The 65,722-nt window shown below is 38.1% G+C and overlaps 1 long non-coding RNA gene and 1 other non-coding gene across 3 annotated transcripts; one reads left to right on the top strand and one right to left on the bottom strand.

Annotated features, from left to right (window-relative positions):
* Positions 1-35,933: 35,933 nt before the first annotated feature.
* Positions 35,934-44,706, bottom strand: LOC139128389 (uncharacterized). Of its 2 annotated transcripts, none has more exons than XR_011551281.1 (3): positions 44,468-44,706; positions 39,940-40,054; positions 35,934-36,721 (listed from the first exon to the last, which is right to left on the bottom strand). It is a non-coding gene; the product is annotated as an uncharacterized lncRNA (long non-coding RNA). The 2 variants fall into 2 exon arrangements; XR_011551282.1 differs by having other exon boundaries at positions 39,940-40,048.
* A 784-nt stretch (positions 44,707-45,490) lies between these two features.
* Trnas-uga (transfer RNA serine (anticodon UGA)) lies at positions 45,491-45,562 on the top strand. The gene has a single exon. It is a non-coding gene; the product is annotated as a tRNA-Ser (tRNA).
* Positions 45,563-65,722: the final 20,160 nt, after the last annotated feature.

Genomic DNA, 65,722 nt, shown 5'->3' with positions numbered 1-65,722 from the left:
ATGCCGAATAAATATGGAAGTAAGTAGGCCTAAGTCTGTTGTCGAGCGTTAGTAAATCTAGCATCGGTCATATACAGTTGGCGGTTATTACAATCAAATAAATCATCAGGCAATCACGTCCTCAAAAACGTAATCAAAACTAAAGGTTGGTAGCCATGACACAGTAACAGACCACATCTGTCAACCAACAGAAATAAATCACCAGATGAGACTTATCAGCTAAATGCAGGTAATCACTGAACTCACAAACATGTTAATTGCAGTTGATAGTGACAAAATATAATACACCCTCAAGCTTAATACAAAACTGGAAACAACAATGTGTATCTACCATAGAAGGTCAACAAAATGTTAGGGCACATCCTTTGCACCATGTCAGATCTTTGACAATTGTAAGGAAATAAACAGGGACATCTACCGACGCACGATTCGACTTTTAGCTTTGTTAAATAACAGATTAACGCAACGTAATATCAACAATCACTTGAGCAATATAAACTGTCAGTTACACAACTCAAACATTTCAATTGTTTATAGGCGTGTGTGTTGTAGAACCAAAACTACTACACCCACACTGTAAAGTTTAGTGTTAAAGGATAGAACACCAATTAAACGCCTTTTTATAACACTTTTTGAACGCGTCTAGACATTCAGAAATTTAACACTACGTGTTCAACCAACGTTCAAGTTTTTGAACACACGTGTGCAGATTTTGAACGCTACATGTTCATCACACATTATATTGAACACCATGGTGTTCCATATAAGAACACTCGTTGCACATTAAATGTGTTTAAACAATTGAACGCATTTACGCGTTCAAAGGGCTGTAACACTTTTTGAACGCATGGACGCCGTTCAACGATAAGTGTGTTAAAGGCTAGATTACATGATGCGCGCTTGTTGAAAACCTTTAATTCTGGGCGTTCAGGGCGTGTTCAAGCCTGGAAATAACATTACAGACCACTGATATTCAGTAAAATTATTTATTCTAAAAATAAACAAAACATTTATACGCAAAAATACAATAATTTACTGTAAAATGGGCAAATAAACATTGCTACTTTGTACGTAAACTTTGTCAGAGGAAACTACCTACGGTGTTAACACCCTCCTATCAAAAACATAAGCAATAAAAAAATCCCCATAAACACTGTGGATCATTTTAATAAATATGAACAAAGTAATAGAAAAACTGGTTTTACTTAAATATTGTGGATTACGTGTAATGTTTATACTTGTTTAAGACGTACAAAACTCATCTCAAAAAGCTCACAATTTGGCTTACTTATTGTGTTGAAAACACGTATATGTATGAAATGCATACTCCATTTTTGTAAGATGGCTTCTTAAAGACATTTCCTCTTGTATAGACAAATGTAAATTTGAAGAAAAAAAGTTAGTCAAGGCTTCTCTAGTGCACATGGTATATTGTTGTCCACACTAAAGTAAACACAACATGTCAAGTTGTCAAAGTGTCACAGTAAGGCACAACATGCAGAAAGTGGGGAAAGTGGGTCCTTGGCAGGATAAAACCCATTTCCTTGTCCAGCGAAGTCCTTCTTAAACCAAAAGGTTTGTTTAATTGTAATATCTTTAAATAAAACCTGAAATAAATCGGTGACATTTCAAAAATCTACTTTTCAGAAATTAAAAACATATTCGTAAAGCCTTTTCAAATGGTGGTGTACCCTGCTATTAATTTTTATACAATTTTTTTTTACCAAAATGGAAAAAAATCGCCCTTAAAATAAAACAAAACGTAGATTTAATCTTAACTTTCATATATCACATTCTGGTAATCCCTTTTTTCTTAAAAATATCTAAAATGTTTGTAATGTCTTAAAATACAAAGTTGCAAATTTCTCAGTAGAGATCTATGTCCTAAATATCAAAGCTGTTAAAATAGAAGTTTGAAGAAGAGTTTGTAAAGATTTTTTGCCCAAAAATTACAAAAATGAATATTTGAATATTTCATCACAGTTAGCACACATTTGACTACGGTTATTATTAGGGACATGTTTACCAAATATTGAAGACTTCAGTAAGAGAGAAGAAGATTTTTACCAAAATAGCAAAATCAGCCTAAAAAACATAAATTTGCATATTTCATCTTAATTTAAACATACATGTATCTGATTAGAGCAATCACTGATAAGCTGTAATCCAAATATTAAAGGATTCGTAAAGGCTGTTTTGAAAAAAAAACCTTGTTATGTACAAATTTGAGTAGAATGCTACACATTCACTTATTTAGCTGACAGCAAGGCTAAAAACTAGTTGCTAAGAACAAGAAACGCGTTGAGCTACAATACAAAATAATCTTAGGTTTGATAGCAGGCTGCGATCAACTAAATGTTACAGGGGCATTAGCTTTCAAAAACGTGAAGTCTCCTTCATCAGATGCAAGGAGGAATGAAAAATTGAAGCAGATAGTGACAGAAAACTCAGAGTGAAAATTTCAGAAAATTCAGTAATCCAGAGTGGACATTTTTACTCTGAAATTTCGGTCGCTTTCAGCTTTAATTTTCATTCCACCCTTGCATCTGATGAGGGAGACCTCACGTCTGTGAAAGCTTAATCTCCGGCAACATATAGTTGATCATAGCATGCTACCAAAGCTTAGATTAATTAAGAACAAAAATACAGAAACTTATCAAAATTAAGTTACTGACCCTTGAAAGTTTAAATCTGCATGAGAGATGAATTGGGGTTCTCAAGCTTGGTTCCAGACAGCTACCTCTTCTGTAACAACTCTTCGATTTTCAATTAAGTCCATTATTTTACATCCTGAAAATAATGCAGCAATAGGTAATATGGCGAGAAGAGACTTTCTGTGAAAGACAAGGGGCTGAGGGGAGCCTCTTTCCAATACTGTTACAAAATGTTTGCTCATTCTTGTCATCAACTGATTAAAATAAAAAAGTCAAACGCTCATATGCTGAAACAATGCATTGTATACTCTACGATTATGTTTAATTGATGTTTTACATGCGATTGCGTCTACTAAAAGACATATGTTAGCTGTGATTACGCAGCGGTACTATCAGTCTGAAAGGAGCCTATGAAGTTTGCATAAAAGTTCGTGTTGTAGAGCCTCGTTTTCGTTACGCTGACCGCCACTGCAGTGAGGGATAAAATACGGCGAAAGGATGGTCTTTAAATATCGACGTGCAGCAAAAAGTACAATAGCTAGAACTATAATTCTTGCTTTCAGTTGTAGCATACATACTAATGATCTGTTTTCCTAGGGTAAACTCACAAAAGTTGAGAAGATTTTATTTAAATCGCTACAAAGTGGGTGGCGAGGTCGACCCGCCAAATGCGGAAGTAAACTTCACCTTTTTCGTAAAATAGCTCGATAATGACCTTACAGGTCTTAAGCCAAGCCGAAAATTCCAGAAAATATTCATTTAACTATTATCAACATTTGGTGAATTTTCATGACCGTGCGACCATGGACATGTATTTGCGGCAGTGTTGAATGTTGGCATGCAGTTACCATATCTCTGTATACGTAGATCTCGAGGGTCTATGAGTATACGAACACCCGTTACGCTACGTACACTCCACGCTGTTTACCGCGACCAAACCACATGTAGTTCACACGGCGCGGGCGTTACACGATTAATCTTTCATTTTTTTCAAAGTTTACTCCTATAATCGGGTCACTGATGTTATATATAAATAAAGTATTTAATTAATGTCACATTATGACCATCAAAATTTAAAAAAAAACAACATAATTTTTGCTAGTTACATGAGTTATAAAATGTGCCAGTCTAGTTCGAGCACGCACGCGTGCACGGTAATGCTAGCAGGGATGGCCGCAGCGCGCAGCTGTTTACCGGCATCATTCTAGCCGCATCTATATTCACGTACTCGTGTGCGGGATACAGCAGGGTAGCCGTATTTATCCACGGAGATTTTTTGCGGTCGATGTTATTTCCTACAGTTTTTGTATGCTTGCTAGCTACTAGAATGCGAAAACGGAAAAAATCACTCATAAACGAAACAGCACCTGCAGCACTGCTAGTCAGTAAGACGGGTACAGTATACGTTACTGCCGCAGACAGTGATAAACGTAGCCCTTCTGTCACCGTAGTGATTTTTTTCCAATGGCGCTGTCCACTACTTTACCGAGAAGCCAGCCAGGCAGATTGTGTTGGCCAGTGAGGTAACACAAGCTTGCAGTCTTGCTTCCTCGTCACAATCATTGAAAACATAAATAGAACCGAAAAAATCTGCCAAAATAATCGCAATCATACCAATCCATAATCCAATAACACTAGGTCAAAATTTGTAAGACAATAGTAGTAAACATAGACACAAAACAGCACAGAACAGACAGTAAATAGACGGTACACAAACAAAGTCAAATTCGTGAAAGAAAGATATATGGACCTCTGGCCAAAAGACCAAGTTAGCCGGTGAGGACCGAGAAAGAGCTGAAAGAGTCTACGTGTACACTCACGCTGCGCTGTAGCATGTTGGTCGCCATGTTAGATTTAACACATAAACGTCGCTGCATAGTCAACTTCAACGAGACGTGTTTCAAAAACAGAGGCTTAAGCCACTGAGATTTTTTCAGATCGTATGGACCTACTCAAGATACGTCCCCTCCTCACTTCTCATGGAAATTTGACTGTGGCCATGCTTTTGTGGTAGTGTTGAGTGAACGGCATTTTCGATCGCTCGAAAACCATGAAAATATGGCAAACGCAAAAGCGAATCGATTAAATACTACAAAAAATTATCAGCGAACACTAACCAAGAGTACAATTCAGCCGCTAACTGGAAATAGGACGGATTCTAAACGAAGTCTGAGATATCTGCGGATAAAATTCTGGCGAAAAATGCCATAACCGTCACTCACTGACTAGGGGGCGCTGTTCGAATTTGAAAGAAATTCCTAATTATGCATGCAAATGAAGTACCCTCCTTTCAGACTGTATGCAAGGCGTATCGATCGCGCACGGGTCAAGGGCTATCGCTACAGTATGTTGCGATGACCCTTGACCCGAGTGAGATCGATCGATAGGCCATGGCCAAAAGTACCACTGCGTATTCACAGCTAGTTGTTGGTATACCAGCCACTGAAAGAAAAGGGGTTTCTTCACGTAGTTAAGCTATTTCATAGTACAATACAATTAATTTCAAAGGATGATAATACAGATGCTTCAAAATCTAACACCTTTTACTATTTTGGGGAGAAAACGTACCCTTTCTGGTCTTGTTTCCGCACAATCACGACTTCAGCGTGCGCTTACAAGAAAAATGTCGCAACTTCGGTTTTGATGCATTATGGGATAACAAAGGCACCAAACTTGAACACCAATTGTTTAGAAGTAGAACGCCTGTTGCACGCCAATGTTAAAATTAAAACGTTTATGGTGGTTTTCCGATTGCCTTTTTGCAAATTTTCAAAATTTCAACGCGTAATAAACGTGTAAAATTATTTTTTATACTTCCTTTTTGGAAAAAAAAACATTTTTTCAGCAATTGTCACTGCATAAAAACCCTATAATACTTACTGTATTAACATTGATTATTGCTTGTATTTTAGCTGAAGAGTGCATATACAGATGAATACAGTCAAGAATCCATTTTTTGTATTCAGCAAGCCTGTATTCATGTGGATTCATGTGAATTCTCGTGTATTATACTATAATACAGGCAACTCATTAATGTGAATTTATCTGAATTATTGGGTTTTCATGCAGTGTGTAGACCTGAAATATTTTTCACTTAGTGTGAAATTTGTGATACCAAAATCCGTGTACGTTTGCCGGACAGCGAGGCAGTAGTAAACTTAATATAGCCATTGTAAAGTAAAAAACACAAAAGATTGATAACTGTTTCAGAGTATTGTAAAATTTCTGTGATGCTGAGTTTTTTAACACTTAAAGGAGATGGTTGTTAACACGTCGTGTTCAGGCTTAGAACATCATTGTTAATAATATGAACACTAGTGTTATCAACGTGAACACCGACATGTATATTTTGAACGCGTAAAGACGCGTCTAGCGTCCGCTATTTTTACAGTGCAGAGTCTAATTAACTCATAGAAAAACACAAAAACAGATTGTCTAACGATGGTCTATATAGACTGTCTCACAGCCCCTCGCCGGCTACGCCTTAGTCCATACTAGTGTCTTCAGCAATTTAGCCGATCGAAACTTGGCTATGCGAGCCTGCGAAGCCGGCAAAGGTTTTTTACATTTCTTTTTTCGATTTTTTCGCCATTTTTTTGGATTGGTTAGAGCAACTCCACCCATATTTTTCCACATTATCTGCCATAGGACCACGCTATTATCGAGAAAGAGATATGTCCCCTATCAAATAAGAAGGGATATTAGTGTTGATACCCCGCAGTTCAAACAGCTAAAGCTTGTATTCCACAATTGCTGAAATCAGAATTGATTGATACTAAATTAAGACATCATGCAATTATACTCAGTGGGGCGAAATGTCCATGGTTTAAACTGTCTCGGCCGAAAACTCCTCAGCGTCGAAAACTCCATTGCATTAACATAAAAAAACTAAACACGATATCGAGAAGTTGTGAGACAAGCATTTGGAAGCCCTGTTATCATGTGCCGACAACAAGGATACGCTAGTAATACTCCCGACCGGCTACGGAAAATCACTGTGCTACCAGTTACTTCCAAAGGCATAAGATGTCATGCACGGTATTGAGGAATTACGAAAATTCATCATATCGTCATCATTGTGAGTCAACATACGTCATTAACGGAAGATCAAGTTCGGGCGGCAAAGGTGGGGAATTTTTAGTCGCATTTATTGAAGAAGCTCAGCAAAATAAAGTTATTAAGAGGAAAATTCGAGAAGAACACTATTCTCTCATATTTGAGTCACCGGAAGCTTTACTGAGAAAATCTTGGAAAGATACGTTGTTCACAAACATATACCAAAAAAGAGTGCCATTCATTGCTATCGACGAATCTCATTGTATTATTAAATGGTAAGCCCTGTATTTATGTATCTCCATCTCCGTTCATATATTTATTGACTGTTATATTATAATTCATGTGGTATTTAAATGTAACTGCTTCTGTTTAATTTCGGGGGTGACGACTTTAAACCAGACTACCTTAAACTGACATGCTGAGGTCAATATTCTCTAACGTACCAGTGATGGCTTTAATTGCAACTGCAAGTACGAATACTTGCTCAGAACTATTGCAGAGCTTTTCAATGACATCAAAGGAAGTCAAATATGTCTCAGTAAATCCCGATCGACAAAATGTGAAATTATGCTTGGCAACAAGAAATAAGGATTTGTCATTGACTTTTAACTATATCGTGAATGATATAGAAAGAAATACTCAGAATGTTTCGCTTCATATTATTTACGCAAGTACACTTGCCACGCGTGAAACTCTAATGATGTTTTTCCTGGACGAACTTGCTGTTGATGAACACATTTACGTGAAGGGAAGACCGCATTTGTCGGAAAATATGCTTGTTGGCATGTATTACAGAGGCGCGGCTACAACTAGGAAGTCAAGGATTTGCAATCCTTACAAAGTGGACACGATGGGCTTATAGCCATCGTTTCTCTTGTCATGGACACCAATAACGCCAACATCAAAGACGTCATTCACTACAGATGTCTTGCAGACATAGAATCTTGTGCGCAAGAAATTGGCAAGGCTGGTCGCAATAAAGGTTGTTGAAATGCTTAATTACCATTTTGTCATAGGTAAAGACACTGCACGTAAAAGCGTTTGCCTTGAAATGAAGATATACTACGTGAATAAAGCGGAAAGTCAAGGAAAACTTCTGCAAGGGTACTTTATTTGTAGTTGTGAGACTATCGACCCAGCAACCGAATGTTTGATATTTGAGAGGTAAAATTTAATTGTGTACGACCTGGACGTTGTGATACTGTATTGCAAGATGGCCGCTGCAATGCAACTACAGAGATGAATTATCACATGGAACGGGACGTGGAAAGGGTACGCCACGCCACAGTTGAACAGCGAGAGGACAATCAAACTGGAAGCACTACGAGGAACACGCGCCAAAAAATGGATTGTCAGTTGTTGGATCACATGAATCAACAACGGGCTTAACATCGGTCTTACTCAGTCAAGCGGTAGATCAAAGACTGATAAGGAAAGTCTTCGAAGAGAATGTAATATGTGAAGTTTTAGAAAAGGTAGTGAAATCCTTGGAATTATGTCGTTTGTGTTTGATGACGTTGTGGACTCTGGTGGGTCACACAACACCTTTACAACTTCGTCATGTGATAACCAACGATGCTTATACTGAACGTACATCCGTTGCGGCACCTGGCTTACCCACACCAATATACAGTAAGGAAGACTCGTATGAATGGATTGATGTTTTTCAAAGTGACTCAGACGATAATGTTTTAGACGTGGAAATTGGCAACCATGTGATTGCCGTCAATCAAACAACACGCCAAAGTGACACATATAGTGATGATGACTGTGTTGATCTCGAAAACACACTTTGTCATTGTAATACTAAAAGTGAATTTTCTTCCGAGATAAAGATTAGCAAAATGTTTCAATTTGTTGTTGATTTTTAGTCAATATTTGTTTCATTTTATTTGACAAAAGAAATAAAGCAAGAAAGAAATAGTTCAGAAAATGTAAATTATGAAAACAGCTGCATTATTGAACTAAAATAAGACAAAGATGTAGACATACTCAGGTGAACTGATCAACGGCTTGTTCTTTTTATTGTCTTACCTTTCATTTATTTACAGTTGTGTTATAACGTTTGGAAAGAAACTTGAGCTGACGACGAGTGTTGATGTAGAACTGGAACTTATGCATTAAATACAGAACCATGGCTAGGCCTCATGGCCCAGCCGCTGATACATGAGTCTGTCTGGATGTGCCCGTTCCTGAGTCGGTCCTAGTTAGATTTTTATGTATCTGTCAGTCCACAAGAGAGTTACCGTAGTCCTAGTCGTTTGTTTTCCTTTTCCCTTAGTGTGTACATTTATACAGTATCTTTGCTATGTCGGATACCGACGCCATAAAGAATACAATTAGACAACACTTTGATTTAACGACATTAGCAAAGGTACGAAAGCACAAAGTTTAATATTATGATTGGTTGAAATACATAAGAACATGACGGTAGTATCGTAGATACCTCCATGAGAAAAAGAAGTTACTTGGTAATTTTTTCAATGTGTAAACGAGCAAGACCATTTCTCGATACTGTGCTGGTATTTCTTGGCATCATAATTGTTAGCAACCAAAAAAAGAAGAGTTGCAACTTGATCAATCGCGTTCAAAGATGCTAATGTATAGTGAGCGTGGAATATAATTTTCTTTGGGCAAATTTAGATATAGCAAATGACATCTTTATCAAATAAAACACCCGTTTCCTCAGAGTTGGGAATATGACAAAGTGCATTTCTTCAGAAGAAAGTCTGAAACACGTTCAATTCAGAATCATAAAAATATTATTATTATTATTAATATTATATTATTATTATTATTATTATTATTATTATTATTATTATTATTATTACAAGTTTAGGGATCATAAGTATTGTATAGAAATTTAATAACAGTTCGTTGAAGCTGTTGGAATTCTGAAAAAGAGGTGTTCGAATGCAGGCCCATCGTGGCAGTCATGGGCGCAAACAAAACAAGGCACAGCGACTGTGAAGTGTATGCCAGTGTATTTGCTGCAAATATACCTTCACGCATGCGTAATCGTTTGCCAGTGTAGTCTGCCAATATGAGCATGCGCAATTGAGTTTACCTGCGCGTGAATGTATAGTCTGTACACTACGTCTCGTGCTATAATCTTGTCGTTGAGCTTTGCATGTTGACAGAAACTGGAATTACTGCAGAGAATACTTTTCAGGACATCACAAGTGAGTCCCTAAGGTAACAAGTAGGATGTTTAGGAAATCCTTTCAGAAAGTTTAGGCCGCCTGTGGCCATTCTGTGGAGTATAAGCTTATGCGTACATGGAGCGATGGTATACAGTATTTCTACTGTACATATTGCCAGATAATATTCGATGGAATTTTGCGTTTCACGTCGTTCAATCATTCAAATGGAAGTGCCGGCCTTCTCCATTTTTTGAAAAAATCAGGGTGACAGACTTTGGAATGCTAACGCTTGTAAAACTATGATGTAATTTAATGAGAAGACATTTGTATTCGAGCTCGACAACATTTTTTTGATTTGAGAACTCTCATCATGGCGGATTCACTGAAACAGTGAGTATTCAACAATTTTTTCCTATGTCCATGTAGCACTTGTGCAAAAAATAAGCGAGTCCACAGGCCTTTGGCAAAACAATAAATACGTTTTTTCATCAAGTTGAAAGGTTGAAAGATGCGTCCGTCGCTTTCAGACGAGCTACATAAATGCAGTCAAACCAAGCTTGGCATAGAAATTTGTCATTGTATGACTTTGTTTTGGAGACGACCGGCCGTGCGGTGCAACTTTGCAACAAAGTTTCCATATCTGAACTGACGTAATTGAATGACAGGCACAGGAACGATGTTCAATAAAAACGCATTCTCATTGCATTTTGATAATAATGTATCAATCACAATGACACGGAATATCGCCTCCTCCCAACAGAAGGGCCATGGTCTATTTTTAGCCCTGCTACAGTATGTCTTAGTGCTGAACAGGCCATGTTGTTGTCATGTTTTCATGGCGACTTTTAAAATTTGAATACAACTGAGAGTGAAACAGGTTGTTTATAGGTAACAAAACTTTTGGGTCCCACTGTCATCAATTACACCTGTTTCCTTGGGCATTATAGGTGTGCAAGTATACACATCAAAAGACTAGAACATTCACTTCATGGCAGAACCTTGTAAAATAGCCCTTTCTTGTCTGGTTAACGATAAAAGATACCCCTGATCTAAAATATGCATGGACTACCAGTGTCACCGTACTACCAAATTTAGAATATGGTTGCCCAAGTGGACTAACACGGAAAAAAAGTTAATTTCGAGCCCTTGGCAATATTAAACATGAAACATGAAACATTTAATTTGTAATATTTCCCCTTGTCTTGGCCTACTGGGTTTAAAAAATGTTTAAAGGTATACAGGGACCATGTTCAAATTTAGCCATTGCTACCATGGAAAGGGGAGATCTAGCTAATCATCAGAATTATAGAGTTTAAGGGGTCACGCCAGGTCACACAAAAAATAATGCACCAGTACATGGCCATAATTTTACTTTACTTAAACAATCAGAAATATATAATTTGCCTTTATTATTCTTCCTGGAATGAGGCAAAGAATCCAAATAAATTATTATAAAATGATCATTATTATACGTCGTTAATAATAAATCCATAAAATAAATAGGTACAGTGAATAATGTTTTAAATAAAACAAAAAAAACTGTGCGCTACTATTACTGCTTGTGATAAATACAATGGTACATTGGGTGATAAGGAGGATTGGCTTCGGACACTAGTAGAATTAATGTCAGGACATAAAATTAATTTGAAGACATAACTTAATTCGATCAAGGCATAATAAGTTAGTTATATACTATATAACACTTATTTGGGATGACTGCATGAAACACAATTAAAAATGCTTGAAAAATTATTTCTGGTCTATGTAAAATTAATTCTAACACACTAAAATTAATGGAAAACATAATTTTGACCAAAATGGCCCCAATATACATTATCTTTATTATTCTTTCTAGAATGAAGGCAAAGAAATTACAATTATTATTATTATTATTATTATTATTATTATTATTACTATTATTTTAGAACAAATGTTAAAAGTTGTTACTTAAAAATCCATAAAATAAATAAAAAACAGTGAATCATGTTTTATAATGGACCCTCTCGAGGGTCTATGGTTTGAATAAAAAGCTGTGGTAACCGAAATAGTTACTATGGCAACATAAAAAAAATGAACTTGGAGTTCATGCTGTTATAAATACACTTGGGAGAGCATTTGCATAGTAACTGGGATTACTTTTAATGGACTTTATAAAAAAATGAAATTTTATAACGCAAATAAGTTACTTTGGAAACACAGGGATGTAAAAATGGATATTATATTTTGTCTTTCTAACCCGAAATAACCCTTTGGTATAATATTTCTGTTGATTACTGGATTTTTACACTGGATATTTAGTCTTTCTGACCCAAAATATCCCTTTGACATTACATATTCTGTTGATTCCTGGATTTTAGATGGAATCTTTGAAAAACTGGTAATTTTTACTCAATGGTTGCCATAGAAACATCTCACATTAAAATGATATGATTTTTTTTGGTGTGCTAACCAGAAAAAACCTTATTGTCAATTTTTACATCAATCAATAGTTCTTCAATAGGAATTAAGGAAAAAGTAACACTGCGGGGCCAAAGGCCCCCCTTTTGTGTCATATTAGCGTGTCATTTTTCGCCGCACCGACGTCGTGTACGCGTACAGTGAGTCAAATCCGCCTTTGACGCTATGTATTAAATTTCGCCAAATTTCCACGCTGCACAGCTTAATATTGATGGAAGAGTTGCAGATTCAATTTCCTCATATGTTGACCTTTCCATTATGATATTTTGGCAATAATTTCATGAAGGAATTATGAAAATACATATGTGATAATTATTCATATGCAAAAATAGGTGAAAACACAGTCAACAGCTAGACGATCGTTAACGCGTCATTTCATAAAAATAAGAGGGAAACTCAGAAAAGTGAAACGATAGAGTTTTAGTTAACCTTCATGAGATGTGCTATTCCAAATATCGTAAGAAATTACAGCGAAATGAAAAAGTTAAACCAATGGTTTTTTCCAGATATATTTTTCATTTTACGAAGCGGAAAATAAGCTTGATTTCCCGTAGAAAACAATGGCGTGTAATAAAACCGAACAGATTGCACACTTCTCGTCGGTTCAAATTCCTAAATTTTGAACGAATAATGATGAAAATTGACATGGTGATCCTTTGATTAATATACAAAATTCCTATCGTTTTAGATTTTTGAATTTCTTCACGAAAATTGTTTTATTTGCATTTTATTTATTCCGATCACTGAAATATACTGTTGCCGTCAGTGATTTTGCGAGCTGACGGCGTGTACATATGCAGAACACGGGCCTTAAATTGACGCATTTTTATCATATGCGTCTCGTAAGATGTACAGACCAAATGCATGTCATGTTGTTGTAATTTATGCCAAATTTTGGCGAAATCAATGATGAAAATTCCAGTAAATTTGAAAAATAACACAGAACGGAGGCGAACGGGCGCAGACTCTCCACTGTAATCGTGCAGTGAACGTTATCGATCGATATCCTTTTATCGGAAATTGATACATTGTTGTCGTGCTCACTCGCAGGTCATATTCAGCTCACAATGGCGCCAAACTGTGAACGCATCGCCAAAACTGTAAAAAAGTGTCAACGACTCAATCTAAGTACAAGAAACCAAGGGATACGTTGATTTTTTGCTATCTAAGTCAATATATACGGGTTATGTGGACATATTAATGATTTGACCTCGACACACGAACCCGTACGCCAGCAGATTTCGATCGATATTCTATTTTAAATAAATTGATACAATGTTCGCCGTCATCACTAGCAACCGGCCGAAAGCACTCTCAGGTAGAATACATGCTTCGCGGAATACGAAACATTTAGGCATATGTTCGTCCCGCAGTGTAACATTTTCAATGCCAGAATAGTTACCATGGCAACTCAAAACACAAAAATAAGTCTGGTTTTGTGTTCTCTGACCCGAACTCTCCCCGCTAGATAATTTTCATATCAATCAAAGTAATTTTTCATAGGATATTAGAAAAATATTAGAATTTTCAACCCCTAAAATGGTTACCATGGAAACATGGGGCAGTGAAATCGATATCATATTTGGTCTTTTCGACCTAAAATACCCTTATGGTGACATTTTCACGGAAATTGAACCTATTATTATTCGCGTTATTGTGTACAATAGACGCTGTTTATTGGTATTTTATGCAGGAACGAGCCTGAGTGCGGGGATCGAGGCTAGCCATGTGCAGCATTCACATTGTAACCGCGGACTTGCTAAACCTGCACCTTCCCGCCAGTCTGTTTCTTATGTAAGATTTTTTGTAAAAATTTTCTCAAAATGACACTAGAAGGTGCCCTGGATTATTTGTTCACCGAATGGTGTGAAAAGAAACGCCTGACAAAATACATAATAGACAAGTTGGTAACAAGAAATAAGTACGACTGAAGTCCTTGGCACCATACAGGAACAAGATATCGTTGCCCTGGCGCTGCCGTTGGGCCGGCGTAGCCTTCTGAGACGAGCAGTACAAGAGCTTGCATCCAAACCACAAGCTAAAGATAAGAGAGAAAAGGTAGAGAGTGGCGGGAAGAAAGGGACGGAAACGCCTGTTACGACGAAATCATTGGCCAAAGACAAACTACTGAATGAGCTGGTAGAATCATCAGGGAATGACGCCCTTAAGGACATACTTAATGGTGACACAAGCTCTGGATCTGGTCCCGTGCAAACTGAGAAGGGCGCGAAAGGTGAGAAAAAGTCGCTTCATATCCCTCATTTCATTACATACGGCAAAGGCGTAGTGGAGCCAAGTGATGAAACTGAACTTATTAGTGACGGCAATACCAAATGGTCGTGCGCACAACGAAAGCACGACCCAAACCGGACCAAGTGTCCCTTGCCTGGTGGGTTTCTGCAAATGCACGAATCATGAAAAAGGGTATAGAAGCTGGTGCAATGTCAAGCTATGATATTGTAGGGTACCTAAACAATACCATCAATGTTGGGGACTATGCCCAGACTTCACAACGCCCTCCGTGATGACATATGATAACGAATATCGGAAGAAACAAGCCTCAGCAAAAATGAAGTGGGACGATGTTGATTTGCACTTGTCCCTGTATTATCTGGACAAGCGACAAACACCATTTCAGGCCGCTACAGAGCGCCAGTAACAGAGGTTACACCAACAGGATCGCACTGGCAAAGAAATATGTTACGATTACCAAAATCAAACTGGATGTCAATGGCCCACATGTTGCTTTGCTCAAGTTTGCATTGAAAAGGGGTGTGGAGAGATCATCCCCAATTTCAACACGGTGGTTTGAAAGATGCTACCAAGTAACCATAGCACAAGGTTACTGGCCCACTGACAGAGCATTTGGATGTGTGGGAGAGGGAACTTTCTGCAGATTCGGACAGGGACTTTCTTCTACATGGACTGAAACATGGATTTGATATCATTGACCCTGATAGCTCATTGACACCAGTTGATAGGACTAATTATCAGTCAGCCACCTCTAGTAAATCCAGAGAGGCGGTTGAGACACAATTGCGAGAGGAAATTAACCAAGGAAAGTACATCGTCACCCATGATCAGTAGCTTAGGTGCTGTTGAAAAATCAGAAGCTGGGAAAATCAGGCTCATTTATGACTGCAGCAGACCAGTTGGCCAAGGGTGTAAATTCAAAAGCTACAGCAGAACACTTCACATATGAAACGATTGACTCTGCAGTTGAACTGTGCAAAAACAACTCTTATATGGCTAAAATTGATTTGAAATCAGCGTACAGACATGTCCCAATCAGCAAAGCCTCTCAAATGGCTATCAGGTTGAAATATCAGTTTACAGGAGATAATTCATGGACTTACTTGATTGACACAAGACTGCCATTTGGTGCTGCAAAAAGTCCCGAGATATCAATAGGATAGCCCAAAGTGTTGTTCGTATGATGCGCAGGAGAGGCTACAAAGCAACAATCGTGTACTTAGACGATTTCTTGATTATCGCGGATTGTAAGGCAGTTTGTGAGCAGGCCTTCCACACACTACTACAGTTATTGCATGACTCGGGCTTAACTGTGAATACGCAGAAGGTTGTGGCTTCCACTCATCATTTAACCTTTTTAGGAGTTCAGATCGACACTGTCAAGCAAACCCTTTCATATGGGATGGGAAAGAAACGTGCAAAAAAGTGTAAATTGCAACAGCTTATCGGTAAGCTGAATTGGGCGTCAAAGGTTGTGCGTGGTGAACGTACATTCTTGTGAAGATTAATTGATTTGATGACCACAATGCGTCAACAGCGCCATCATGTGCGACTTAACCAGCAAGCGAAAGCGCATATAAAATGGTGGAAAAACGTGTGCAGTGTATTCAATGGTACGGCCTTTTCATTGAAAAGCACCCGTTGCCCATACAGGATTTTTCGACTGACGCGTGTATAATTGGCGGCGCCACCTATTTCAAGACGGACTGGTTTTATACCCAATGGCAAGTGGATGTTCCAGAACTTGCTGATTGTCCTATAACATTAAAGAAACTATATGCAGTGTTAATTGCGTGTAAACGGCATCAGCTATGGAAAAACAAACATGTAGTGGTGTACACAGACAACATGGCTACTATGTACATGATCAATTCTGGCACTAGCCATAACAAATTGGCAATGGCATGGTTGCGGTACGTGTACTGGCTATGTGCAACCTCAAATTTTTACATAACGGCTCGTTACATACCATCTAGTCAGAACTTAGCAGATTCATTGTCAAGGTTACATGATATAAAACACTACTTTAGGGCCATGGAATTCCTCAAATGGAACACATTCGAGTTGGTGCTTGGTGCACTAGGAATATGACTTATGAGTCTTACCAATTACTTTTACAGGACCTCTGCAGGACCAGATGGACTTACTGGATCAAGAAATGAGGGCTTACAAACGCTCAGCATACGCTGAATCCACGAAGAGAACGTATAAAACGCACCGTGACACTTTTTTGCGGTTTGCCTTTATTTTGGTTTCAAACCGATTCCAGCAGAAACCATAACAATTTGTAGGTATGCAGTGTTCCTGTCGAGGACACTAAAACCCTAAAGTATTCCAGGTTATTTGAATATTATTCGTATAATGCATGAGGAAACCGGGCTACCTAACCCATTGGAAAATAATTGGTTTCTTGACATGGTCAAACGTGGCATTCAGCGATCTCATGGTTTCTCCACCTGTACAAAAACTACTATTACACCAGCTGTTCTAAAGGATATCCATAGCCAGTTAGACCTGTCCATTTCAATAAATGTTACTTTTTGGTGCACTTGTATTATTGCCTTTGTGACATTTGCAAGAAAATCGACACTACTTAATAAGTCTTCAGATTTTCATGATCCTCGTAAATCACTTTGTAGAAAAGACGTGATTTTTACTCCAGAGGGCGCTGTTTTGACCACAAGACATAACACTGTTTGCTGTAGCGTGTTAGCATAAAATGTACAATAGACGCTGTTTATTGGTAATTTATGCTGGAACGAGCCTGAGTGCGAGGATCGAGGCTAGCCATGTGCAGCATTCACATTGTAGCCGCGGACTTGCTAAACCCGCACCTTCCCGCCAGTCTGTTTCTTATGTAAGATTTTTTTCTTCCAGTTTTCTCAATTCCTCCCCCTTGGGGCGGAGGTTGTGTTGTCAATAAAAATTGACCTGTTACCTCCAACACTGTTTGCTGTAGTGCGTTAGCATAAAATTTCTATATAATACTTATATTTTATTAATTATTGTTGTTGTTGTTGTTGTTATTCATTAAGCCTTCAGAAAGAAGGGAAAAATACATAATATATCAAAAATAACAAATACAACAATAATGTGCCTATTATGTACACCTGTTGTCAATAAGAGATGACGTACACTGTCCGTTAATCCATCTGGTGTAAGAAAAGTCTTCATACTTTTCAATACAGAATTTAAATGATGTTTATCAAAGATGTATCGAAAGAAAGCAACAGTATGTTTTACACAAATCTTATTGACACATGAGAGTAAATCCGTGTGACCGTTCAGATTACCACAAAGATTCATGTTCAAAAGATGCCAATAAAAAAATGAGCACGTTAATTGTCAGCAAAGATTGATTTCAGTAGTTCAAGAGAACTTATCTCTTACGATTTTTCAATAGTCACAACATAGAGCGCTTTCAGGAACTGAGTGCTTCTACAATATTTGTGAATACCAAAACCAGCTTTGAGCAACTTAGCTTGAGTCTTTTCAAACTCACCCAGGGAAGATTTTGAAACATGTACACAGTTAATGCTGTACGTCAGAACCGGCCTAATGGCAGCATTCCATATACAGAGGCAAGCATTTCTAAAAAAACGTAGGAACATACCGAACCTAAAGAATATAGAGAAAAACGCACTATGGTGATAAGTCATCTTTGAGTTAATTGCATATTTTAAGTGTTCTGACATGACACCATCACAACCCTGTGCACAACCAGTCCTGAGTTTCTCAATATACCTAACCGGCATAGTCTCTGACATAACAAAATCAGAAAAAGTAAGATTTGTGAGATCATTAAATTTTTCAGAAACCTTTTCTGTAGCGGAAGAAATTACATCACTGATATAGTTAGACCTGCTAAAATTGTAGGTAAAGTGATCATAAAATTTCAATATATCAATACACTTATCAACATCATTTAAAAAAACCATCATGTTTCAGCTTACGGATACAATTCAAAAATTTACATAAAGAGTGTTGATCATGATCGCTATTTACGTTAAAATAATCCTCGCGTCTTTGGCGGGTAATAATTGGGCTCGGGTGGCCTCGAAGAATAACAGTGAAGAGCGTGTAGGCAAGTGGATGGCGGACTTTGTGCGTGTTCTTGTGACCACCTCTTGATTTGCTGTCAGCATTTTCTTACCGAGAAGAAAACACGCTGTCTTAGCGTGAAACGGAAATAGAGACAGCGCACTAGCGTTCCAAAAATCTCTGCCAAAATGACCAACAAATGATCCTCATCGTAGGCAAACGTGTGATTTAAAGTGCATGAAATAACGTTTTTTTTGTAGGACTATGTACACTTTAACAGGTTTTGAGCAAAGCAAAAATGAACGTTTGCCGATTTTTGTATCAAGTGTAAGAAAATTATATTTCATACAAAGGTTGATTTGCATAACCAAGGGCACAAGTAAACAATCAGATGCAACATTAAAAATACACAACGGAAACTAGAAAATCGAAAAAATAAAAAAAAACAGCATTATGTAGATAACATTCATATTGCATTTTCATATTGAATCGTGAAACAATGCATTTTGCTTTAATAGTGTGACATAAGGCAATATGCCAGAGCCAGCCGTTACTCCGCACACTACGAGTTGCACAATAACATAAAAAAGCCAAAAAATGACGAAAAACTAAAAGAAAATACTTCTAGTATGGCTGTAGACTAGGTTCACTTCACCTGAAGGGGCAGTATGGACATGATGGGCACAGCACAGCAAACTTGGCCAAGTACACCAAAATTTGCTGTCGTCGATTCAATTATAGTGCAAGAAAACAACAGATATGTTGATTTTATGGTACATAAATCAATATGTAGGGGTTGTTATGGAAAAATTCATGACGTGACCTGACACATGAGTGCAAGCAAGCAGATTTCGATCGACAATTTATTGAACTAAAATTGTACAATAGTCGCTGTCGTCACCAGCAACCGGCTGAAAGCGCTGTCCGACTGGAAGGCGCTGTACTTAACTTTTTCAAGTTCTTTTTTGCCCAAAGTATTCCTACCGAATATGGCAAGATGACAGCAAAAGTAGTTGAAAACTTGAATGCCTTGCCCTCCACTGGTTTACAATGGATTGACCTGATGACACGTTAAAAGAATATTTATGAGCCAAAGCCTTCTGGGCTTCTGGCCCCTATTGGTTTCTCTTAAGTTTAGCTTTCTTCCTCAATCTCTTCTTCTCTTCTTCTTCGACCATTTTGGATACAGTACAGAAGAAGGGTTTCTACTTGTTTTGATTTTCTACCAGTGAGAAGCACCATCCTTCGTCAATTGTCATCAGTTTGCGTTGTGAGTAGTGTTAGCTCTTTTTGGTATTGTTTCCACTCCGGTTTCATCTTCCACAAGGTGGATTTCCTTCGATTTTATGTTTTGTCATTTATTAAACCATGGTCGGCAATATGGCCGCCCGGGAGGACAAGCCATTTCGGAATCTGACATGCAACATGCAGTCAGGTGACCTAATATGAAGGTTTTCTCGTTGAAAACTATGTTGAAGAGATTGCAAATAAAGTCGGAAGTGAAAATTTTATTGCTGCATCTAGAATGAATAAGTCCGTTGTTTTGTTCTTAGCAACACTCGGTAATGTTGAAAATATTGTTGAATTGAAGTTCGCTTTTTTGATAAATTAGTCGATGTTGAACACATGGTGAAACCGGCTGCAAAATTAATTATGTCAAATGTTCCTCCTGTCATTCCTGATGAAGTTTTGGAAGAATATTCATGGAAACTTGGTTGAGTTGTTGGACATATAAAAGCAATCGCTCTTGATTGTGAAAACGCTTTGCTGAAGCATGCAAAGTCATTTAAACGACAAGTTCATGTTTTGCTACATAACAAGAACATCAGCGGTGTAATTCAGATCAATATGATGATCGTTTTTATTCCATTTACGTTTCTGTTGATGAACTGCGTTGTTTTCATTGTGGATTTAAAGGTCATATGCGTAAACGTGTTCCCAACTTTGGATCGTCAGATAATGACACAGGAAATGTTCAGAAAGACGATACTTTTGTTGATGAAAACTCAAGTCTAATTGATATTGTTGAAAGTAAAGAAAATGCAAATGAAGGTGTTGATCAGCATAACAATACTCCATAAACTAACACCTCAACTTCGAGTAACGCCTAAATGTCAACTCGCTTTGTTGAAAACAAAGAGGCACAATCAGAGTCCGCTGACAAAGTTCCATCTGTTGATGAAAAATCTGTAGATCAAAGACCTCTCACCAGTAAAAACATCAACCCACTGAGGCTCGAGAGAAAGAAAAAGGTGTTAACTCTGCTGCAAACGTCCATGCTGATGAAGACAGGGTACGAACCCCTGCTTCGCCTTCGTGCTCTCGCTCCCCTCAATTCCAGTTTTATTATTTGACCCCCCTTCATCGTCATCATCTTCATTAGATCAGTCTCAGTCCCCTGAGTTTCCTGAGACTCCTTTCAGGTGTCAATATGAATGAGTCTCAGGATTTATTTTCTTCTCAGTCTCAGTCTCCAAGAAAAAATTCTCAAAGTCAGTTTATTTGGTCAGGAGTGAAAACATCAAACTCGTTTGATATTCTCAGTGGAATTTCCGATCATGATATGAGTCTGTTTTGTCTGGAATTTCTGACTTATCAGAATTTCACAAAAAGCTGCAAATCAAGCTGCCTAATTTGAGTTTTTAGAAGACATTAAAGGCTCTAAAAACATGATAGAAATATGTAAAGATTACTTCTTAGATTTCAAAGATCTCATAAAGTCATTTGTTAACTTATGCAGGTCAGATCTGGTCACTAGTCAACAAAGAGTTCCTATCCATAAACTTGTGACAAAGTTACAACAACATGATAGACAATGTAAAAGCTTGGCAATTACTAAATATGGGAAGGAAATCGTTCTTGTCTTTGCTTGTCTAGTGATGGCAAGTTTCATTTCTTGGAACGTAAAATGGGTGTCATGATTCTTCAAAATGGTACAATATTTTTTCTTCATTGAAGTCCAATCATTACACTGATTTTTATTTTTTACAAGAATCACTATACATAGGCTAATCAGGCTCTGAGGCAAGTAGTTTGGCGCACGCCTATTTATTTCTCACATGGTACCGGTAATTCTGCTGGGGTTGCAGTGCTATTTCTGCGAAACAAAAATGTTGATGTTGTTACTATAAAAAGTGTCGTCCAGGGTCTTCTACTTCATTTGCTTAATTAAGATGGATGACACTTCCTTTCATTTGCTCAATATTTATGCTCCTTCACATTGAGATGACCATTGTATTTTCTTTCAAAGTCTTTGTAAATTTCTCCTTGATTTTGATCTTGACAATGAGAATATCGACATAGGGGAGACATTAATTGTACTCTTGTTCCTGATTTAGACAGATCGTCTCATATTGAACCACATTTAAAGTCTGCACAAGTATTTTCTTTGCTTCGTTATAAGCTTTCTGATGCCTGGCGTAATCAGGCTCAAATTTTATGTGGCAGAGGGGAGAGCAAAAAAGTCGCATTGATACTTTCTTAAACGTTCAAAACAAAAGCTTATTGAGGAATTCGTACTTTGGAAACATTAATTCATACTCAGCCTTCTCTGGAAACAATATATCATCAGCAAAAGACCTGTTACACAGTTTTCAGAAGCTTGATACCAGAGGTGCAGTTATTCATTCTCGTTTTAAACAGCTTAATGATTCTGATACTAATTCACAGTTTTTCTTTTCTCTTGAAAAAATGCAAAGGCTGTCGTAAATCCATAACTCATCTCCAACGTGAAGATCATACATTACAGAAAATCAGAGAGAAATTCATCCACTTACTCGCAAGTTTTATCAAAACCTTTTTACTGCTGAGCCTGTTTCACCTGAAGCACAAAATACTTTACTTCATGATCTCCCTCAATTACCTGCTGACAAAGTTACTCGACTTGATGAACCAATTAGTCTTGATGAGTACACATTTGCACTCAAGAACATTGAAAATGGTAAAACGCCTGGTGTTGATGGCACACCTTGTAAATTTTATAAAAAAATATGGTCTTTTCTTGGGAAAGATTTTCATCAGGTTTTTCAATTTCCGTCAATTTCCGATGGCCTACTTCCAACATCTGTCGTAGAGCTGTTATCATACTCCTTCATAAACAAGTTGGTAACTCTCTCTTAAGAACTGCCGACCTATCAGTTTGCTTTGCTCTGATAATAAAATTTTCACTAAAGCTTTATCGCTTCGCTTGAAGCAAGTTTTGCAAGATATCATTCATGTAGATCAAAGTTATACTGTTCCACATGAATCTTCCTCTTGGTATTCTTTCTTTGGATCAGGAAAACCGTGTCAGTCATAGTTATCTTTTTCAAACGCTGCACGCCTTCGGATTCTTAGAAAATTTCATCAATTTTTATTAAATTTCTGTGTACACAAACTGATAATTTTGTCCGTGTTAACAGTTCCCTTACTGCTCCTGTTCAGTTTTCACGTAGTATTAGGCAAGGTTGCCCATTATAAGGGCAGCTGTATGCAATTGTTATTGAACCTCTTTTACACAGAATAAGACAAGATGACAGTATTCAAAGTGTTATGATTCCAAATTCAGGTGATCGTAAATGTAAACCTTGTAAACTTTCAGCTTATGCTGATGACGTTAGTACTCTTGTTACTGATGATACTGATGTTTTGAGGTTTAAATATTGGTTTTCTGTCTATGAGCATACCAGTAATGCGCAGAGTTACTATCGTAAGTCCCAAGGTCTTTGGGTTGGCTCATGGCGTTGGCGTACTTATCATCCGCTCGAAATTCTTTGGAATAATATTGGTCTCAAGTCATTGGTACTTATTTGAGCAACAGTAACGAGTATTTTACAAAAACCTGGAGTGAGTGTATTACAAAGATTGACGATAGTTATCTTGGTGGAATAGATATGCTCCTGCTATGTCATTCCAAGGCCGTGTTGTCGTTATTTATTAACTTGCTGCAACCAAACTCTTTCATCGTTTAATTTGCCTCTGTCCTCCTGCCTTTATCATTGATGAAATTCAGCATAAATTTCTCGATTTTTTCTGGCAAGAAAAGCATTGGTTGCCAAGTCGAACAGTTTTTGCTCCATTTAAGTTAGGAGAGCAAAATCTTATCGATCTCTTTTCACGTTTGAAAGCTTTCAGGTTAAATTATCTTCAAAGATATCTGTATTCAGGTCTGGATCATTCTTCATTTTCAGTCTGTTCCAGAATTTCTGGCTTATTTTTTGAGCTTTTTAGAGTTTGGAAATCATGTATTTTCCTGAGAAAAGGTGAACCCCTTTCAATCAAAGATATTTTCCATGAAGCCCTTTTTCAACAATTGTGTAAGCTTTACAAATCCTCATGATAGTACTCGTGTTAATCACTTCATCAGTGCTGGCATTACAAAAGTTGGAGGTGTTTTTGACCCTTTCTAAAAAACTTGGCGCTCTCAAAGGCAGTTTAAAAACATTGTTTCTATTCATTCGGATAGATTTTAATAAATACGTCAAGACGTTGGCTGATTCTATTCCCTCTGATTGGAAAAACAAAATCCAAAGTTATTTTGATGAGGAAATTGATTTATATGACTTTCATTCTTGTCATAGTCCTTCGTACTCTTTTCGAACATATTTGTAAAGGCACTGATGACCATATTATTTTGAATTGTTGTATAAATTTGAAAAGGGTAGCATATATAAATTCTTGATTATGTCCAATTTTCAAGGAACAATTAACATCAAGATAAAGTTTGGAGAGATCTACTTTCACTTTCTGAAAATATTAAACCTTTGTTCACGTCTTGTTATCTCAGTCCAATTCCCAAAAAAGAAGGATATCTTCAATGGCATCTCCTTCATGGTGCATAAGCAACTGGCTCGTTTATGTTCCATTCTGGCTATAGCTCCTCTTCTGAAGGTGTTTTCTGTTGTGCCAGAGATGACCTTTTACACATATTTTTAGAATGCCCTCGTCTTTCTCCTTTGTTCATTCTCCTTCGTAAACTCTGTCAGCGTTTTCCTGGTCAGAAATGCAAGATTTTATACTGATGATTTGTTTTAGGCCAACCCTTCGATAAATCGTACATGGACAAAAATACTTTGCACTTTTAAATCTTCTTTTTACGACAGCTAAATTGCAATTCATGTGACGAGACGAAATGCAATTGATGATTGTGATCCCTTAATCAGTATTATGCTTGTTTCTGTTTTTAAAAGGCGAGTTTGTTCTCGCATTTTAGAAGAATATAATTTCTTTACGCCACAGAGAAACATAGACAGAGTGGCAACGGGTATTGTTAAGGCGTGAAGCGGTTACGTAACCCATCCATGTTCGCCTCGCTTCAGGCTGCTCTCGCCTCTCTTTTCCGAAGAGTGCCGACCATGCATCCTTCGGTAATTTCGGACTTTCGCAATTGTTAAGCGAAAGTATGTTAAGCAGAGTTTGTGTTGTTGTTGTCGTGCTGTGCTGAGCGGAATCGACGTGCTGGCGAAAACGGGAGTGTTTTGAGCTTTCAGAAAGTGAGTTTTACCGTTTTAAAAATTCCTCTCATATTTTTATGAATATATAATGAGTGTGTTTAAACCAAATTTGAAAGTCTTTTATCATACTGTCTGGTTTTACTCAATGGTTTACGGTCAGTCATACCGCCTTCTACACGTGCGTCAAGGAGGGACATGTTTATGAAACTGCAGGCGTGTTATGTTTTGATTGGCGTGAAGCAGTATTTCTGGCCTGAGAGCTCACAAAGTAACTATAGTTGCTACGCGACTAGCAGTACGATGCCATCTCGTTGTATTTTTCGCATAATCTCGTGTAATTATCAACAACAAACAAAGCCGCCGATAAGTTTAACACATTTTAAGCTAATTTAATATGAAAAGCCAATAGTATACCGATACGACCATGGGAAAAAAGGCATGCTAGCGTTGCCACTCTCTCTATGTTTCTCTGTGTTCACGCTCAATTCAAACATAAGTGCTTTCAAAAATATTAGGTGAATTAATGACATCATTGCTTTCTTAGACATTGATGGAATAATTACTATTGATTGACTATTGTAAACACTTCTTTTTTGTGTGAGTGCTTTCACCTCTAAGCACACTTTCCCTTTTGCCAAATCCTACCTCATCCTGGGCAACGTACTCCTCACGGATCAGAGGGGGTAGTTAGTTGAGAAAATTATTGGTTGGCGTGCCCCTTCTCATTGGCGGTTAGGGAGCTTTTTTCTGCAAGATGTAAGGTGTTCTTGTCCTAATTCTTTGCAAATTTCTGTCGCTTTTTCTTGTTTCGGACGTTTTTGTTTGCTTTCTCCTATTCAGTTGAGGTTTTTCATGCACCTCGCATCTTGCCTTTTGTCAATAACTAAATTGTGCTTTTTTCAGATTTAACTGGTTTCCTTCCCCGTGTTGCAAGTGATATAACTACCTGTTTGCCTTTTCACCACTTTTTCTCCGTCTCGCTTCAGCATCAGTGTCATAGCCATTTTGCAGTGTTTGCTGATTTTTTATAGTCCAACTTTGCTTAGAATTTTAGTAATTGACCATCATTTGCTATAGCGCATTTGTCAGATTTCATTTTTGCTTTTCGTCTCAAAATTTAAATTGATTGGATATGTACTTTTATGTACAGGAGATTAATTTTAGTAATAAACGTTCAATTGAAAAATCGAAATCTTCTTCTTCTTCTTCTTCTGATTTGTATAGAGTCAAACCTTGCTTAGTTTTTTCAAAAAAAATGCATTTGGCCTTTTGCTTAGTTTTTGTGATGAAACAACTTGTAAGATGCAAACTGTGCCTCTCATCAATACCGCCACCACTGTAGTCGGACCCAATCAGAAGAATTTCACAATCAAAGGATCATATAACTGTGACTCCAGTAACGTCATCTATGCTATCACCTGTATAAGATGTCCCTCCGCTGTATACATTGCCAAACGGGACAGCCACTGCGGAAACGCATCAACAATCACAAGTTCGATATACAGAGCAACAAAACATATAAACCTGTTGCCGAACACTTTAACCTGGCCGGACATTCTATCAATGATTTCCGTGTGGCTGTACTTAGAAAGATTCGTAGTAAAAGCACCATCCGCAGAGAGACTGAAGAACTCAAAATTATACAATATTTCGACTGTGTCAAAGAAGGACTCAATCGAGATTACGGATTTTTAACACATTACAAATAACTATTTTGGCTGTATTTTGCCCCAGTTGTTCCAACCATTGTCCTCATTCAACAGTGTTTTTACACCTTTGCTCAAACTCTTTGTTTCACATTGACACCTCCTTTAGGCATTGTCCATTACCCACGATGCATTTGGCCTTTTGCTTCTTTGTCCATTCTGCAAGTACATCTGATGAAGGAGACTGTTGTCTCCGAAAGCTTATGTCATACTAAAAAAGTTGATCTACAGTGTGCTACCCTCACAATATTCACTAGTTTTTTCAGTAATTGATCATCATTTGCTATAACGTTTTTGGCTGATTTCATTTATGCTTTTCGTCTGCAAATTTGATTGATTCGATATAAACTTTTCTATACAGGAGTTTAATTTTAGTAATAAACGTTTATTTTTAAAATCAAAATCAAATTCTTCTTCTTCTTCTTCTTCTTCTTCTTCTTCTCCATGAAGTAGGAGGTGTTTGTTGTTGCTCCGTTTTTATTCGTAGTTTTTGCTTTGCCGGACCGTTTTTCACCAATATTGTCATCGTTTTGGATTGGGTTTGTTTCCTAGACTCTCCTCTCTGTGACATTGGACTGTTTTATCAGAGGATTGCTGAGATTTTGGTCGATTACTGAGTTGGTGCTTGTCACCTACTTGGTCGGCCAAAATGGCGGCCGCGCATGTGTTATCACGGCGTTTTGGTGAAGCCCACACCTTGTCAAAACTATGCATGAAGAATGCCTTGAAGATGGAAAGCCTGGATGGTGTCAGTGTCAATACTTATGTGGAAAAAAATTCTGAATTGGTGGATGAAAGTGATATTGTCGCTGCTTCAAGGATGAACAAATCTGTGGTTGTTTTTCTGAAAACTGTAACGCGGTTGAGATGGTTTGCACTACTGGAGTTACTGTTAGCAAGCAGTTTATTCAGCCCCAGCCTATGGTTAAACCTGCTACAAAGGTAATTTTGTCAAACGTGCCACCTTTCCTACCAAATGAACTATTGATTGAGAAATTGGAACCTTTTGGAAAAGTAATTTCTCACAGTATCGTTTTATTCCACTTGGTTGTAAAAGGGAAGGCCTCAAACATGTGAAATCATTTCGACGTCAGACGTACGTCGTGTTGAAACAGAACAATATCAATGGAGTTTTACATGTTCTCCACGAAGGGCATTTCTATACAATTTACATATCTACTGATGAAGCCAGGTGCTTTCACTGTAAAGACATTGGTCACCTACGGAGAGACTGTCCTGTGCTACACCGCGAGAATAACAATGAAATCAGAATTGAAAGAGAATCAGATCAACGCAAAGACAATGATAGTGTACAAAACGATATTTGTGATGAAACAACTTGTAACACGAGAAATCAAGACATTTTGTCATTCAACCCGGCTGATAGTGAAGTTACTGATTTGAACGTTAACAATGATATCAGAAATGAAAGAGACGATATTAGTGAGAAACGACCAGTAATACGATGTCAAATGATCAATCAAATGAAATTGTCGGACAAGAGCATCAGTCATCACATCGAGTTAATAAGCGGGCGAGATCTCCGAGTCCTGACGATAGTCATGTTTCTGAAAATTACTCCGAGAGAAAAAGGTGTGAAACTGATGATCCACAAGTACAGTTGCCTCCTTCATCGATTACTAACGACGAACAATCAAATCGTGAAAGTACCATTGAATTGAACAATGCTAATGTTCTTTCTGATGAAGAGAGGGTACGATCCCCTCCTTCAACCCATGACGATCCGAGCGTCATAAGTACTAATGAAATTACACCTGAGGTCATTTTGCCTTCTTCAGCTGACGATAATCTGTCTTTATCCACCCCAACTTCAACAGCATCATATGACTGGGGAGACTCGCCATACACCTATCCGTCTTCGTACCCCCCTCCTTCAGGCATTCCAGTACAAAATTCATTTGCTGCATTGGCAACTGACAGTGACACTACTGTTGACGAAGACACCGCTTCACGCTGCTCATCTTTTTCTGATGTGTCAACACTGAGTGAATTACCAGACAAGACGCCTGTTTCTCTGTCCCAAAAATCTCTGATGGATTTTATTGAAGACATAAAATATTCTAAAAAACCTATTGAGCAATCACAAGAATTTTGTTCAGATTTAAAGTTGTTGATCAAATCACTGTCACATCTTCAGAAATCTGGAATTCTCGCTAGTCCTCAGAAAACTCGAGTTGGAAAACTAGTCAATAAGATCAAGAAACATGTCAAAAATACTAAATAGTTATGTATTTGAACAGAAAACTATCTACTTCTATTAACAATGGTTTGCCTCACACTTTCAACTTTTAATGTGCGTGGGTGCAGAGATGCCTTGACACGTTTTGAAACTTTTGATTTCTGAAAAATGTCCAGAAGTCTGATGTCTATTTTCTTCAAGAGACCCACTCCCTACCCCGTGACGAAGATGTCTGGAGGCTTGTTTGGCGAGGTCGTGCCGAATTTTCTCACCTAACTTCAAACAGTGGAGGTATTGCGATATTTTTTTCTCCGGGGATTAAAGTAGACATTGTGAAATCTTGCTCGGTTATTCCAGGTAGACTTCTCTATGTTAAGGCTATTATTAATGACACTACTTATAATTTTATTAATATTTATGCTTCGGTTGATCACAATGAACGGCTTGTTAATTTTCGAAAGCTTGAATGGCTACTGAATGAACTGCGTAGTGAAGAAATTATTTTTCTCGGTGGTGATTTTAATTGCACTACAAACGCGAGTAAAGATAGACGTCACGGAAATGAGCCTGATCAAAAGACTGCCGATTTTCTATCGAACACAATAAACCGCTTCAAACTGTGCGACGCCTGGAGACGTTTCCATGGTGACGATTGTGTGAATTATACTTGGAAAAGACAGAATAGTGCAGCAAGGCTTGATCGCTTTTACATTTCGAAAAGTTTTAGTAGCAAAATCCAGTTTGTTTCTATTGAGCATGGCTTTAACTCTGATCATGATCTTGTCAGACTTGGCATTTCCCTAGGCAGTGTTAAACCGCGCAGTGCGGTCTGGTGTTTAAATACTGAGGTGTTATCTGATGATGAATATTGTGAACTTATTGTCGACTTTTGGTCAAGCTGGAGATCTAATAAAGACTCGTATAGTTCGCTCCAAATGCGGTGGGATGTCGGCAAACTAAAAATCAAGCAATTGACTCAGCTTTATTCTGCAGATAGAAAAAAGAGGAAACAAATTTGAAATGTGATATTGAGCACGAATTACGTAATCTGGAAAGTTCTCAAAGAGATGGTAATGTCACAGTTGACATCGTTGAAAAAAGAAATCTTTTGGACAGAATTGTGAAATCACAGGTGCAAGGTGCTGTAGTGAGGTCAAGCTTAAGCTTTTTAATAAAAGTGACAGCTCTACTTCGTTCTTTTATGATCTTGAACGGTATAAAGGAACAAAAAAATTTATGACACATCTGCGCTTGCCAAACGGCGATATCACAGAGAATCCATCTCAAATTCGTCAGACTGCTGCTAATTTCTTTTCTAGCCTTTATTCCCCGGATGATGTTTCAGTTGAAGCGCAGGATTTGATCTTAAAAGACTTACCAACCATCAGCAATGAAAATAAGCAGAATTTAGAGTTGCCTATTACTTTTGAGGAATTTTCAAATTCACTTCAATTGCTCGGTAAAAATGCTTCTCCCGGTATTGATGGTCTCCCGACCTAATTTTATCAAAAATTCTGGTCTTTCATTGGCAATGATTATTTTGATGTTTTCACTGCTGCTATTCAAGATGGTATTCTCCCCCTGTCTTGTAGAAGAGCAATTTTGACTTTGATTCCCAAAAAAGGTGACAATAGCCTGATAAAAAATTGGCGCCCTGTTTCGATTCTGTGCTCGGATTACAAAATTTTTACCAAAGCGTTGTCTTTACGTCTTCGCAATGTTTTGCATGAGATCATTGGCATTGACCAAAGCTATTGTGTCCCTGGAAGGCATATTTCTGATAACATTAATCTCGTTCGAGATGTTGTTCACTACTCTAATGAACGTAATTTGCCCCTGGCCATTTTATCATTGGACCAGGAGAAGGCTTTTGATCGTGTCCACCACGGTTTCTTGTTCAAAACACTCCGTGCTTTTGGGTTTGGTCCTAATTTTATTAATTATATCAAGCTTTTGTACTCTCGCGCTAAAAGCCTTTTGAAACTGAACAACTGTCTTTCTTCTCCATTTTCTTTTGATCGTGGAATTCGACAAGGTTGTTCATTGTCCGGACAACTTTATTCCATTTGTATCGAGCCTCTGCTTCATAAAATCCGCACTCGGAGTAAAATGTGTGGTTTCGAGCTTCCAAACTCCAACGGAAAGGTTTGTCTTTTATCAGCTTATGCCGACGATGTGAGTTTTCTTTTGACCCGTGATGACGATTTTAAGAAATTACAGCATTGGCTTGAAATTTATGAGAGGGCTTCAAACGCACGGATTAATTACTTAAAATCAGAAGGCTTGTGGTGTGGTCAATGGAAACAGCGCTGTGACACGCCCTTAAATATCAAGTGGTTTTCGAGTGGGTTAAAGGTTCTAGGTGCTTATATTGGTAATGAGGCCTCTTATGCTGATAAAAACTGGAAGGTATGATGGAGATGATTGATGTTAAACTTAATGTTTGGAAGCAGTTTTCTACCGCCTTATCTTATCAGGGCCGTGTTTTGGTCATCAATCAGCTGGCCGCTACTAAAATTTTGCATCGCTTAGCAGTTTCATCCCCACCAAAAGAACTCATTGTTGCTGTCCAACGTAAATTTGATAATTTTATGTGGCAGGGACGTCACTGGGTTGCAAGGGAAACAGTGTATTTACCAATCAAAAAGGGGGTCAGGGACTTATTCATCTCGAGTCCCGTTTGAACGCTTTTAGATTGCAGTACCTACAACGTTATTTATACGATGATACTAAGCATCCCTGTTATTATTTTACTGATTACTATCTTGGTAAAATTGGCTCGCTGCAGTATGATAAGCAATTATTCTGCATTTCTTTCAAAGACTTGAAAATTGATTGTTCTATCCCTAAATACTATCATGCTTTGTGGATGGCCATGAATTGTAAAACTGTAGTTGTTAAGCGTGGAGGAAAACCAAATACGATTGAAGGGATTCTTAATGAGCCACTGTTTCTGATGATATTATTGTTAACCCCAATACTGGTCACCATTTTCCAGTTGATCAATTTGCTAGAGGTGGTGTGACAAAAACTGTCGACCTTATCAACCTTGATGCTCGGCGGTGGAAAACGTCCCATGAACTTGAACCTTTACTCACAATTCGTTCTCACCGCATCATTTCTTCCAAAAATATTCTTTTTCAAGAAGCAGTTTTGAATGTTTTCGGTGATGTCCTTAGGAATTTCTTTGATACTCCAACTCCGCTTGATAATTATGCTTTGAATAATCCGTTGTATCACTAAACGCTTACTACTTCAGTTGAGGAAAAAGTACCGTTATTCAAACATGCCTGTATAAACTTGAAAAGTGCACCATCTATAAATTCTTAATTGACAGTCTCCATGCAATTTCAGGAAGGCTCAGTAATATTTGGGCAGACTTGTTAAGTATTCCAGAAGGTTCAAAGCCCAACTATGGTATCATTTACAAAGCACCTGTGTTTAAGAAAGAAGGGGACATTCAATGGCGCTTTCTTCATGGTGCCATTTCGACAGGTGTTTATTTGCATTCAGCTGGTTACAAAGACAATGGAAACTGCCCCTTTTGTATTACAAATCTTGACAACAGCTTGCATATGTTTTTAGAGTGTGTCCGGTTAAATAATTTTCTTCACTTTATCAAAAAATTAGTTGGAAAAATCAGCGGTGTTGACACTGTTCCTCAAATGTGGTATATTTTTGGGCCTCCTTTTAAAGAGGGCAAAAAGATGCTATGCGTCTAGTTGTTTTCATCGCAGCTAAGTTAGCAATCCAAATTACTCATTACAATAAGGTTCAAGAAAAAGCTGCTTGTGATGTACTTGATCAGTTTAGAACACGTGTTAAATATCGTCTAATGGTTGAATTTCAGTATTGTAAATTTTCCCATAACTTAGCATATTTTGAATTGTTTTGGGCAAGGAATTCAGCTCTCTGTAGAGTGGAAGATGATGAGCTTCATTTTTGTATTTAGATTAGCTTCTGACACTCGTCTTACATGTACAGTTTAATTTAATTTTGTAAATTTGTACAGTTTGAATAACGTTTCTTGAAAATCTAAAAAATCTTCTTCTTCTTCTTTTACTTCAGCCAATTTCTTGCCCCTTGGAAGTCAAACAACAATTTCGTATAAGTCTTTCAAACTACAGGATTATTTGCATTTAAGAGTAATCATATATCGATTTTTTCGATGGGGACCATATTACTTGGCTGCCATCTCTTGATCAAAATTTGACTAATTTGCATGAAACTTGACCAATTAAACAAGAGTTAGTATCAATAATAATACTTGTTTTATTGTAGTTTAAATGTGCCTGGTTCGAGGCAGTGAGTATGACGGCCCTGGGACAAGGATACCTAATAGTTAATCAGAACTGGCTTTGACGTTAGGGCGTTTGCATGTCCACAAAGCTGTTAGAGAGGTTAAGATTGCATACGTAGCAAGAACATAACGCAGAGTTGCTACACATTCCGTAAGAGTAACGTTCCGCACAGATTATGATTAAGACTTGACTGGCTCCATCACTTTACTTTCCTTGGCAGCAGTAACTGACTAGCCGAGCAAGGTTCACATTTCAGTGAGCCATCGAGTTTACCTAACAATCTTCCTACCACTAACAGCCTGCTGAAGTTTATTCCTCCAGTTTGCTGTTTTGATTTTTATTTGCCCTTTGAGTCGGCCATTAACTTTAAGCAAGTCTAGATTAAGATGTGTTCGTGCCAACTCACACACCCGAGTCACACAGTCGCATAATAATATAACAGGTTAATAGGAAACAGACAATAGAAGTTGAAAATACAGAAATTGTACTTTTTGTTAGAGAAACCATGAAAGCAAAAGAGGTAAAACAAAAGACAATGTTAATTTCTGTCTCGACTAAATTTTATCGGTAGTGCAGTGTGGCGACATCTGCCGCGCATGTACTGTCGTCTGCGAGTGCACTGCAAGACGTACATTTGCTTTGTTCAGCGCAACTTTGTATCCTTTTTGCAAGTTAAAATATCTCAAAATCTGATAGCGATCGATAAAACCAAGTGCAACAATACAAATTGAAAGGAATTTCAGTTTTGAATATTAAGTCTATGGCAAAACGAGCGTGAAAATTGCTCTCGGAAAAACTGTACGAGAAAAGTGGTCTTTTCACATAAAACACGACTGCCTAACGACGTGTTGGTTGTTGAAGACAAAGTTATTGTTGTATAGGACTGATTTTAAAAAACCTTAAGGCCTTAGATCGTAGATCCGACATGACCCCACCCACAAATACTATCATAGTTTTTTCCTTCAAATTCACGGTACAGCCATGGGCCAAAAGATGGCACCTAGTTATGCCATTATCTATATGGGTGACCTGGACGAAAAAATCCTACAGGACTCACGCTCAACACCACTTCTATGGCATCGATTTATCGATGACACACTATGTGAAAAAGCCAGAATCCATCAAGCATTGTTGTGGATTCCTCCGTGGACTCAATCAGAATCCAAGGGGATCCAGAGATATCCATTGTGGGTACTCAGGGAATCCTAAGGTATCCAATGATGGATTCTTCTATATACGGAACACTTTTAGAATCCACAGCAGAATCAATTACAGCATTTTAATGGATTCTATAAGGCAGTCTCCTGAAATAATCCTGTGCAGGATTTCAATGGATTCTGCGTGAAATTAGTGATCATGGAATCCACCCTCTTGCCTTAAATTTTCCCATGGTACCTTGCGTGAAATTGCATAAAATATCACTGCTCTGCTGTCATTCCTTTGAATTTTTTGAATTTCTCATGAATCGGTAATTACTTGAAACAGTAACCTGTACCGTTTGCAAATTTTGTACTGTTTCATCATTTTATTTTCATAATTGTATACCAAAATAATCTTGTATTCTGCTTCTAAACATGGCCTCTGTATCCTTTATGTTATTTTTGACAGATCCATTTCAAAAGGCCTTGCTTCAGTGCAATTATCAACAATTACAATGGTAATGATGCATGGACATGCTTAGAAAATAGATATGGGGCAGATAGTTCTATTATGGGGAAACAAACAGGACCAAGTTGATACATATGTACAGCGCGGATATATAATATCTTTTCTGCATTCTTCCATTTTGTGTTTACAGAATTATGTGCAGGCATATTGCCATAGGATGGTATGCACAATATCTACCATTATTGATTAAAATATATTACCGGTATTCCCATGATATACTAGTATTCTTTCATTTTACTCATACTCACATGTTACACTACACACATCACAATTAAGTTCATACAACTGTAGTTATGCAATTAAAAAAATAATGTCTTTTTTATTCACTGATCAATACTAATCAAATGAAATATTTACAATAATTGACACATGTGTTAAACAAAAGCTGCGGTTTCTGAAAAAAATCACAAACAATAATATAACCAGACTTTTTGAAACCAATATTTCAAGTCATTCATTGAACGTCTGTACAAATGTAGCAGCGATTTAAAAAAAAAACTTGGCAAAAGACAATGGTAAAAATTTTGCCAAAAATACAATTATGCAAACTTCACCACAATTTGAAACAGTCTTACTAAGCTGTACCCTAAAACCTCCATACCAACTTTCAAATCAATTGGAGTTGTGGTCTCAGAGAAGATTTCTTGACCAAGAATAGAAAAAATTGCCCCAAAATACAATTATACAAATAATCACTAATTATGACTCGTCGGTGTGATAACATGAGTACAGCCTGTATCTAGTCAATAAAATTCATAAGTTGAGTGGTCTTTGTTCAAAACTAAAAATGCATCATTGAGCTTTTAGCAGAATCAGAAAATGCAAAAACATATGCTTATACATTAAACATCGTCCTGTAATAAGTTGTCAGCGCTGTTGATATTGTCATTTGTCTGTATAACGGCCCATGGCCCACAGTACAATCAATTACCCACAATGCTGTTCGATTTGTACCAACGACGTTAGTTTTCTTATAACTTTTTCAGTTCTGCATAAAAGCAATAATGTAAAATCTCACGATAATTGATTAATTATATTTATTAAAAGTACGTTGAAGTATTGCAGTACAAATTTCAAAGAAACCATTAAATAACCATAAAAGTCACATTCTTCAGGTACTACAAATGTCACAGTTTTGGGAAGCAAGTTATTACCAACTGAAGGGGGTCATTCTCTGAAAAAAGTTAGCATGTAAATTTCTTTTGTCATTTCTATTTGGAAAAAATCAATATCCTTTTGTTTCATGAAACAGGTGCAGCTAGTCTCCCTACTTTCCATCACTTTATTCTGTATGGCTGACTACACAATCAGTGGAAAATTTACAAAAATCCTTTCTCTTCTCTCAATCAAGCACAATTTTCTCAATCCTTTACAATGGGAATTGACAAGAAAGGTGTTCTTAAAAGTACGTTCTCAGAATTTCTACACGTGGTCCAGGAATTTGTCTACACATGGGAGACATGGTAGACTTCACAGGGGAATCTACGTTGGTACAAATCATGATGTATTGTGGGAAATCTCTAGACTCTAGTACTGTGTGGCCCACCATCCTCATCCTCAGGCTCTAGTCTGATTGGGGCCACGCAATCAATGCAAGGTAGCCTCAATATGCATTTCCTTTGATGCAAGTGTTTTTCCATAATGTACGCAGTTTCACTTCTCTCTCTATCCCATGGCAAGTGTCTCCGAATATAGGCACCAACCTTGCAACTTCTGTCATGCTCGCTGTCCTCAGAAGAAACACACACAACTATCAAATGTCTTCAGCTTCATGCTAGTCCTTGGATAGCCCCGTTTGCGTCCTTCAATTTCTGTAAATAACGATACACAGAATAAATCATCAGAATTGTACATTATCCATTTAGTTTGTTTTTGTTTAAATCTGTGTATTTATAGACCTTTGATAATTCATTTGAAAGTACTTCATTAGAATAGAATGGTTAAAAGTTCATATGTACGCAAGAATTTGATTTCGGAATCTCACTGAAACGTTGATTCACTATACATTGGAGTCTATGAGAAAACTATGAATAATTTTTTTACAATTCTTAAGAAACACATTCTGTGCTTTCTGAGGTGTTTGACAATTGATACAAATGTACTTGATTCAAATAGGGTGTTTGAAGGTTCAGATGTGGACAACAGTAATGATATTGGAATTTCAGCTAAACATTTCTTTTTTCATGGTACTAGTGGTCAACAGGTCACTGTTAATATTTTCCCTGACAAAACTTGCTATATCTCTAATATGTAAGTAATAGAAATTGTTAATTTCCCTCAGTGAGCTCGATTTACAATAAGACAAGCCTCAGAGTTGCCAAGGCAAGATGTTTATGTGCAGATAATTATACTTTTGTTCAGATTTACAGTTAAATGACTACCGAGAGTGAAATATGCAGCGAATCATTTTATCTCCCAAAATGTTTTGAACACTTAAACTACTTTTTTAACAATTTAAAGTGAACCCCAACCAATTCAAATTGTGCTGGCTGTATAACTGAATGCTCCATTGATGAATAAACTGGTCATCTATGTACTGTTGCACATCACACTGACAAGTTTATGCCATAATATACAAATATGAAGATAAAAATGTTTTTTCATTGATTCATTGCCTATTTTATTTACTAAATATTCCTGTTTTTGTTAGGAGAGACTAACATCAATGTATCTCCAAGACACATGGTGTATGGTCGTGCTTCCACTATTAATTTTGCAAAACACATCATCAATTAATGCTTCAGCAAATGGACCAAGTCTTTGTACGTTGGTCGAGAACAAATACAGTAAGACATATACGTTAGAATATTAAATCTGTCAAATAAGGATGGAGTATTGAGGTAGAATATTTTTGTACCATGCAGCTTTGACCTACAGTGCCCTGTAACATTTACATATATTTGAACTAAAAAGAGGGCATGTCATGCTGGGGAATCACCCAAATCAAAGACTGAACTGACTGCGTATGGGTGCCAGTATGGATTAAAGGCAGGGGGACTCGGAGCCTATAAATACCCCTATCTCCCTGGGCATTCATAATCCAACATGAGTGGCACATGGTAAAAGCATCAACGAATGCTCCCGAAAATCTGGAGTTTTCAACAACCAAAGTGTAAATTAAAGCACTGTTCCAACATATTACTTTTGTGAATACTTGTGGCATCACCTTGTTGGTGAAATTCTCTCATTATATCCATTTTAAGTTGATTTTTGATGCGAAAACTGCTGCGGTGCTGTGGACGTGTTCGAAGCATTCAAAGAACAATAGGTGAAAGCTTTCAAACAGCTGCCAATCACAAGGGGATGCACAATCAAACATTTGTTGTGTCAATCAGATCGATACGATGTCAACAATGAATAAACATTTGTACCACTGAGCCTTTTATACCGTCAAGAAATTTTAAAGCTGCAATTTTTTTACCCTGACATATAATACAGCGACCTTGCACAATAATGATCATTCCTCTGCTTCTGTTGGGTTTGTTGGTTTTTTAATTCGCTCAGTGGCCCCAGTAGATTTTTTTCAATATGATACACAGTTTGAATTTTTTTCAAGGTAAATTTAGTATATTCTCTTGTCCAGTTTGATAGAGTAGACGTCGAGCCCAGCAATGTTGACTGAGATCGGGCTTGGGGTCATTTAGTCCTGAAACCTGAAGAGTTCTGTATGATCATTGTTCAGCAGTTGGGTGGTTTTTGTTTGGTCAAAGTAATCAATAACAATGTACGCAAGATTCCTTATGTTGTTTTTGTCACCATCATACACGTATACGAACGGTTTTAGATTAAAAATGGTAAAAATATCCAGTGCTCGTAAATGCATGCACAGATTCTTCAGTGACTGTTTATGCAGCAGTCGTCGATTCGACAAGGATTTGCCACCATGTAACAACTGTAAACACCGCATCAACAGTCCATAAAAAAATTTCATGCTAAATCGAGTTAGATAACAATTGCCTTGCAGTAGGAAAGGTAAGTCCACCATCCGTAAAAGTTGTTGATCTGAAAAATCTTCACTGTGCACCAACTACATGAGTGGCTGTTATAGTTATATTTGTTCAAAACCACTGCCTGTTGTTCCTTGTGTTTTTTTTGTGTCCCTAACGTTGACTGGCTCTATGTGCGTACAAACATAGCAGTCGAGATTAAGATTTCCTGGATAAATAGATACACTCATAGTTTATTCCGCCTCTGATGCAAAGATACACACTGTTTTACATGTGCCACTCCTAGGCCCTGGGTTCAAATTCAATACCTTTAAGAGTTTATCTGTTGGTGCTTGATCTAGAAGTCATCGCCGATGACATAGTCCCCACTGGACTATAGTTTAGGTGTAAGTTTATAGGAAAATAGTTTCATACTATTTTAGTAAAAGATAAAATTATGGTTTTTGAGCATGTCATGAAATCTGGAACATGTTATCAGAACAGAAGCTTGTTTCATCTTTCATTACACAATTTGCAACAAACTCTCTAACGACAGTTTGTCTTGTGATATTGTTTAGATGTTTTGTTTCTCGTACAAAGTTCATAAAGTACACATCAAGGATTCATTCAATAATATTTTGGCAAGTGTTGGGAGACAGTGTTAAAAAGAACATTTCTTAGGTTTGACTATGCAATTATTGTATGTCATGTACCGTACATTTGTGTTTGGAACTCATGTACGAGCCCCCTTAAGTTGTTTTAACACTCTGCTTCTCTATATAAAATTGCAGAGTTAACACATTTCAGTGTGATTTCAAAATTTGACATGGGCTAAGCTGCATCACTATCAACTACATTTGTATCTTCAAAAGAAGATTATAAAGGCAGATTTTGTTGCTTATGGCTGTTAGGTGCTCTGCAAATATAACCAAACATCAACGGTCAACTTAGTCTTACTTTGTGTTGTAATGGTTCTGCTTAACCATGTTCATGTACGATAATTCACCAACACTGGTGCTTTGGTTAGCATGTCCTTCAAAGTTCACAACTATAAACAAAAAACATATCAGTGCAGACTTTGTACATATGTATGAAGTACATACCTCTCATATTCTTCTCAGTTGTTGGCATGCCTTTTCGTGTGACTCTGTCATTCCTTGGGGCACTACACTTTTCCTATTTGTTCAAGCCTAATAAATATCTCCACGGGACCTGCAACTTGCAAGGAAATAAATAAAAGAGTTGAAAATCCTACTGTGAAAATTAAATTATCTTAAACACAGATGATGAATCATCACATTTCACGTGACAATAATGACGATGAATCACCATATTAATCTGACAGTCCATCAACACATATTTGAATCAGAAATATATCAAGCATTTTCATGGCCTGAAATGGCTCAACTTCATTGGATGCACACTGCTCTATGCATTCCTGCAGTATCTCAGAGCTGGTAGACTGTCAGACAATTAATGAAAAATTGACTCTTTTTACATCCATGGTCATATCAATATCTAAATGAGCATGTTAAAGTAACACCACATTTCATTTTCAGCAGAAACGGAAATAATTTAGAAAGTTAAAAATGAAATGATTTGAAATAAAATGACATATCATGTTTAGGTAAGATTAAAATTAATCTCATGTTAACTTAAGCCCCCACTAGCTGTATCTTCTAGCATTGTGTTCATGATTTAACGTCAAGCCAAAATAAGTTTGTGAGAATGTTCTAATTTTGGTGATGTATACACTTATTATTAACTACACACTTGGACTGTACATGCAATTTTGGACAAGATAAAGATTGCAATGTGATTAAATATTTGCCAAAACATTAAATCCCATCACAGTGCATACAAGCAAAACCCTGTATACTGTGCATATCTGCACTGAAATCTTCACACAAACTGCACAAAGCAGTCCAATGTAATGCACAGAGCATTGTGCAATTCATGCGATAAAATGTTGAATGGCCCTTACTTCATCATTGATGGGCCACTCGGGGCGCAACATTCTCTGAATTGTTTGGTCACACAGAGTTCATGCTAATGCATGTAGTTCATACATTCCCGCAGTGAAGTTGGGCTCACCTCCGTCATAGTGTGAAATGTTAAACAATTTCAGTACCCAACACTGTAGCTAACAGAGGTGGAGGTCTGAAGTTTAGTGGAAAGAGATGATGGATTATGTTAACTAAGATTTCTGCTAAAATATCAAGAGACCAGGATGACATTTGACCCAGCCAATATGGCTATAGGTCTGATTTTTGCTGGACGGCCATCATGGGAGGAAAGTGTACAGCAAAAATATCAAGTAACCAGGATGACCTCTGACCTGAATTTAACTTATTTGCCAGTATTAGTGCAATAGCCTTCATATTTGGTTGGATGAGGCGTCACATTATGAATTACATAAGATCTGTCAAATAAAATATTATTGATGTTGACTATAGCGCGTACAATCTTACTCAGCTTCGTTTTGAAAAATTCGCCCTCCCTCCCTATAAATTTTTTTCCAGTCCCTTACCGGCCAGCACAGGTTGAATTCGTGAACACACATATCACAGGTCACCACTTTATGCACATACAAGGCCTCATTAAATGTGATTTAACAGTGACGATTAATCGATAAAGTTAATTAGAGTGAAAATGCACCTATTTCTACTAGCTAAAAAATGCTAATCATGCAAACTGAACTTTGGCTCGCGGCACGTGAATTAGGCTTATCCGTGGTCGTACAGGTAACTCTCTTGTGTTGCAGTGTTTGAGTAATTGTCTATGTTTGCAAAGCAGGGGCACTCTCGGAGAAATCCTACCGGTGCGCACAGTAAAAATCACAGTCCTTAGAAATTTGTAGAGTTGTGCAAGTCCAACATATCAATAATTTGTCACATAAGTTACATAAACGATACTATAGGGTAGAATTCAGAGAAAACCAGGACAAAATCGGGAGATACATGTATTTTGAGGTAAACAAATTTCAAGACTTACAGCTAGTGGGTCTTTAACCCTTTGAACCCGGCTCAGACATAAATGTCTTATGACATCATAGAGTACCAGGGGGTCAGGGTGCAAAGGGTTAAACATGCTAGTCGTCATGTAACTTTGCATTATTTATAACCTTCTAAATTAATACTATTATTGTGACAAAGGAAATAAATTGAAAACATAAATCATTAAATGTAATGTCTCCTATGACTATACATGTAGGAAAAAAGGTCAAAAAATATCAATGGGCCCTATTCTGTCCTTGAGCCATTGTACATACATAAATTTGAGCTTGAATACGTGGACTTGTGGGATTGAATTAAAACATAGGGCCAAAGTCCCTGAAGCTACTATAGACATGGATACAAAATTAAGTATTTCCTGACTGTATGAAATTATCTCACTAAGGTCATCCTAGGGACATGTAAACCAATATTAAAGCTGTCTGACCAGCGGTTTTGAAAAAACAAGCGACTCAACAGTTGACAGAGCTCTGCTGTGTTATGTAGAGAATAACCTTTTGTGACACATGTATTGATGAAGAAGGTGGATATCTTTGATAGCTCATATCAGGATGGCCTGACCAAAAATGGAAAAAAATTCCGTAAAAATACAGATTTGCATATTTCATCAGACTATATTAGTCTATAATAGCAAATAAACGAATTAATTACATTCTAATTAAAGTAAACAAGACTTGCTTAAATCAAGATTTACGTCATAAAAAAACAGCATATCTGTCTGGTTATAAAGAATCTTGAGCTGGTTATCTTTTAATATCAGTATTTTTATCCTATTAACCAAGCACATTTTAACTTTCAAATTAACATTGTAAGTAAGTTCTGTTGAATAAGTTGAGACTGTACGTACTCAAGAGAAAACACACTGAAGAGACAAATGTTTGAAACTTAAGAAGTAGAAGGTCATCAAAAGCATTATAAGGAATCATGTTACACTTTCATGGCACTGTTTACACAGATTGCATAATTGCTATATATAGCACATGAGGAATCTTACAGCCCAGCTTTACCATAAAAACCCTATCACTTTGACCACTCTTTTTAATTGACCACTCTATTTTTTTCCTCAAAAAGTAATCCTATTTAATCCTTACCAAGTCAACCATAAATGGAAATTAGAACTTTCTCTATCTCTATTTATTTGACCACCCTATCATGACAAACTATTATGAGCAACTTCTTTTAGATAACATAAATGGTGGTTCAGAATATATCAAAGTTGGGATTCAGGAAAGTTGCCTTTACATGTTTTAATCCTCCAAGATGGTAAGCATTTCACTATGAACTGTCAAAAAAAGTTGAACTTTCTGATAATTCCACACTAAAATTATTTTGACTTTGATGATTTCCTAATTAATTCAATTATTTAAAATCATATTAATTATTTTTTTCTGCGTGAATTGATAGGGTTTATACAGTACAAGAAGGTACAATGTAAGTTAAATTTTGACCAAAATGACCAAAAAAATCCTTAAAAATACACATTTGCATATTTCATCACAATTTGAACAAATCTAAGTTTGGTTATCCCTAGGGACCTGTATACCAAATAACAAAGCTGTCTGACAAGCGGTTATGAAGTAGAAGATTTTTTACCAAAAACGCCTTTTTTGGCATTAATTTGCCTATTTTCAACAATATCAAAAAAAACGGTTTCTCAAAATCATATTTTTCATCGACACAACAAATATCAAATCAGTAAGTACTGTGGTTCTAAAGATATTTGAGTGGACGGACGCCTCACAAACGGACATACATACATACATACATACAGACTGACGCCGGACGCCGGACGGATACCCATCCCAATAGCTTCTATAGACTACAGTCTATAGTAGCTAAAATTGACCACCATTCAACTGTTTACAGTTTCAAAGAAAAATAAAGGATAGCAAATCTTCATTATCTTATTATTATCCTTCATGCACAGCCATTTTGAGTAGAGGTTCAACAAACAATTGATATAAATGTACCACAATGAGAATATTGGTTGAAAGAACAGATGTGAACAACAAATGTGATATTGGACTTTCACCCTAGTGATTTTTGTAAAGGTTAAAAGTATTCTTTAACAGTTCAAAGTTAAATGAGAACTTATATGTCAATTATTAAGATATCATTTATACACAGGGCACATGACAATTTTGGAGGGACAATCTTTTTCTTGCTAACACTTTTTGAAGGGTCATTATTTTCCATTTTATAAGGCACTTTTGCTGATCCCTGGGATTGCCTTTGTTAGTATGTAGGAGGACTACCTTTTGTTTTCCATTGAAACTGTAATCTGGTTGGTAAATTTTCTGGTGAGACAATCTGGTGCCAACACAGGCCTCTAAAAACACCAATCAATCCCCCGACCGTAATTTTTGTCCAGTCCCTGACAGGTATCAACTCTCATCCTGGGATGCATATAGGTCACATTAGCATAAAGTGACCTGGAAATTCGATGTTCATTATTCGTTTGAAATTATCAGGAATATCGATGATTTAAAACAAACAAACGTTCGATACTATGCCAGATACAGATTTTGCTGGACACGTTTATACCAGAAGGAGTAGACGTATCCCAGACACTTTGGCTGGTCAAGAATAAGTGAATAGCTATACTGTACATACATACCTGGTAAATTGTACACGAGAATCGTCCAGCTGATGCAGGACTCTTTGGCGATCACCACACTGGCACTAGATTCAAACGTACCGCATAGTCGTCGAGACGGTCCAGGATTTCAAGGTTAGAGTCTTTAGTGGACATTCCTAGACACCGGCGGGACGTGTCAGTACTAAAATATAGACGACGCAACGCAACGCTGAGTAGGCGACGCGACGCTATCCATAACAATGGCGTCTTCTGAGTATGGCTCCCCAAGTGCTCAAATATTCACGAAACGAACTTTGCAAAGAATTTGATAACTATCACTTTTCACTCAATCTTGAAGAAAATGTTATTTTTTTGCTCACGTTAAATAAAAATATGCTAACTGAACCATATATTCGTTTTCGCCAGCTAAAGCATGGAGGTAGAAAGAAAGAGAGCAGCAGGCTACGAGCTAGCTAGGGGGTCAATTTTCATCACAGGCTGCTAGCTGTGCAGTTTACCTCTCAGCATGTACACAATAGGATTTCGATTTACGCATTTTTTACCTTCATGAATATTTCAGTGTATAGATCTTTATCAGAATGGTCAAAATATAGCAGCTATTAGGCCTAATTAAAACTTTTGGAAATATGTCCCCCGAATTCAGTTCGGATGCTCTACCAACTGAGCTAACGGATCAGTTCAGTTGGTTTGACGTTCGCCGTCCTGTTGGTCCTTTTTCTTCCCCGAATGAGACCTCAGATTTACACTGGTTATTTTCTCGAAAGAGTTGTTTTAAGGAACCGCAAATATGTAACTAGAAACGTGATAATGAAATATGACAGGTTCCCCAGTGTTGTGTAGTGTGTTTTTCAATTTAGTTTCTACTTTAAATTTCCACGCTACACAACACTGGGGAACCTGTCATATTTCATTATCACGTTTCTAGTTACATATTTGCGGTTCCTTAAAACAACTCTTTCGAGAGAATACCAGTGTTAAATCTGAGGTCTCATTCGGAAGAAAAAAGGCCGACAGGACGGCGCACGTCAAACCAACTGAACTGATCCGTTAGCTCAGTTGGTAGAGCATCCGAACTGAATTCGGGGGACGTGGGTTCAAGTCCTACATGGGTCATTTTTTAAGCCCCAAAATTTGCTGTGCAGAGACACTCAGATGTAGTTGTGTGTTTTTCAATTTAGTTTCTAATATATATATATATATATATATATATATATATATATATATATATATATATATATATATATATATATATATATATATATATATATATATAACTTGATTACATTAAGAAAACATTGCTTTACAAAAATTTAAAGGAGATTTCTTCCGTGCATTACATCACTCAGGAAGAAAACATTGCTTTACAAAACTTTAAACTGTGGTATGTTAGAAAATGTCGATCGATTGGAAATGATATGTGATTTTGTGAAACAAGTACCCACCTTGCAGTCTGACGCCCAAGGTTGGAATCTGGCCTGCAGATATGCAGGTCAATCGCTATTTATACTCCGGGAAATGGACTGAGAGGGCGCTGTGGGAACTTATTTGAATATTGGGCGGATGTTTAAGCCAACAGGTGAAAGAGTATTGAGTTTCTGGATCCATAGTGATTCGATTTGTTTACGCAGCTTATCATCTGACTGATATATTTGCACTATCGCGGAAATTGTAATGTCGTTGATGTCATGCTGATCAGAGTTGAAATGAGTGGCTACAGGGCTGTCTTTATTATTGCGAGTAGTCGAGAGATGATTGTTGAAACGTAGTCTAAGAGAAGTCTTAGTTTCACCCACATATTTTTTGAGCAATGTTTGCATGTGATGAGATAAATGATGTTTTTACTTTGACAGCTCATATCATTTCTGATTTCATGGGTGGTATTATTGGCTGTGTTAGTGAAATGGGTGATATCCGATGAAAATTTGCAAACATTGCATGCCCTTTTTGAGCCGCATTTAAAGAAACCAGGTTTATGTGTAATGGACTTACTAATGTCGGAGTGAACCAGAAGATCGCGGAGATTTCTGTTACGATGGTATGATATTATAGGTGTATCTGGTATCGCCTGTGTACCAGATTGAAGATTTGTGTAGAGTCTTAAAGTGTGAGGAGATAACTTTGTTCAAGTCGGGATGACGAGGATTGAAGGTGGTGACAAGGGGGATGCGGGATCGGGGTTGTTTATTATGGTATTGTAGTAAGGTTGTTCTGGGATCGCCTTGGCACGTTCGATTTGGTTTACCACAAGATTTCGTGGGTAGCCTCGTTCCAAGAGAGAAGATTGTAGTTCTGAAAGGTGTATGTCTCTCCAATGAGTTTCTGAACAAATGCGACAAATTCGAATGGCCAGGCTATATGGCAAACCACGTTTAACATGTCTAGGGTGTGAGGAATTAAAATGAAGATACTGATGGTGTTCGGTAGGTTTTCGTATAAATCGGTCATAATTTTGCCGTGATCATCCACATGAAATTTGACATCTAGAAATGGGATGCTTGTCTTGGATATCTCCATGGTGAATGTGATAGTGGGATGATATGAATTAAGAAACTTAAAGAAGGCAGTAATGGCCTGCATGTTTGCTACGAAAATGCTATAAATGCACCATGTGAAGTGTTCCGTATCCACAGACCTATAGCAATATCCATTTTGATGGATTCTTACAGTATACAGCAGAATCCATTAGAGTATCCATTATTATCCAGTACTGAGAATCCAGCACCGGAATACATAATGGATTCCCCCAGTATCCAGCAAAACTAAGGCTGCGGGGAATACATGCCAAAATCCATTTTGGATACTAATGGATTCTAGTGTCACAATGCATTGTGGGTCTAAAAAACACAGACCTGGCTAGATTTTGAGAATCCATAAAAGTATTTATGATGGATACTAGCCTAGCCAGTGTAACGGAAAGTATGACTACTGCAGACACTTTTTTATGCTGAGTGAAAGCGTTGCAAAAGTTGAAACACCTAAAAATATTACCACTTGTAAATTCGTTTTGCAATCAACATTGGCAGTGTCAAAAACGCTTTTTCCTAAAGATCCTATACACATACAAATAAAACAAAATTCCAAAACTTAATGTACGTCAAGAAGTACAACGTTAACGATAGATGACTATAGCCTTTCATGATCAATCATTTCAGTCCAGACATGGATTGTGTTTATACTTATCAGCTTGAAACCCCCTCCCCCGATCAAATTGACCCCTCTCCTGCTGCAAGTTTACGTTTATCGATACCAGGTTTTGTTCGAGCTCGTTACAATTTGAGACGGTATATAGTAGACGGAATCGTGCATTACCATCTCTGTAATAAAACCAAGCAAATACGTCATCGTGACGACGAGCTATACTCTCAAGAACTTGCGTCACATTGCCGAAAAAACTAAGAAAATCGCTGAAATGTAGAAGTGACCTTTACTAGCTCACTGGATGAAAATCCAAATTTAACATTCTTTATGCAATTGCATAAATTTGCATAAAGTTGGTCAGCTCCTGTACGCACCTTTATGCAGTGCATAAAGGTGTGTAAACATAGTGTCAGTGGTGGTGCCTATATGTATCTTTATGCACTTTTATAAAAGGGTTTAATGGCTCACTAAAATTATGCACCTTTAGTTTATGCAATCCAATAAAGTTGCATAATTTTACGTGTGAGGTAAAGATTGTAAAACAACACAAAGGATGACAACTAACAGTCTCTACAAATTGGAAAGGACTATATGTGTTAAAGAATAGCTGGATGTATAGTGAGAAACATCTAATCACTTCTCTGGGCTCACATTTCTAACGTTCACTCTATATACCCATCTGGAAACCATCTTGAAGGGCTTAGCGTTTGCACTTTGGAGTCCCCGCACTGTAGTAGACACATATCCCTCCTTCAATTCTTATCATTTTGCAACTGTCTTTTTATCTTTCGACTGAAATAAAGCTTGCGTTTTGTATACCACAGTATATGTTGCTGCAGTCATGACGAAAATAGTGATAGGTCAGGCAATGGCAAGTCATGCAGGGCTCTGATTCATTGCTCCATTGTCTCAAGGTGTAAATAGCCATATGTCATTAACATATCAGGAAGGTTGCCATTGATATCGCCACAGCAGTTACATATGGGATAATTCCCTTTTCGTCACACATCGTTCATTCAAATGACAAATGTGTGGAGTCAGTAGATGACAGCCTATCTTGTGATAGTATTTGGTAGCCGGTATCATGACAGTTTGTGTTCGTGTCGGCTACACAGACGATCAGCCCTCTTGCGAGTTCGACTTCGTGAAAAAAAGAAGATATGACCTGCGACCAAAATTGCTTATTTGACACATAACCAGGAGACCTGCATTACATTTTGCACCGGTATATCATGAAGAAAATAGTGATAGGTCAGGCAATGGCAAGTCATGCAGGGCTCTGATTCATTGCTCCATTGTCTCAAGGTGTAAATAGCCATATGTCATTAACAACAATCACGAGGACCCCCTTGAATGTATAAACAAAAGCGGTTTTCTTGCTTCAGTCACTGTTGCTAGAAAGTTTAACTGAAAATAGACTTTGTTCAAGTCTGAAATTTGCATCAAATTCTTGTAAACTTGTTTTCTTTTCCTTAACTTGTTAAAAGTTGATTGAACGCATTGTCATTGAGTTGCACCCGAATCACATTTGCAGGATCGCTGTCAGCCCTACTGCACTATGGATGAAAAAAGGAATGTCATAAATTTGAAAGATTTTTGTGATGCATAGAAAATTATGAGTGAAGTTTGTGTGTGTGTGTGTGTGTGTGTGTGTGTGTGTGTGTGTGTGTGTGTGTGTGTGTGTCCCTGGACGTACCACAGATACGTCCATGGAGTGTCTTGGCCGTCCTGATCATGGCAACCATGCCACAGCTGAAAAGGCCAGCGTCGACTTAAACACAGTCCGGACCGTGACTTAAAAGAAAAAATAATAGGTGTGAAAGGGATTATCAGGCCCTCCTGTACCCTTACATTCATGACTGCACAGACTCCACTTCTAGTGCGTTCTACAACTTTTAAGAACGTCTACAGTCAAAAAAGTAACTTGAGTAGTTTTGCGTGAAATAAAGATGACCGTGATATAGCCGTGATTAAAACAGCCTTTGTTTGCTGTCTTACTCGACCTCAGCTGACTACCATGGCAAAAGTCGGAGACTGCTGAGACGGGAAGACCATTATAAAATTTGAAAATTGTGAATGTATCGGTCGTTTTATCCAGATGATTTAGTGTCCTTTTCGATATTAAGTGGTCGAACCAAAGGCCCCCGGTACGCACTCTGTGGTCACAATGCATATGCAGTACAGTCAGGGTGAAGTGTGCAACACAGACAAAGGGAATTATTTGTTTGAGTGTGCAACAAGCATTGTCAGGGCAGAGACTTCCCTAATTACCGTGGTCATGGTCCCTCCACAAAACCGTACCGTGGTCAATGTCGAAAGGTGGAGAGGTTGCCTGATGTCCTTCCACATTACGTGTATGGCATAATGTTATGAACACTCTGGTGCACGAATGCTTCAATCGTCGTTTGTGTGCAGAGGGTCTGCAGCTTGACGAAAACCCTGTGATACAACTTGTCATTTGCATCGTGCGGGTTTCGCATAGTTACTATCAAATCGCCTGTGCCCTGGCGAGTGCATAGCAATTATCCGGCGAATCGACTACCTTTCAAAATCGAACAACGAATGTTTTAAAATGATGAGTAAAATTAAATGCTGAACACAGAATCGACAATACTGAAAATACTTTGCTGTAGCTGATGGCACCAGTAATTTGAAATACGCTCAAAGGGAACCTACTATAGTCATAGTTTCCGTATGAGTAAATCGGTACAGCCAGCCATCTGTAAGCATGAATGTGAAAAGATACATCAATGCTGTAAGGTCAAATTATTTTGCTCTTGTAGGTAAGATGTGTCCTTTTTTAAATTTTTCCTAGTGCTTCCTAGTGTACCAAGTATTTTCTTGTCAGATTTTAGAGTTGCAAACGTTGTATCTCATATAACGGTATGACCGCCAGGTTTGTCTATTGGGTATGTAAGTGTAAGAGTATCAGGGATAGACTTCTCCAAGTCTGTGGGCATAAGTATCAAAAATAATAAATTGAAGGACTAAACATCGGCAAACCGTTGTGTTAATGGTAGGCTATTGCGCAGATCGTGGAGTGAACGCCGTCTGGTCAGCAAGTAACTCAACTGAAGAGAAAGCGCGACTGGGGGCCAGTCTACACCTGGGACTGTGTTCCGTTAGTAAATCATGGGCTAAAATTTAATTTCCTAATAGTATAAAACAGCATCTAATGTGCCTATCAGATATCAAGAAGTTTGACGCTTGATTGTGAAATATTAGTGCATGTTGCTTTCTAATGCTGAATTCTCATTGAGAAACAGAAAAGTATCAAGAACTTATTATGCTTTTCATATGCGCTGCAGGTTTCATTATGATTAGTACACTTTGCAAAACAGACGTTCAATTTACAGACATCAAAATATTTCTATATATTTCTGATATATTAAAGTACAGCGCCCGGAGCGCCCGCTGAAAATATTAACATCTGGATATCACCGATATATGTCTGATATATGAAAGTCATGCGGCTGAAGGGGATGCTGAAAAATAAGTTCGATATTTTGAAGTAATGCGCTTGTAGGGCGCACCGACAACATTTTAAACATACAGATATCTCTGACATATATGTCTGATATATTAAAAGTTTCGTGCTAGCTTGAAGGGGGCTCTGAAAAAAGTCTTATTATTATTAAAGTTAAGCGCCTAAAGGGCGCGCCATAAATGCAAACTGAATGATGAAATTTGTCGCTTGCACGATGCATTGTAGGCAAGTATGAGTCCGTGTCAAAATTTTAAAACAGACTGAACCCCCTCCCCTAGTCAAAAACGGGGTGACCCCTATGAATCCACTGCCCCCCCCCGCCGAATAAACTGACCAGTCCCTTTAGTTGACTGTAGCAATTATGACTTCAAAGGCAGGCACGACTAAGATCATAATCTTTCGCAAAATGCGCTCGTTCTTCATGCAGTCTCATAACGATTTGTTAGGGTTGCCATTGATATCGCCACAGCAGTTAAACATGGGACACTTCCCTTTTCGTCACACATCGTTCATTCAGATGACAAATGTGTAGAGTCAGTAGACGACAGCCTCTCTTGTGATAGTATTTGGTACCTGGTATCAGACAGTTTGTGTTCGTGTCGGCTGCATAGACGATCTGCCCTCTTGTGAGTTCGACTTTCTGAAAAAAAAAGATATGACTTGCGACCAAAATTGCTTATTTGACACATAACCAGGAGACCTGCATTACATTTTGCACTGGTGTGTTTTTGAATATTGCCAATATACTCTTATTAACATTCGCCAGTGGCTTAACTTCAACCGAGGGGCCGTGCTTCAACCACATCAAAAATCGTCTCAGAAGCAAGTCAAGGCTGTTTAGGGGCATTGCTAGCTTCACCGCTTGAAAGTCATTCTCGGAAACAGGACGGCAGCATTGGTCAGGGCCGGATTTCGCACATTATATGGAAAGCTGTGGTTATTTCTTCGAAAATATGTGATTGGACTGCATACTTCTTCTTTGTTGGGCCTTGGACTTTCGCCGCCTCGCCCCAAACGTCAATTAGCAAACAAATCACAAGATAGTTCAGTCACGTGAATCCGTAAATTTTGATGCATCGATCTATCGTGATTAATTATGAACTAATGCGCATTAATTTCAGAGTTAGGGGAATTATTTGTACTAGTTTCGAGAACTTATAATATCAGTGTACCCATTGATGTAAAAAATAGACCGTACTGCTGCATATCAAATCAACTTTTAGACGATGAACTTCGAAGTTTTACATTGTACACATTTTATTAAAAACACTTTTCCGGAAAAGCGGGTGCAGTATGGGAAAAGATACCGCGACTGTAGCGACTATTGCTCAAGAAAATGTCTTTCCACTTTCTGCATTTACCTTCGTGGTCCATCAAATCCAACGTCAAGTCATAGTGAACTCTGAGCTCAGTCCCGCATGTAAATTGCGACCATGATATACGATGATGGATTTCATAAAAAAGTGCTAGAATTTCGCTTTTCCCGTCAGTAAGCACATGTACAGGTTGATAGTTATTATATCAGACTGATATCAGACTGATCCTTAAAACAACTCTTTCGAGAGAACAACCAGTGTTAAATCTGAGGCCTCATTCGGGGAAGAAAAAAGGCCAACAGGACGGCGCACGTCAAACCAACTGAACTGATCCGTTAGCTCAGTTGGTAGAGCATCCGAACTGAATTCGGGGGACATGGATTCAAGTCCTACACGGGTCATTTTTCAAGCCCCAAAAATTTGCTGTGCAGAGACACTCAGATGTAGTTGTGTGTTTTTCAATTTAGTTTCTACTCTCTCTCTCTCTCTCCGTCTCTGTCTCTCTCTCTGCCTCTCTCTCTGTCTCTCTCTCTCTCTCTCTCTCTCTCTATATATATATATAATATATTATATATATATATATATATATATATATATATATATATATATATATATATATATATATATATATATATATATATATATATATATATATATATATATATATTGACTGCCCCCTGCATACACAAGGACAGCCACTGGCATAACCAACCACCCTTGCCGGCCAGGGCTCTCCCCATCCAGATTACACCAGTTTGCAAAAATGTATTTCTATATACATCGGGACCTGCTTTTGCAAAATCTATGTACATAGGGATTAACTCTGACTGCATTTCCCTTGTACCCTTGTATCTGGTGAAGATGAAGGTTAAAGGTGAGTGCAAGTGGATACTATTTGTTCTGTCCTTACATACAACCAGAGCTCTAGGCATGACGATTGCTACATTCATCGAGCCATATTGCGGAAGGGTAGTGGCACAATGACATGCTAGGGACGCAGGGTTGGAGTACGGAATAAGCTTTTTCCGTATAGAGGAGCGAATATGAAAAGGAAAAATCCAAAGTCTTGTATAGGGACCAAAGCAGGTTGGCAAGGTGTGAAAGCAGGGTATAAATACCCCAAAGAAAGAGTTGCCCTTTTAGCCTGCCTACCCCTAATAGAAGGCCTCCCAAATCGGATCAAACCGTCTCAAAAAAAAAAAAAAAAAATATATATATATATATATATATATATATATATATATATATATATATATATATATATATATATATATATATATATATATATAAGGGAACTCCCGATGCATGATTGAAGATACAAAGGAGGCATGGAAGACCAGTAGGGGTAAGGTAGAACGGCACTGCTGATTCCCCATGAAGCACATGAGATGGGAGCCGCAAGGATTCAGGAAGCACTGCAGCCCCTCTCACCACAGAACCCCTTCTCTGCAACTGTGCACAGCTATTGGGCAATAAAAGGCCTGGCCATGATTCTTGGACTAATGCTTGGCCTTCCATCAAGAAGACTAACAAAAAAAGATTGCTACCTCTATTGGCAGCCAGCGAGCGATGCAACCCAAAAGTGCATCGAGATTGGAAAGTGCTAGGCCTTCCACAATGGACAAGGGAACAAGATCCCCTGGAACCCCTCTGTGTCCTACAAACTCCCTTCGTGTCCTGGAAACTCCTAGCATTGCGAGGCCCTACACGTAGGTGAAGCGTGTATTGAGTTGCTGCGTCAATGTATGGAAGCAAAACATTTTCATTTTATTAGGTCAACCATGGCAAATACGGTCGCAAATACAGGGAGGGGCAATACCCCTTCCTTTTTTCAGAGACTTGTGACAAGACCAAATTCTATATAACAGTGGCTTGGACGGGGACCTTGGGCTAATGAGTCATCATAGTTTACGAGCATGGTTACTGTGAAATAAAGCCTAAGAAGGATGGCCGGCAGTACTAATTCAGAATCGTTTGTGTACGTTATCTGCAGGATAATCGTGACATCATCCCTTGTCCGGAAGGGTTGCTGAAAGAGCTTTGAAAGACTTAATGGGCACATACTGCGGGTGGAAGAGTTCAGCCTACTTGGTTATTGATAAGAACATTTCTAAGCTTATATCTTTTCATACGTAATTTGCGCCCTTTTAGAAAATGAATAGACATCATACGTTTGTTTTTCATGCCACCCGGAAAATCAAACTCAATGAACTGCTCGGAAAGGTCAATTAACACAGTTGATGTCTACAGACATTTAGGCAGAGGAAAAATGACTGGCTGGCATGATTGTATTGCAAGACAAAGTCTTTGTTGTTATTTTTCTGTGTCCTTAGTGGCCTTCTCACGCTGATATCTCTTGTGCCCTCAAGCTCGATGTTTAAGGTCGGGTCATCTGGGTTATCTATTAGCATGGTGGAACTGGAGCAGTCAACTTTGATCCAAACATCAATAAAACGGGGTACACCAGCATCCAGCTGCAGCAATGCATTCTGTAAGACTTTTGATACAATGTGACAACGAAGAACAGCACAATCCACTATCCCATTTCAAGTTGGCAATGGAAAGAAATGAAACTACAACACGAACACCCTTACCGAGGGCATCGGTACCAGACAATATCACCTTCCGAAAAATAAAGACAATGGGCAAAATTTACATAGAGCTGGCCAAAGATTAGAATCGACTAATTCCAACAAGAGCTTCACATCCTTTGTGGAATCCAAAAGATAATTGTAGACAAAGCAGAGAGAGCCACTGGAGTGTGGATTTCATGAATGTCGTTGAGTATGTCACCCACTGCGATGTGTTCGATAGGGCCAACAATTACAAGCGAGGACGATGTCCACTGCAGGGCTGTTGACAGATACCCGCACCTCCCTGTAGTGTCGCAGGCAGCCATTGATGCAGTTGTAACTATGGAACTTTATTACTTCCAAACTGTATGTTTAATGAGGTACACACCCCATTCCACCCGGATCAAATGAATGCATATTGAGGGTGTAATTCAAATATCATGAGATTATCATATGAGAATAAACCAAGTGCGTTTTTGGCCCGTCTGTTCTAATCTAATGATGCACTTAGATTGTTAGTGTTCAATGAATGTTAATAAAAGTGTTCATACCCTGAAGCAAATGTACATAACAAATAACAGTAATAGTCATAACATTGAATGTTCAAAACCATCGAGAGGGGAGAGGTTACTAGCACATTCACCCTCAAGGTGGATCTCAGCATCGACCTTCCCTAGGCTAGGTAATGTAGTATTCAAAATGAGCTGGTGATCTACGTTCACAGTCTGGGTAATGTTGACCTTCTTGCTCCCATTTGTCAGTGGTCAAACTGAGTGGTGCTTCATCAACAAAGTCAGTAGAAACAGGTGTTTCTTTGGTTGTTCTCTCTGATTATCATGCAGGTCAGGTTGGTCCGGTTTACTGTGTAGGACTTTGAAATGAGATGAATTGCGAGTCACATCATGGATATCTCTTGATGCAGTTTAATAAAACCTTTTGTTATTGAAACTCTGTGCAAGTCTCCCTTGTATGGAGATATATTCTTTGGTGCATGTCTTTCACGTTTGACAAGCACAAAGTCTCCTACTTTGACAGGGATCTTGCAAATTCTCTCTCGCATATTTGAATACGTCTTCTTTCTTGATTTCTGTTTCTTGTCATGTGTGTGTACTTCTTGTCATCCATTCTGGTGACTATTTCCGGGATGCGCGTTCTCATAGGCTCTCTGAACAATAGGTAGTTGGTGGTAAACTTGTGGCTCAGTTAGGGGTTGCTCTGTAGTTTCTGAGGAAGTGATAAATTTCTTGTTGCCATAATTTTCCTTCAGTGTGACACGTTCTGTATACTTTCTTTCTTTCTTTATTGTCTTCATCAAGCGTTTGATCTCACCGTTTGCTCTGGGCCATCTTGGAGCTACTCTTTTTGGTGCTTGAAGCCAAGATACTTTGCAAAAGCTGCTAACTCGTCTCCATTAAAGAGTGATCCATTATCTGACAGTAAAACTTTCGGAACACCAAATACTGAGAATATGCGACCCGCTTTGGAATCACTGCATTGGCTGAGGTGGGTTAAAAAAACGTTAATTTCTGGAAAACGAATTTAGTCGTCTGTAATAACGAGCAAGTGTTCTCCTGTGGACAGGTCTGAGAAATCAACACTGACTTCTAGCCATGATCCATCTGGCGGTTTAGACATCCTTAGTGGTTCAAGGCTGTTGTCTACTGTCGTTGCTTGGCAAGGAATACTAGACCTAACTGTTTTTTGTTGTTTTCTTTTTTTATTTGTTTTTTTTTTTAGCCATTGCACCTATGTATGGGAACTACACACTTTTCTCGCAATAACTGCTTGGTATTCACAATTCCTTGATGACCTTTGTGTGCAATGTTGACTATAGTTTGTTGAAGTCAACTTGGGATTACGAATCTGTTCCCAAGGAGTATTAGATTGTTGGCTTTGGTAACGCTGAGCTCATGGTGGTACTTTGTGCATACATTTTAGTACTGTGCCAATTTTGGTGTTTTTCGTCTGATTAAATGTCTTGTACTACTGAACATCTCTGATTGCTTGGCTGGAAAGTTGTAGAGCTTCATCATCCGATGTAGCTTGCTGTATATCACTAATGATTACTGTTTTATATTGACTTAAGAAGTTGATATGCTGTTCAGCTATCTTTTCTTCATGACTTGGTTGCTTTGATGACTGTATTGGATGGCGTGACATGTAGTCTGCAGGGTTCAGCTTACATGGTTGGTACACTACCTCAAAGTTGCATTCCTGGATTTTCAGATTCGATCTCTCGATGTATAGGTGATTTCTCTGTTGGTTTGTTAAACAGTTGTACCAGGGGTTTGTGATCCGTTATCTATTGAAATCGACTTCCCTATAAATAGAGATGAAGATGTACTACTCCCCATGTTACAGCTAAAGCCTCTCTTTCAGTCAGGAGTATCTTTGCTTTACTGGTGTGATGGATCTACTGGCGAGTGCTATGACACAGCTGTGATCATTGTCAACTGACTGCGTAAGGATAGCTGCTAGGCCTACAGGACTGGCATCAACGATTATTCGAAAACCTTATTAGGGTCGGGTGAAATGCCATTGCGGCAAATATACTCCCATAGAATTCGTCCTTGTCTTTTCTGAATTTACACTTTTCTTTTTTTAAGTGTTAGCATCTTTTCTCGTAAACGTTCTACCAGATGCTAAATCTGGTCATTAATGTTTATAACACCATCAAGCCCTTTGCTTGTAGAACGTATGTATTCTGGAAATTATAAGCAGCTGAACAAACTCCAAAATTCAGGCGGTTTTTTTTTTTGCGAAATAGACATATGTGTGTTGAGAAGACAGTGAGGTGACGGATTCAGGAACGAGTTTGATGTGATGATATCCGTCATTTAGGTCTAGTTTTGTAGACAGCATCGCTCCGTTTAGGTATGTGACAATATCATCTAGTGTAGAAGTAATATGTCTCTCTTTGTATGGCTTTGTTGGCTTTTTGCATGTCTACACATATTCTGATCTCGTCTGGTTTCTTGGACATTTGTACCACTGGAATTGGTGATACCGAGAGTGTAGGTTTATCAAAAACGTTTTGTGTGATATCCAGTTAAAGCAATTTCAGTATTTCTTTCTCTCTTTTCTTGCTTACATGGAAAGGCATGCATCAATGTAAACGTTTTTGCATGACAGGTTTAACAGGTCTGTCTTCATGTAACTAGCACTATATACTCCATCTATTTTACCAATACCATAAAATAGGTCACAATACTTGTCAAGCCATTGATGAGTATTGTCAGGGGATATCGTATTGACCTCATCTGTTATTTTGACCATATTGAGTTTGCTAGCTGTAGTGTAGCAAAGAAGTGTGTCTCAAACTCGTTTCATCACTACAAATCTTGAAGGACAGGATTGAGATCAATCTGTTAATTCAGCAGATATTGTGCCTTTTACTGGTAATTGCGTGTCTGCGCCATAAGAATGTAGGCGCATCTTCTGGTTTGTGTTTAAATTCGGTTTGCCCTTTAGGCGCCAATACGTTTAGTAACTCATAACTTTGATTGTTGCACCGGTGTCTATGAGTACTGGAAGAAAAGTGTTGTTCAGAATGATTGTTGCCGTTCGTCTTCAGTGTTTGCATATAGTCATTGGATTTACAATGAAGACATATTCTTCCTCAGAACTGTCAGTCTCGTGTCTTACTGCCTTGACCTTGACGTCTTTCGCTGCTTTCTCACCTCTTGATCTACAACACTTTGCAAATGGTCCTGTATTTGCATAGGTTGCATGACTTTCCCTTTGTAGGGCATGCTTTGTTATGGAGGTATTTTCCAAAGCAGTTATAGCATTTATTGTTTTATCCTGACGTCTGAGGCCTATTTGTTTGTCTAAATGCCTGAGACCTATATTGTTTACACTTGGTTGTTTTTTGACGGCATTGACAGATGCTGTCTCACTTGGTTTCTCAAAACCTTGTGCATGAGATTCAGAAACTTAGAATGATCTTGCTAGATTACAGAAATTTATTCAGGGAAAATAAATACTAATATGATAAAAACCAAATAAGTTTCGTTGTCTATAAGTTTTTTGTTCTGTCTGCCTTTATCTTACATATATGCTCTGTTCGCTTGAGACATGGCATACTGCACACTGTGTCAGATATGAGTAGTAAAATGCGCCCTCTTTTGGTGAACTGCATCCGTTGTGGGATTGCCATGCCTGATTCCCCCATAGGAGACAGAAGGCTGACTGTGATTTGGTAGCAGGCGAAATCACGGTCTATTGCTTACAATTTTACAAATGTACCACATATATAGTGTTCATTGGTTGTTATCGTGTTGTTGATGATCAGGACTGTTAAAATTACCAATCATGAAGTCTACATTTGGAAGATGATGTATACATTAACACACGTACGATGTGAACCTCAACTTGCCCGTGAGCCGACCTTCATTATAATTTCTAATGAGCAAGCAATACTTAGTTAATCCGATGAATGACAGCGTGCCTAGGCTGGGGAATAAACAAGAAATAAACATGTATACAAACAGGAAGATTACGATGTGGTCATTTCGCTGCAAGGTGAGTCATTACAACTGACTTAGCCGACAAGGTACAGTCCGCGATCAGTTCAGTACAGTCTGAGTCAGTATACCAACCGAACTGCACGTTTCCTGTGCAATTTTTCATAACTTGTAACGAAAGAGGCTGTTACCATCATTAGATTGATGTGTAAGTATGCCACTTTCCGGCTATTTCCACTTAAACTTCACAGGGGAATTTTGCAAACCTTCTGCAAGCTGAAATTCAGCCAAAGTTTACATGTCAAAAATTTGTTTGGTGTGTATGTTAATTTCCCTTCAGTGGTCAATCGTTCTGATTCACCCTTTCATTTTGGTATTATCGTGTGTGGTTTGATCAGAGAAGAGACAATAAGTCGTATCCATGAGACAATAATAGGCCAACGGAAATAACTGCGCCACCATAATCGTTCACCATTGTGTTGCTACAGATCGTGGCTAAAGGCATGATACATTACTCCATACTAGACTACTCGACAAGTTGGTTACCGTACCATGGAACTACCAAAAGTTTTGGTCGCTACATGCCCGTATCAACACAGACGCTTATTTATGCAAGAACATGCCCACCTTAACATCTGGATATGATATAATAGCAAATAACCAAGCACTTTGAGGTATAGATCTTACGGCTGGTCAGCCAGCTGTTTCCCCTGGGAAACCAGACTCGATTATCCTGCAGTTGTCAACTTGATAAACCTGCAAAATATTAAGGTCACACATGGAAGCAAGAGTTCACTGAAAGAGAGCACATCTTACTATGCACACACACACACACATACACCCACACACAAACACACATACACACATACGCGTGCGCGCACGCGTCGAAAGCAAGCACAGAGTATAGGTAAGAAAAGGCAGACAGAAAAAATTGTAGATAACAACATGTATTTGGTTTTTACTATATAAGTATTTATTGACCCTGCATAAACCTCTGTGGCTAAATCAAGCAGCTACGTGAGTGATAGCTCTTCACGTAGGGCACGATGTTTTACTCGAGCAGATAAGCATCCACAAATTATCTGTGTCTTGACTTCCTGTTCTTTGTCATGGAATTCACAGGTTATAGGTAGCTATTGTAGCATTATGTTATACGCATCTTCACTTTCATCTTTGTCTTGCATGGTTTTTTCTAAATCTGAATGGTTCATATTCGATGTCGCGTTTTGGCAGAAAGTAGGATTGTAATACGTCACGAGCGTTTTTTTAAATCGACACCCGCATCTGATAGTGTATCAAATATATCCGACACTTCATCCCCAGCGTAGTGGAGTAAAAAGGGCGCGTTTCTGTTTGACGTCGGTTATTTGGAATGCTGCAAATGTATTTTCAAATTTTCTCACATACTTCTCACACTGTGGACAAACTAATCCAGTGTCTGTATATACTGAGAAACTTGGGATTGATTGCAGATTCTGGAAAGCCATCGTCGATGATAGAGCTATTGACAAAATTACCTGATGCGCACGTGGTGTATGTGTGTTGTCGCTGCACAGTGCTGAATGCTATGCTGCTCGCTCGACTCACAGAATTCATCACCAAATTCTTAAAAATCCTAGCATGTTCACCTCGAACCACTCCGACATCTGTTTAGAAGGCTGATTTGACCAGGTTGTTGGCGATCTGAGTGCTTTAAACTGCATTATCGTCGCCAATGTAGAGTCGCAAGCAGCTATAGATGCGGTTGTAACTATAGAGCTTCATTATTTCAAAACTCATTATGACATCAACAACCCCTTTACATTGCCCCTCAAGTGGGGTCGCAAACTCAGCAGAATCAAACTACGCAAGTAGATTAAGGCTTGGGCATCAAACATTAACATCAATATGCATTCGGGCTCATGAATATTAAGAAAACAACATTACGAACACATGAGATAACAAGAAGTCTCAAAAATCACATCACAAACTAAGTTCGCAACATACATGAATTATGAAACTAGAACACAAGCAAGCAAGCGAACTGAAAAAAAAGGACAAGAGATCAGCAACAACATAGATACAATATAAAATTAAAAAAAGATGTATACTTATATCACCGTCCCTCCACCCACCGATCTGTAAATAGCTCTTGTTTCTTTGTTCTCAAGCGCGTTGCGGGGTAAACATATCAATTACAAAAAATCAGTGAATCTCTGACACCTTAAAGGTGACAAGTACGTGAATTTGCATGAAAAATATGCTAATTTTAACCAAAATGACCAGAAAGCACTTTGCTATTCACTACAGCGATTTTGCTGAATAAACTTGTCGATATTGTAACACAAACGTTTCGATATTAAGGTGTGAGCCTCAAGGTTCTTTCACATTTTTATACATAAAAATTCATTTCTTTTCAAAGCTGTTGCTTACTCTTTTGGCCTCCAAAATAGATTGAGCTTGCAAGGAATCGCCGCTAGACAACTGGACGCGACTGTACCCCTGAGTCTTTAAACGGATAAACAAAGACACAAAATCAATATGCCAAAAATCATCGTTTCGGACAAAAAAAATCAAAATAAGTGTCTCACCATTCGTAAAATATCGTAAATTCCATGTTCAATGACTATAATATGCTGAGTTGGATTAGATTCAAACATGGAAGGGAGGAAAAAGCTTAGTGACCGAAGAACCAACGTGCGCGATCAATTTTCAAAATGGCGTCGCGGCAAACTCAGCATTCCGAAACATCGAAAGCATAAATTTCGAGTAATGTTAGAATGAATCGATGATAGAAAATAAACATTTGATAAGGTATACACCTCGCAAGTAAAAATTCACAGGGAATTTTACAGGTTGATTGACAATTTTCGTTGTTCAAAAAACGCATGGCCGACGTATGGTGGCCGCCATCTTGATTTTTAACTACAAATGCATAGTCGAAAACTCGGGCGTTTTCTACAACAGAACAGAGGAAACAACAAAAAACGCATACTACCAATTTTAAAATGCCCAACGCTGATTGATCACGCCAAAGTCGTTTCGATTTATTCTTATTTTTACAAGTGAAAGGGGGGAAAACTTTCGTACTATAAGGTGCCTCTTCCTATACCTAGCAAGGTCAAATTTGTGGGCGAAAATTCGACGGAAAAACACGGAAAATCATAGACGAAAATCTTAAAAGAAATTACTCTCAATAAACACAGTTTCTCAGTTGTAGCAGAAACCCTGGCTTTGGTTACAAAGTTACCTGAGGAGTAAAGACATGACAATAAATAAAAAATACTCCGCTCCTCAAGATGTTGCCAAACGCTACTGTTGGCGTCCCCAATCAAGCATTTACATCCGTAATGCGCGTCGTACCAACGGTAGAGCAATTAACACCTTTCAACAATTAGCGCACGTGTCGCGTTTCAAGACTGGTGGGTGGAGGGATGGTGCTTATATCTAAAAGCCATTGAGAGAAAGAAACCGAACTAGTTATAAAATGTTGGGTCAAAAGGTCGAGGCGGTCTGGACACAGACTCAATTGTGTCCACATCGCATTTTGGCTTATTTTAACGATGTGACTAAGGTTCATGGGTCAGTTTTAGCATTATTTTTATTCCAAATTTTGGACCATAGACACGTGGTCTTTCTTTGGCGGAAAGTGTTCGATCACATTTTACCTGGAAATACCTGAAATATACTAAATGGCAAACCATCAGCTACAGGGCGTGTTATTATTTTCCTTTTGTCTTAATTGTCCAAGATCACTATCGACGATATCTTTGATAACATGCAGAGATTATGTAAATACCCCCTTGTCATGCGCATGCACTGTCTTCAACACATTAGTGAGCATTAGTGTCTATGGCAAAATGGCTGACCTCCAGCCGACAAACGCTGGGGCTTGTGGTCACCATTACCGGCGGAAAATGCAAGTGGGGGCCACAAAAAGCGAAGAGTGCATGTTTCATGTTAAGATTGTGTTGTTTTATATTTTGAAACTCGAAGTTTTATCTTTCTATTGTACATACTTTTTGTGTCTGCTAAGGTACGACTACACAAACATTGAGCTGCACCGTAAAAGGATGGAATCGAGATTCACAAGAGCACAGTTACTCTACCCCTTAGGTAGCGTAACCGTGACAAGAGCAATCAACTTCGCCGATCTGTTAATTTTCCCACCAAAGGAAATAAATGTTCATTGTTTGCCTTTTTTCCCTTAAATATATGCCCAAAAATAACGAGGTACGAAAACGAGGCTGCACCAAGGAGCAAGTCTGGTCGTTTCGTTCTGCGATTTATTGGTCTTTCAAGCCGTGTACTACTCTTTATATCGACAAAGACTTTGTCTAAGAACACATCAATACACCCACGATCCGGTGAGTAGGGATTTCTATAAGAAATCATTGTTCATTACAAAAACTTTCGTGGTGAAGTTTCGGGCAAGTCCGTCAAGTTCAGGAAGACTCGACATTGACAGAGACAATGGCCTCCAGCCAGAGTTATGCAAGCATGGTACATGCAAATGTACAAATGTACCCAACAATAGAAGTAGTGACAGAAACAGCGATGTGAAACCAGTGTTTTTGAAACACTACGAAGCCATCTCAAGTGACAGTAATGGCCCGAATCTTTCCGGTCCCGAGCTGTATAAAGCGATGGCTGATACGATCGATCCATGTATTACTAGTATCCAAAGAATTAGGGTCTGTGGCGGTTGTACGTGAATGAAAACGCAGATAGAATTTTGTCCTTACAGGCGGAATTAATGTGCGGGGAAAACGAGCGAACTTGTACGATGAAAACCCCTTTATTTCAGTCAGAAGAGAGGCTTCCGATCGAGTGATAGTTAGAAATCTGCCGTTATCAATGGACGACTCTGTCATACATGAGAAATTTACAAAACTAGGACTAAAAGTGAAGACAATAACAAAAGCGAAATGGAGAATAGATGGTAAATTAACAAATGTTGACAATGGCGATCGGTATATGTTCGTTGAAAAACTGAAACAACCGATACCATCAGACTGGCAGATCAAGATGGGATGATTTATTGTCAACGTTCTCTATCGAGATAGATCTAGCTACCAGAACGCTGGGAGTTCAAGCAGCACACCTTTCTGCTTCAAATGCCTACAGTCAGGACATGTGAAAACTGAGTGTCGAAATGAAGTAGTGTGTAAGCGCTGCAAACAAAGTGGCCACATTCAAACAAGGTGTCCGATGTACAGCGCAGAAATTCCACAGCAGGTGATAAGTGGAATGGAAAGTGTCGACGAGAATGTTGGTGCTGTTCCCGCTTGTATGGAGGTCACGGGCAGTGACGATTCCGTCATGGGGCATGACAACAGTGCAGGAGATCTACAGCTGGCAAAAGACGATCACGCCGTGCCAATGAAGCAACCGAAAATCACTGACTTTGTTCCAAGCAAACTGAGGGCTGAACAGAAGGTAACAACAGCAGTCGCTTCTAACGATGCTAAGAGAAAACATGTCAGCACTTCAACAGAACTATCAACTTCAACGCAGTTATCTGATATTGAACAATCAGACTCTGACGCCGAAGATTCAGCGTCCTCGAGAAAATCAAAGAACATTCAAAGCAGGGAAAACAAGGCAAGAGAAGCAAAAAAGAGGAAGAGAGATCGAGAAGGAGATAAAGGTGGAATGTTTCATTTGTGTAAAGTTGATTTTTTCACATGTCTCTGAATAATTTGCAATTTTTATCTCTCAACTGTAGAGGTCTAAGAGAAGTGCGTAAAAGAAAACAAATATTCAGATGGATGAGAGGCAAAAGGCAAATGTAATTTTCTTCAGGAAACATACTAGGATGAGTCTATTACGACACAAATCCAAAGAGAGTGGAAAGGGCTTTTGTATAATTCTTTTGGCTCTCATCACAGCAAAGGTGTTGCAATAATTATTGATGAAAGGATCGATTGTGAAATATTGAAAATAAAGTGAGGCGATGATGGAAGGAAAATCCTCATTTCTTTGAAAATTGATGACGGAATTTTGACATTAGTAAATGTGTATGCTCCAAACCAATACAAAGATAGAGAATCTTTTTCACTTCGTTGAAAAGTTGGATTCATAAATATGGGAATACCGATGGTTATATTTTTGTTGGAGGGGATTTCAACACTGTGTTTGACCCCAAGTTAGATAAACATGGTACAAAGTCTCATTCATGTATTTCAAAGAAATTATTGAGTATTGTTAAATATTTCAAGTTATGTGACATTTGGAGAGAGCTGAATCCAAGCAAGTTACAGTACACTTGGAGACAAATCTCACTTGGTCTTGCAAGTAGGCTTGATTTCTGG

This window comes from Ptychodera flava, unplaced genomic scaffold (genome assembly GCF_041260155.1).
Source record: "Ptychodera flava strain L36383 unplaced genomic scaffold, AS_Pfla_20210202 Scaffold_51__1_contigs__length_905262_pilon, whole genome shotgun sequence".
Lineage (NCBI taxonomy): Eukaryota > Metazoa > Hemichordata > Enteropneusta > Ptychoderidae > Ptychodera > Ptychodera flava.
This window is presented reverse-complemented; position numbering and strand designations above follow the sequence as displayed.